Source organism: Triticum urartu, chromosome 2A (genome assembly GCF_056163025.1).
Source record: "Triticum urartu cultivar PI428250 chromosome 2A, HENAU_Tu73, whole genome shotgun sequence".
In the NCBI taxonomy this organism is placed as follows: domain Eukaryota; kingdom Viridiplantae; phylum Streptophyta; class Magnoliopsida; order Poales; family Poaceae; genus Triticum; species Triticum urartu.
The window spans coordinates 384,453,410-384,525,498 of NC_141874.1; the positions used below are offsets into that span (position 1 = coordinate 384,453,410).

At 45.7% G+C, this 72,089-nt stretch overlaps 1 protein-coding gene and 1 long non-coding RNA gene across 2 annotated transcripts; both read left to right on the top strand.

Moving 5' to 3' along the window:
- Positions 1-28,268: 28,268 nt before the first annotated feature.
- LOC125541569 (large ribosomal subunit protein uL4z) lies at positions 28,269-30,229 on the top strand. The gene is made up of 2 exons (XM_048704941.1): positions 28,269-29,424; positions 29,932-30,229. Exons 1-2 carry the CDS (start codon positions 28,327-28,329, stop codon positions 30,043-30,045), a joined length of 1,212 nt encoding a protein of 403 aa, XP_048560898.1. The 5' UTR covers positions 28,269-28,326; the 3' UTR covers positions 30,046-30,229.
- Positions 30,230-33,608: 3,379 nt separating this feature from the next.
- LOC125537415 (uncharacterized) lies at positions 33,609-36,152 on the top strand. Its single transcript, XR_007295866.2, has 2 exons — positions 33,609-33,747; positions 34,299-36,152. It is a non-coding gene; the product is annotated as an uncharacterized LOC125537415 (long non-coding RNA).
- The last annotated feature ends 35,937 nt before the right edge of the window (positions 36,153-72,089 follow it).

Here is a 72,089-nt window from a genome sequence, read left to right on the forward strand (position 1 = left end):
GGGAAGAGTTCCGTTAGCACGACGGCGTGGTGACGATCTTGATGTTCTACCGTCGCAGGACTTCGCCTAAGCACCGCTATAATATTATCGAGGATTATGGTGGAGGGGGGCACCGCACACGGCTAAGAGATCAATGATCAATTTTTGTGTCTATGGGGTGCCCCCCTACCCCCATATATAAAGGAGCAAGGGGGAGGAGGTACGGCCAGGCAAGGGGTGCGCCAGGAGGAGTCCTACTCCTACCGGGAGTAGGACTCCCCCTTTTCCATGTTGGACTAGGACTTGGGGGGGAGGAGAGAGAGAGAGGGGAAAGGAAAGGGGGGGGCCCTCCTTGTCCAATTCGGACATGGGGGGAGGGGCGCGTGGCTGCCCCTTGGCCTCCTCTCCACTTCCTCCACTAGGCCCATTAAGGCCCATTAGGTTACCGGGGGGTTCCAGTAACCTCCCGGTACTCCGGTAAAATGCCGGTTTCACCCAAAACACTTCCGATGCCCAAACATAGGCTTCCAATATATCAGTCTTCATGTCTCGACCATTTCGAGACTCCTCGTCATGTCCGTGATCACATCCGGGACTCCGAACAACCTTCGGTACATCAAAACATATAACTCATAATGAAACTGTCATCATAACATTAAGCGTGCGGACCCTACGGGTTCGAGAACAATGTAGAAATGACCGAGACACGTCTCCGGTCAATAACCAATAGCGGAACCTGGATGCTCATATTGGCTCCTACATATTCTACGAAGATCTTTATCGGTCAGACCGCATAAAAACGTATGTTGTTCCCTTTGTCATTGGTATGTTACTTGCCCGAGATTCGATCATCGGTATCTTAATACCTAGTTCAATCTCGTTACCGGCAAGTCTCTTTACTCGTTCTGTAATACATCATCCCGCAACTAACTCATTAGCTGCAATGCTTGCAAGGCTTAAGTGATGTGCATTACCGAGAGGGCCCAGAGATACCTCTCCGACAATCGGAGTGACAAATCCTAATCTCGAAATACGCCAACCCAACATGTACCTTTGGAGACACCTGTAGAGCACCTTTATAATCACCCAGTTACGTTGTGACGTTTGGTAGCACACAAAGTGTTCCTCCGGTAAACGGGAGTTGCATAATCTCATAGTCATAGGAACATGTATAAGTCATGAAGAAAGCAATAGCAACATAATAAACGATCAAGTGCTAAGCTAACAAAATGGGTCAAGTCAATCACATCATTCTCCTAATGATGTGATCCCGTTAATCAAATGACAACTAGTCAAGTAGAGGCATACTAGTGACACTTTGTTTGTCTATGTATTCACACAAGTATTATGTTTCCGGTTAATACAATTCTAGCATGAATAATAAACATTTATCATGATACAAGGAAATAAATAATAACTTTATTATTGCCTCCAGGGCATATTTCCTTCAGTCTCCCACTTGCACTAGAGTCAATAATCTAGATTACACAGTAATGATTCTAACACCCACGGAGCCTTGGTGTTGATCATGTTTTGCTCGTGGAAGAGGCTTAGTCAGCGGGTCTGCAACATTCAGATCCGTATGTATCTTGCAAATTTCTATGTCTCCCACTTGGACTAAATCCCGAATGGAATTGAAGCGTCTCTTGATGTGCTTGGTTCTCTTGTGAAATCTGGATTCCTTTGCCAAGGCAATTGCACCAGTATTGTCACAAAAGATTTTTATTGGACCTGATGCACTAGGTATGACACCTAGATCGGATATGAACTCCTTCATCCAGACTCCTTCATTTGCTGCTTCCGAAGCAGCTATGTACTCCGCTTCACATGTAGATCCCGCCATGACGCTTTGTTTAGAACTGCACCAACTGACAGCTCCACCATTTAATGTAAACACGTATCCGGTTTGTGATTTAGAATCGTCCGGATCAGTGTCAAAGCTTGCATCAACGTAACCATTTACGATTTGCTCTTTGTCACCTCCATATACGAGAAACATATCCTTAGTCCTTTTCAGATACTTCAGGATGTTCTTGACTGCTGTCCAGTGATCCGCTCCTGGATTACTTTGGTACCTCCCTGCTAGACTTACAGCAAGGCACACATCAGGTCTGGTACACAGCATTGCATACATGATAGAGCCTATGGCTGAAGCATAGGGAACTTCTTTCATTTTCTCTCTATCTTCTGCGGTGGTCGAACATTGAGTCTTACTCAACTTCACACCTTGTAACACAGGCAAGAACTCTTTCTTTGCTTGATCCATTTTGAACTTCTTCAAAACTTTGTCAAGGTATGTGCTTTGTGAAAGTCCAATTAAGCGTCTTGATCTATATCTATAGATCTTAATGCCCAATATGTAAGCAGCTTCACCGAGGTCTTCCATTGAAAAACTCTTATTCAAGTATCCCTTTATGCTATCCAGAAATTCTATATCATTTCCAATCAGTAATATGTCATCCACATATAATATCAGAAATGCTACAGAGCTCCCACTCACTTTCTTGTAAATACAGGCTTCTCCAAAAGTCTGTACAAAACCAAATGCTTTGATCACACTATCAAAGCGTTTATTCCAACTCCGAGAGGCTTGCACCAGTCCATGAATGGATCGCTGGAGCTTGCACACTTTGTTAGCTCCCTTTGGATCGACAAAACCTTCCGGTTGTATCATATACAACTCTTCTTCCAGAAATCCATTCAGGAATGCAGTTTTGACATCCATCTGCCAAATTTCATAATCATAAAATGCGGCAATTGCTAACATGATTTGGACAGACTTAAGCATCGCTACGGGTGAGAAGGTCTCATCTAGTCAATCCCTTGAACTTGTCGAAAACCTTTCGCAACAAGTCGAGCTTTGTAGACAGTAACATTACCATCAGCGTCAGTATTCTTCTTGAAGATCCATTTATTCTCAATTTCTTGCCGATCAACGGGCAAGTCAACCAAAGTCCACACTTTGTTCTCATACATGGATCCCATCTCAGATTTTATGGCTTCTAGCCATTTTGCGGAATCTGGGCTCACCATCGCTTCTTCATAGTTTGTAGGTTCATCATGATCTAGTAGCATGACTTCCAGTACAGGATTACCGTACCACTCTGGTGCGGATCTTACTCTGGTTGATCTACGAGGTTCGGTAGTAACTTGATCTGAAGTTTCATGATCATTATCATTAGCTTCCTCACTAATTGGTGTAGGTGTCACAGAAACCGGTTTCTGTGATGTACTACTTTCCAATAAGGGAGCAGGTATAGTTACCTCATCAAGTTCTACTTTCCTCCCACTCACTTCTTTCGAGAGAAACTCCTTCTCTAGAAAGGATCCATTCTTAGCAACGAATGTCTTGCCTTCGGATTTGTGATAGAAGGTGTACCCAACAGTCTCCTTTGGGTATCCTATGAAGACACATTTCTTCGATTTGGGTTCGAGCTTATCAGGTTGAAGCTTTTTCACATAAGCATCGCAGCCCCAAACTTTCAGAAATGACAACTTTGGTTTCTTGCCAAACCACAGTTCATAAGGCGTCGTCTCAACGGATTTTGATGGTGCCCTATTTAACGTGAATGCGGCCGTCTCTAAAGCATAACCCCAAAATGATAGCGGTAAATCTGTAAGAGACATGATAGATCGCACCATATCTAGTAAAGTACGATTACGACGTTCGGACACACCATTACGCTGTGGTGTTCCGGGTGGCGTGAGTTGCGAAACTATTCCGCATTGTTTCAAATGTAGACCAAACTCGTAACTCAAATATTCTCCTCCATGATCAGATCGTAGAAACTTTATTTTCTTGTTACGATGATTTTCAACTTCACTCTGAAATTCTTTGAACTTTTCAAATGTTTCAGACTTATGCTTCATTAAGTAGATATACCCATATCTGCTTAAGTAATCTGTGAAGGTGAGAAAATAACGATATCCGCCACGAGCCTCAACATTCATCGGACCACATACATCTGTATGTATGATTTCCAACAAATCTGTTGCTCTCTCCATAGTACCGGAGAATGGTGTTTTGGTCATCTTGCCCATAAGGCACGGTTCGCAAGTACCAAGTGATTCATAATCAAGTGGTTCCAAAAGTCCATCAGTATGAAGTTTCTTCATGCGCTTTATACCGATATGACCTAAATGGCAGTGCCACAAATAAGTTGCACTATCATTATCAACTATGCATCTTTTGGCTTCAACATTATGAATATGTGTGTCACTACTATCAAAATTTAATAAGAATAGACCACTCTTCAAGGGTGCATGACCATAAAAGATATTACTCATATAAATAGAACAACCATTATTCTCTGATTTAAATGAATAACCATCTCGCATCAAACAAGATCCAGATATAATGTTCATGCTCAACGTTGGCACCAAATAACAATTATTTAGGTCTAATACTAATCCTGAAGGTAGATGTAGAGGTAGCGTGCCGACCGCGATCACATCGACTTTGGAACCATTTCCCACGCGCATCGTCACCTCGTCCTTCGCCACTGTTCGCTTAATCCGTAGTCCCTGTTTCGAGTTGCAAATGTTAGCAACGGAACCAGTATCAAATACCCATGTGCTACTGCGAGCTCTAGTAAGGTACACATCAATAACATGTATATCACGTATACCTTTGTTCACCTTGTCATCCTTCTTATCCGCCAAATACTTGGGGCAGTTCCGCTTCCAGTGACCAGTCTGCTTGCAGTAGAAGCACTCAGTTTCAGGCTTAGGTCCAGATTTGGGTTTCTTCTCCTGAGCAGCAACTTGCTTGCTGTTCTTCTTGAAGTTCCCCTTCTTCTTCCATTCGCCCTTTTTCTTGAAACTAGTGGTCTTGTTGACCATCAACACTTGATGCTCCTTCTTGATTTCTACCTCCGCAGCCTTTAGCATTGCGAAGAGCTCAGGAATTGTCTTGTTCATCCCTTGCATATTATAGTTCATCACGAAGCTCTTGTAGCTTGGTGGCGGTTATTGGAGAATTCTGTCAATGACGCTATCATCCGGAAGATTAACTCCTAGTTGAATCAAGTGATTATTATACCCAGACATTTTGAGTATATGCTCACTGACAGAACTGTTCTCCTCCATCTTGCAGCTGTAGAACTTATTGGAGACTTCATATCTCTCAATCCGGGCATTTGCTTGAAATATTAACTTCAACTCCTGGAACATCTCATATGCTCCCTGACGTTCAAAACGTCGTTGAAGACCCAGTTCTAAGCCGTAAAGCATGGCACACTGAACTATCGAGTAGTCATCAGCTTTGCTCTGCCAGACGTTCATAACATCTGGTGTTGCTCCAGCAGCAGGCCTGGCACCCAGCGGTGCTTTCAGGACGTAATTCTTCTGTGCAGCAATGAGGATAATCCTCAAGTTACGGACCCAGTCCGTGTAATTGCTACCATCATCTTTCAACTTTGCTTTCTCAAGGAACGCATTAAAATTCAATGGAACAATACCACGGGCCATCTATCTACAATCAAACATAAACAAGCAAGATACTATCAGGTACTAAGTTCATGATAAATTTAAGTTCAATTAATCATATTACTTAAGAACTCCCACTTAGAAAGACATCCCTCTAATCCTCTAAGTGATCACATGATCCAAATCAACTAAACCATAACCGATCATCACGTGAAATGGAGTAGTTTTTAATGGTGAACATCACTATGTTGATCATATCTACTATATGATTCACGCTCGACCTTTCGGTCTCACTGTTCCGAGGCCATATCTGCATATGCTAGGCTCGTCAAGTTTAACCTGAGTATTCTGCGTGTGCAAAACTGGCTTGCACCCATTGTAGATGGACGTAGAGCTTATCACACCCGATCATCACGTGGTGTCTGCGCACGACGAACTTTGGCAACGGTGCATACTCAGGGAGAACACTTTTATCTTGAAATTTAGTGAGAGATCATCTTATAATGCTACCGTCAATCAAAGCAAGACAAGATGCATAAAAGATAAACATCACATGAAATCAATATAAGTGATATGATATGGCCATCACCATCTTGTGCTTGTGATCTCCATCTCCGAAGCACCGTTATGATCACCATCGTCACCGGCGCGACACCTTGATCTCCATCGTAGCATCATTGTCGTCTCGCCAATCTTATGCTTCTACGACTATCACTACCGCTTAGTGATAAAGTAAAGCATTACAGGGTGATTGCATTGCATACAATAAAGCAACAACCATATGGCTCCTGCCAGTTGTCGATAACTCGGTTACAAAACATGATCATACAATAAAATTTAGCATCATGTCTTGACCATATCACATCACAACATGCCCTGTAAAAACAAGTTAGACGTCCTCTACTTTGTTGTTGCAAGTTTTACGTGGCTGCTATGGGCTTAGCAAGAACCGTTCTTACCTACGCATCAAAACCACAACGATAGTTTGTCAAGTTGGTGTTGTTTTAACCTTCGCAAGGACCGGGCGTAGCCACACTCGGTTCAACTAAAGTTGGAGAAACTGACACCCGCCAGCCACCTGTGTGCAAAGCACGTCGGTAGAACCAGTCCCGCATAAGCGTACGCGTAGTGTCGGTCCGGGCTGCTTCATCCAACAATACTGCCGAACCAAAGTATGACATGCTGGTAAGCAGTATGACTTATATCGCCCACAACTCACTTGTGTTCTACTCGTGCATATAACATCAACGCATAAAACCTGGCTCTGATGCCACTGTTGGGGAACGTAACAATTTCAAAAAATTTGCTACGCACACGCAAGATCATGGTGATGCATAGCAACGAGAGGGGAGAGTGTTGTCCACATACCCTCGTAGACTGAAAACGGAAGCGTTATAACAACGCGGTTGATGTAGTCATACGTCTTCACAGCCCGACCGATCAAGCACTGAAACTACGGCACCTCCGAGTTCTAGCACACGTTCAGCTCGATGACGATCCCCGGACTCTGATCCAGCAGAATGTCGGGGAAGAGTTCCATCAGCATGACGGTGTGGTGACAATCTTGATGTCCTACTGTCGTAGGGCTTCGCCTAAGCACCGCTACAATATTATCGAGGATTATGGTGGAGGGGGGCACCGCACACGACTAAGAGATCAATGATCAATTGTTGTGTCTATGGGGTGCCCCCTGCCCCCGTATATAAAGGAGCAAGGGGAAGGAGGTGCGGCCAGGCAAGGGGCGCGCCAGGAGGAGTCCTACTCCTACCGGGAGTAGGACTCCCCCCTTTTCCATGTTGGACTAGGACTTGGGGGGAAGGAGAGAGAGAGAGGGGAAAGGAAAGGGGGGGCGCCGCCCCCCCCCCTCCTTGTCCAATTCGTACTTGGGGAGGAGGGGCACGCGGCTGCCCCTTGGCCTCCTCTCCACTTCCTCCACTAGGCCCATTAAGGCCCATTAGGTTACCGGGGGGTTCCGGTAACCTCCCGGTACTCCGTAAAATGCCGATTTCACCCGGAACACTTCCGATGTCCAAACATAGGCTTCCAATATATCAATCTTCATGTCTCGACCATTTCGAGACTCCTCGTCATGTCCGTGATCACATCCGGGACTCTGAACAACCTTCGGTACATCAAAACATATAAACTCATAATGAAACTGTCATCGTGACGTTAAGCATGCGGACCCTACGGGTTCGAGAACAATGTAGACATGACCGAGACACGTCTCCGGTCAATAACCAATAGCGAAACCTGGATGCTCATATTGGCTCCTACATATTCTACGAAGATCTTTATCGGTCAGACCGCATAACAACATACGTTGTTCCCTTTGTCATCGGTATGTTACTTGCCCGAGATTCGATCGTCGGTATCTTAATACCTAGTTCAATCTCGTTATAGGCAAGTCTCTTTACTCGTTCTATAATACATCATCCCGCAACTAACTCATTAGCTGCCATGCTTGCAAGGCTTAAGTGATGTGCATTATCGAGAGGGCCCAGAGATACCTCTCCGACAATCGGAGTGACAAATCCTAATCTCGAAATACGCCAACCCAACATGTACCTTTGGAGACACCTGTAGAGCACCTTTATAATCACCCAGTTACGTTGTGACGTTTGGTAGCACACAAAGTGTTCCTCCGATAAACGGGAGTTGCATAATCTCATAGTCATAGGAACATGTATAAGTCATGAAGAAAGCAATAGCAACATACTAAATGATCAAGTGCTAAGCTAACGGAATGGGTCAAGTCAATCATATCATTCTCCTAATGATGTGATCCCGTTAATCAAATGACAACTCATGTCTATGGCTAGGAAACATAACCATCTTTGATCAACGAGCTAGTCAAGTAGAGGCATACTAGTGACACTCTGTTTGTCTATGTATTCACACAAGTATTATGTTTCCGGTTAATACAATTATAGCATGAATAATAAACATTTATCATGATACAAGGAAATAAATAATAACTTTATTATTGCCTCTAGGGCATATTTCCTTCACCCCAAACAAAATGCACATTTTTCTTTCTCAAAGCATGCAAAGGTGAAGCAATGGTGCTAAAGTCCTTCACAAATCTATGGTAGAAACCGGCTAAACCAAGGAAGCTACGCACTTGATGCAAGTTGGTTGGTTGTGGACAAGTTTTAATAGCATTGATCTTAGAGTCATCAACATGAACACCCTTAGAGGAAACAACAAAACCCAAGAAAACGAGCTTATCAACGCCAAAAAGGCACTTTTCATGTTAGCATAGAGATGCTCTTTTCGAAGGGTTTGCAAAACGGTTTGAACATGGGTGACATGGTCTTTAAGAGATTTGCTATAAACAAGGATATCATCGAAGTAGTCCACAACAAACTCACCAATGTAAGGGCGAAAGACATGATTCATAAGACGCATAAAAGTACCTGGTGCTTCCGATAGACCCATAGGCATGGCTAACCACTCATACAAACCAAACTTTGTTTTGAAAGCGGCTTTCCATTCATCACCCTCTTGTATGCGGATTTGATTGTAACCACTTTTAAGATCAATTTTGGAAAATATAGTGGCACTGCTAAGTTCATCAAGCATATCATCAAGGCGTGGAATGGGATACCTATAGCGAACAGTGATAGCATTGATTGGTCTACAATCGGAGCACATGCGAAAGATACCGTCTCGTTTTGGCACAAGAATGACCGGAATGGCACAAGGACTCAAACTTTCGCGCACATGTCTATGGTCTATGAGATGCTTTACTTGCCTTTGTATTTATTTGGTTTCTTCGGGGTTGACGCGGGAGGGAGCTTTGTTCGGAAGAGGTGCTCCAGGGATGAGGTCGATGCGGTGCTCGATACCTCGTAGTGGAGGTAGTCCCGGAGGTAGCTCGTCGGGGAAAACATCTTGGAATTCCTGCAAAAGCGAAGACAACACTAGAGGTAGAGTGTGAGAGGTGTTAGCTTATGGTGCGTCGTCCTTGCACAAAAGGATGTAGTGTATCACACTAGATGGGTTCTCACACACTCCTCTTATCTCACTTTTGGTGGCAAATAGAACTAAGTTCTTATTGTCGCTCATCGTGGAGGCGCTCAATTTGGGCTTGTGGCACTGACTCTCTTGTTGGTGGTTCGCTCTCTCACTATTCTCTCCATGATGGGTGGCTTGCTTGTCGGCGATCACTTGGCTTGGAGACATAGGGCGAAGTATGTACTCCTTTCCTTTCATTTTAAAGATGTAGTGGTTCATTTAGCGGATGACACCTCTATCAAATTGCCATGGTCGACCAAGGAGAAGGTGGCAAACGGTCATTGGAACGACATCACACTCCAAAGTGTCTTCGTAAGCTCCGATTTTGAAGGAGACTTGCACTCTATGCTCGACTTGAATAGTGCCGGAGTCACTTAGCCTGAACTTTGTAGGGATGTGGGTGCCTCGTCTTGGGCAATTGGAGCTTGGAGCAAAGTTCTTCACTTGCTAAGTTATGGCTACTCCCTCCATCGATGATGACCTTGACGGACCTTCCATTGATGCCGGCCTTGGTATGAAAGATATGGCATCTTTGGTCTTCTTCTTGGTGATGTTAAAGGGTCAATACCTTGGAGACAACAAGAGCGGGACTTGAATCTTCATCACAAAAGACTTGTTCATCTTCATAGTTCACTTGCCGGTGCATGGCGACTTGCTCAAGTGTTTCCGTTTCTCCTTCGCTCATGGATTCGTATGTACCATCGTCGTTGAGGATCATGGTTTGCTTGTTGGTACACTCAAAGGACTTGTGGCCTCGTCCTCCGCATGTGAAGCATTTGAAGGAACTTGTCTTGACGGTCTCATCGGTTGGGGTAGATGATGATGAAGCTCTCGGCTTGAAGTTGCTCATTGTAGGAAGATGACTTGGGGTTGTCGAAGCTTTCTTGTAACTCAACTTGTCGACGTTGCTTGTAGAAGGCTTGGTTGAGGTAGACGGTGTTGGAGTCGTTGGAGCTTGGGTGTTGGAGAAGCCGTATGACTTGGATGAGAACTTGGCATATTTGAAGTCATCTTGCACTTGACGTTCCGCCTTGGTGGCTTGATGCACTAGCTCGATGAGGTTCGAGTATGGTTGGAAGTCGGCGATCTTCTTGATGGGGTGATTGAGTCCATTCAAGAAACGTGTCATAGTTTTCTCATCATCTTCCGTGACATTGGCTCGTATCATTGCAATCTCCATTTCCTTGTAGTACTCTTCAACTCTCTTGGTTCCTTGCTTGAGTAGTTGGAGTTTCTTGAAGAGTTCACGGTTGTAGTAGGTAGGCACGAAGCATGCTCTCATGACATCCTTCATTTGCGCCCAAGTAGTGATGGGTGGTTCACCTTTTGCCTCTCGGCGCTCAATGACTTGTTCCCACCAAATGAGGACATAGTCTTGGAACTCAAGGGATGCCATCGCGATCTTCTTCTCTTCTTCATAATTGTGCAAGCGGAAGATTTTGTCGACCTTCAATGCCCATGAAAGGTACTCTTCGGGATCATTGCTTCCATTGAACTTGGGCGTGGTGAACTTTAGCTTGCCGTAGTGTTGCTCTTCATTGTGTTCGGGTCGGGGATGATGACGTCCTTGACGAGGAGGATCGTCTCTCACAACTTGCTCTTGCCGTGGAGGATTTCCATTGTCTTCTTGTTGTTGTTGAACTTGATGTTCTTGGCGAGCTTGTGGAGTAACTTTTCGAGCTTGACGTTGCACGCGGGCTTGATATCTTTGTTCGTGAACTTCTTCGCGAAGTGCTTCTTCATGTTCACAAGCTTGTCGGCCTTGGTTGGCTACGACTCGAATTGATTCTCGGAGGGCTTGTTGCGCCTCAAGTGCTTGAGCATCTCGCAATTGTTGCTCTTGACATTGTGCCTCGGCATCTTGTGCTTCTTGGTGTAGACGTGCTCGCTCTTCCTCTTCGTGTTGGCATTGGTGTTGCTGTTCTCGTGCTTGCACAAAGGTAGCTTGGTTTTGGCGATGACGTTGTTCTTGAGAGTTGTTGTCGTGTAGAGGTTTGCGGTTGGCTTGATGATCTTGGTGCGCGGCATGACGAGGAGTGTTTGATGTCGGAGTACTTGAGCCGGAGATGGTGTAGTCGGAGTGTCGACTTCAGCTGCTCCGTCTTGATGAGGACGAAGTGGAAGAAGAGCGGTTGAGCAACAAAGCACGAATCTCATCCATTCTTGCATCGTTCTCTTGCTTGTGGTCGTCGAGCTTGTGGTCGAAGTAATCCCTTGTACGTTGCTCGGAGAGTCGCAAGTCGGTGGCGAGGTTGTCGATGCGTTCACTCATTGCTTGTTGCTCTTGATGCAAAGCACATTGTGCACCAAAGAGGTGGCTCTTTGTGACGTAGGAGTTCATGTCGTCGTCTTGCCCGATGAAGAGTGGGTTGGTAGAAGTATTTGGCCTATCCATCATTCCAAGAGAAATATGTGAGTGGGAGAAAGAGAAGAATGTATACCAAATGTACCTTGACCGATGTTGAAGATGGATCAAAGATCACTTCAATGTGGAACAAGGAAATAGCACAATTGGTACCAATTCTTGTCGGATTCTCACACCTACACAAGTAAAAGCTTATGCTGGAGCTTGGTTAGGATGGTGGCACAAAATTTGATGCAATTATTAGTGAGCTTCAAGAATGTTGGAAAAGATTCGCAAGTTTGCAATGCAACAAGTAGACCAAGCAATATAAGGTACACGAAAACACACACGCAAAGAGATAAGTAGGGTCGTGCAACCAAGGATGAGCCAAAATGTGGAATCCACGAAAATGCTCTTGTTGCACAACACTAGAGAGACGCTAGCACGATTGCACAATATGCGGATACGAAGACTTGTGCACAACCTACTAAGCAAAAATGCAACGACTTCTATCCCAAGTATGCTCTATGTATGGTGTTTCAATGATATGATCCAAGATGATCTAGTATGACAATCTTAATGTTGTATGATGCTATGGTTCTTGCTTAAAAGTTCTTTGCTTATCTTTCCCTTTTGCTTAAAAGCTTGTTTGGCTCTTTGTGTTTGAGCTCTTTTCTCATGCAATGCTTCACGAACCAAGATAGCAATTGTGTATGCGATGATAACCTTGTGACACAAGAGATGATACCAAGATATACACCAATGTTTGTTTGTATACTATGGGAAGTATGATCACTAATGTGCACAAGTCACGTTGCCGGCAATACTCAAAGGCTAGTCTCGATGGGTAAGCGACGCAAAAGAGTAAGGCTATGATGGCTATCAATGTAATGGCAAGAATGATGTATCACTATACCAAGATGAGGTTATCGTTCTTGCTTACGGTATGGTGTGAAAAGGGTGGCACGAATACCAAGATGATATAGCCGAGATGGTTGTTGTTGATGACGCGTCCGTGGCGAAGATGAGCGGCGGTGATGTTGATGTCGAACCGTACCTAAATATCTGAAACACAATAGGAAATGAAACCGCAACTCAAATTCTCAAAGCAAAACGGGACAAAATTGTCGGAGTTGGTAGTGGTAAGCGATGGTGGTGTATGTGGTATATGGTGGTGCTACGCGAAAGTGGTGGTGGTATGCGGGAGTGTATGTGGGCTCCGGAACAAAATTGGGCAAAATTTGGACGGAAAACGGGGCGGTGGAAGGAAGTGATGCTGCCAGGGGCCGAATGTCCGGGCGTGATGGCCGGATGTCCGGGCTGTCGGGCCGGATGTCCGGGCTCTGGATCTGTGGACGAACTCAAAGATCTTCGCATGGAGAGATCAAATCCGGGCAAAATTCAAAGAAATTTGTAGATGGAAATTGGGGGAAAGTGGATGGAAAGCTAGATCTACCTGCAACACATGAAATCCGCGGATCAAATCCAACAAAACTTCATCACACCAACAAATCACAAAAAACATTAGGGCTATTTTTGTGGGGAAATTTTCGAATTAGGGACAAAATCAACAAAAACAAGGCTAGAAACACAACGGGGAGGCTCCGAAATTGTGATCAACGTGGCTCTGATACCAAGATGATGTAGGGTGGAAACCCTAGGGGCCGATCTTTCTTGAAAGGAGCGGATCCCGCGATGAACACGAAGAACACGAGGGGAAATCACAAAGGGGCACAAAGAGAAACACTCAAACCAACAAGATTAAGTCACACATGTTCTACATCCATGAACACAAAGGAGGTACAAGATCCACGATCAACATGGGACGATACAAATGGTAACCGATCTTCTCCGTGAGGAGGTCTTGATGGTCTTCTCTGCAAGGAGGTCTTGAATTCAAAGGGATCTTCTCCGAAGAGGGGCCGCGGTCTCTCTCAAGGAGTAGATCCGATGTGGATGAGTGAGGCTCTATCTCTCAAATGAGCTATCACAATGCTAACCCTAAAACGTAGGTAGGAGGAGAGTATATATAGTCTAGGGGTGAAAGGGTACATGGGCCTTGGCCCTTTATTGTGCGCAGACAGACGGAGCCGGACGTCCGGGCGTTGGGCCGGATGTCCGGGCCTTCGGGAGAAGCCAGATGTCTGGGGCTGGGGCCGGATGTCCGGGCTGACGGGGCATCTCTTCTGTCCTCTGGATCGGTGGTGTCCGGATATCCGGGCGGGAGGCCGGATTTCCGGGTCGGGGCCGGACGTCTGAGCCGGTCCCCGGATGTCCGGGCCCTGTAGACTTGGTCGTTGGTCTGTTGCTGCAGGTGACACCTCCAGGGAATGGATTGAAGGAAATATGCCCTAGAGGCAATAATAAAGTTATTATTTATTTCCTTATATCATGATAAATGTTTATTATTCATGCTAGAATTGTATTATCCGGAAACATAATACTTGTGTGAATACATAGACAAACTAAACGTCACTAGTGTGCCTCTACTTGACTAGCTCGTTAATCGAAGATGGTTATGTTTCCTAACCATAGACATGTGTTGTCATTTGATTAATGGGATCACATCATTAGGAGAATGATGTGATTTACATGACCCATTCCATTAGCTTAGCACCTGATCGTTTAGTATGTTGCTATTGCTTTCTTCATGACTTATACATGTTCCTATGACTATGAGATTATGCAACTCCCATTTGCCGGAGGAACACTTTGTGTGCTACCAAACGTCACAACGTAACTGGGTGATTATAAAGGAGCTCTATAGGTGTCTCCAAAGGTACATGTTGGGTTGGCGTATTTCGAGATTAGGATTTGCCACCCCGATTGTCGGAGAGGTATCTCTGGGCCCTCTCGGTAATGCACATCACATAAGCCTTGCAAGCATTGCAACTAATGAGTTAGTTGCGAGATGATGTATTACGAAACGAGTAAAGAGACTTGCCGGTAACGAGATTGAACTAGGTATTGAGATACCGACGATCGAATCTCGGGCAAGTAACATACCGATGACAAAGGGAACAACGTATGTTGTTATGCGGTCTGACCGATAAAGATCTTCATAGAATATGTAGGAGCCAATATGAGCATCCAGGTTCCACTATTGGTTATTGACCGGAGACATGTCTCGGTCATGTTTACATTCTTCTCGAACCCGTAGGGTCCGCATGCTTAACGTTACGATGACAGTTTCATTATGAGTTTATATATTTTGATGTACCGAAGTTTGTTCGGAGTCCCGGATGTGATCACGGACATGACGAGGAGTCTCGAAATGGTCGAGACATAAAGATTGATATATTGGAAGCCTATGTTTGGACATCGGAAGTGTTCCGAGTGAAATCGGCATTTTACCGGAGTACCGGGAGGTTACCGGAACCCCCCAGTAACCTAATGGGCCTTAATGGGCCTAGTGGAGGAAGAGGAAAGGAGGCCTAGGGGCTGCCGCGCGCCCCTCCCCCCCCCCCAAGTCCGAATTGGACAAGGAGGGGGGCGGCGCCCCCCCCTTTCCTTTCTTCCCTCTCCTCCTTCCCCCCAAGTCCTAATCCAGCTAGGGAAAGGGGGGAGTCCTACTCCCGGTAGGAGTAGGACTCCTCCTGCGCGCCTCCTCCTAGGGCCGGCCGCACCCCCCCCCCTTGCTCCTTTATATACGGGGGCAGGGGGGCACCTCTAGACACACAAGTTGATCCTCGTGATCGTTTTCTTAGCCGTGTGCGGTGCCCCCTTCCACCATAGTCCTCGATAATATTGTAGTGGTGCTTAGGCAAAGCCCTGCGACAGTAGAACATCAAGAAAGTCACCACGCCGTCGTGCTGACGGAACTCTTCCCCGACACTTTGCTGGATCGGAGTCCGGGGATTGTCATCGAGCTGAACGTGTGCAGAACTCGGAGGTGCCGTACGTTCGGTACTTGGATCGGTCGGATCGGAAAGACGTATGACTACTTCCTCTACGTTGTGTCAACACTTCCATTGCCGGTCTACAAGGGTACGTAGACAACACTCTCCCCTTTCGTTGCTATGCATCACCATGATCTTGCGTGTGCGTAGGAAATTTTTTGAAATTACTACGTTCCCCAACAGTGGTATCAGAGCCTAGGTTTTATGTGTTGATGTTATATGCACGAGTAGAACACAAGTGAGTTGTGGGCGATATAAGTCATACTGCTTACCAGCATGTCATACTTTGGTTCGGCGGTATTGTTGGATGAAGCGGCCCGGACCAACATTACGCGTACGCTTACGCGAGACTGGTTCTATCGACGTGCTTTGCACACAGGTGGCTGGCGGGTGTCAGTTTCTCCAACTTTAGTTGAACCGAGTGTGGCTACGCCCGGTCCTTGCGAAGGTTAAAACAGCACCAACTTGACAAACTATCGTTGTGGTTTTGATGCATAGGTAAGATTGGTTCTTTCTTAAGCTCGTAGCAGCCACGTAAAACTTGCGACAACAAAGTAGAGGACGTCTAACTTGTTTTTGCAGGGCATGTTGTGATGTGATATGGTCAAGACATGATGCTAAATTTTATTGTATGAGATGATCATGTTTTGTAACCGAGTTATCGGCAACTGGCAGGAGCCATATGGTTGTCGTTTTATGCAATTGCGCTGTAATGCTTTACTTTATCACTAAGCGGTAGCGATAGTCGTGGAAGCATATGATTGGCGAGACGACAACGATGCTACGATGGTGATCAAGGTGTCGCGCCGGTGACGATGGTGATCATGACGGTGCTTCGAAGATGGAGATCACAAGCACAAGATGATGATGGCCATATCATATCACTTATATTGATTGCATGTGATGTTTATATTTTAGGCATCTTATCTTGCTTTGATTGACGGTAGCATTTTAAGATGATCTCTCACTAATTATCAAGAAGTGTTCTCCCTGAGTATGCACCATTGCGAAAGTTCTTCATGCTGAGACACCACGTGATGATCGGGTGTGATAGGCTCTACGTTCAAATACAACGGGTGCAAAACAGTTGCACACGCGGAATACTCAGGTTATACTTGACGAGCCAAGCATATACAAATATGGCCTTGGAACACGGAGACCGAAAGGTCGAGCGTGAATCATATAGTAGATATGATCAACATAGTGATGTTCACCAATGAAACTACTCCATCTCACGTGATGATCAGACATGGTTTAGTTGATTTGGATCACGTGATCACTTAGAGGATTAGAGGGATGTCTATCTAAGTGGGAGTTCTTTAGTAATATGATTAATTGAACTTAAATTTATCATGAACTTAGTACCTGATAGTATCTTGCTTGTTTATGTTTGATTGTAGATAGATGGCCCGTGCTGTTGTTCCGTTGAATTTTAATGCGTTCCTTGAGAAAGCAAAGTTGAAAGATGATGGTAGCAATTACATGGACTGGGTCCGTAACTTGAGGATTATCCTCATTGCTGCACAGAAGAATTACGTCCTGGAAGCACCGCTGGGTGCCAGGCCTGCTGCTGGAGCAACACCAGATGTTATGAACGTCTGGCAGAGCAAAGATGATGACTACTCGATAGTTCAGTGTGCCATGCTTTACGGCTTAGAATCGGGACTTCAACGATGTTTTGAACGTCATGGAGCATATGAGATGTTCCAGGAGTTGAAGTTAATATTTCAAGCAAATGCCCGGATTGAGAGATATGAAGTCTCCAATAAGTTCTATAGCTGCAAGATGAAGGAGAACAGTTCTGTCAGTGAGCATATACTCAAAATGTCTGGGTATAATAATCACTTGATTCAAATGGGAGTCAATCTTCCAGATGATTGCGTCATTGACAGAATTCTCCAATCACTTCCACCTAGCTACAAGAGCTTCGTGATGAACTATAATATGCAAGGGATGAATAAGACAATTCCCGAGCTCTTCATAATGCTGAAAGCTGCGGAGGTAGAAATCAAAAAGGAGCATCAAGTGTTGATGGTCAACAAGACCACTAGTTTCAAGAAAAAGGGCAAAGGGAAGAAGAAGGGGAACTTCAAAAAGAACAGCAAGCAAGTTGCTGCTCAGGAGAAGAAACCCAAATCTGGACCTAAGCCTGAAACTGAGTGCTTCTACTGCAAGCAGACTGGTCACTGGAAGCGGAACTGCCCCAAGTATTTGGCGGATAAGAAGGATGGCAAGGTGAACAAAGGTATATGTGATATACATGTTATTGATGTGTACCTTACTAATGCTCGCAGTAGCACCTGGGTATTTGATACTGGTTCTGTTGCTATTATTTGCAACTCGAAACAGGGACTACGGATTAAGCGAAGATTGGCTAAGGACGAGGTGACGATGTGCGTGGGAAATGGTTCCAAAGTCGATGTGATCGCGGTCGGCACGCTACCTCTACATCTACCTTCGGGATTAGTATTAGACCTAAATAATTGTTATTTGGTGCCAGCGTTAAGCATGAACATTATATCTGGATCTTGTTTGATGCGAGTCGGTTATTCATTTAAATCAGAGAATAATGGTTGTTCTATTTATATGAGTAATATCTTTTATTGTCATGCACCCTTGAAGAGTGGTCTATTCTTATTAAATTTTGATAGTAGTGACACACATATTCATAATGTTGAAGCCATAAGATGCATAGTTGATAATGATAGTGCAACTTATTTGTGGCACTGCCGTTTAGGTCATATTGGTATAAAGCGCATGAAGAAACTCCATACTGATGGACTTTTGGAACCACTTGATTATGAATCACTTGGTACTTGCGAACCGTGCCTTATGGGCAAGATGGCCAAAACACCGTTCTCCGGTACTATGGAGAGAGCAACAGATTTGTTGGAAATCATACATACAGATGTATGTGGTCCGATGAATGTTGAGGCTCGTGGCGGATATCGTTATTTTCTCACCTTCACAGATGACTTAAGCAGATATGGGTATATCTACTTAATGAAACATAAGTCTGAAACATTTGAAAAGTTCAAAGAATTTCAGAGTGAAGTTGAAAATCATCGTAACAAGAAAATAAAATTCTTACGATCTAATCATGGAGGAGAATATTTGAGTTTCGAGTTTGGTGTACATTTGAAACAATGCGGAATAGTTTCGAAACTCACGCCACCCGGAACACCACAGCGTAATGGTGTGTCCGAACATCGTAATCGTACTTTACTAGATATGGTGCGATCTATGATGTCTCTTACTGATTTACCGCTATCGTTTTGGGGTTATACTTTAGAGACGGCCACATTCACGTTAAATAGGGCACCATCAAAATCCGTTGAGACGACGCCTTATGAACTGTGGTTTGGCAAGAAACCAAAGTTGTCGTTTCTGAAAGTTTGGGGCTGCGATGCTTATGTGAAAAAGCTTCAACCTGATAAGCTCGAACCCAAATCAGAAAAATGTGTCTTCATAGGATATCCAAAGGAAACTATTGGATACACCTTCTATCACAGATCTGAAGGCAAGACTTTTGTTGCTAAATTCGGAAACTTTCTAGAGAAGGAGTTTCTCTCGAAAGAAGTGAGTGGAAGGAAAGTAGAACTTGATGAGGTAACTATACCTGCTCCCTTATTGGAAAATAGTACATCACAGAAAACGGTTTCTGTGACACCTACGCCAATTAGTGAGGAAGCTAATGATGATGATCATGAAACTTCAGAACAAGATACTACTGAACCTCGTAGATCAACCAGAGTAAGATCCGCACCAGAGTGGTACGGTAATCCTGTTCTGGAAGTCATGCTACTAGATCATGATGAACCTACGAACTATGGAGAAGCGATGGTGAGCCCAGATTCCGCAAAATGGCTTGAAGCCATGAAATCTGAGATGGGATCCATGTATGAGAACAAAGTGTGGACTTTGGTTGACTTGCCCAAAGATCGGCAAGCAATTGAGAATAAATGGATCTTCAAGAAGAAGACTGACGCTGACGGTAATGTTACTGTCTACAAAGCTCAACTTGTCACAAAAGGTTTTCGACAAGTTCAAGGGATTGACTACGATGAGACCTTCTCACCCGTAGCGATACTTAAGTCTATCCGAATCATGTTAGCAATTGCCGCATTTTATGACTATGAAATTTGGCAGATGGATGTAAAAACTGCATTCCTGAATGGATTTCTGGAAGAAGAGTTGTATATGATGCAACCGGAAGGTTTCGTCGATCCAAAGGGAGCTAACAAAGTGTGCAAGCTCCAGCGATCTATTTATGGACTGGTGCAAGCCTCTCGGAGTTGGAATAAACGCTTTAATAGTGTAATCAAAGCATTTGGTTTTGTACAGACTTTTGGAGAAGCCTGTATTTACAAGAAAGTGAGTGGGAGCTCTGTAGCATTTCTGATATTATATGTAGATGACATATTACTAATCGGAAATGATATAGAATTTCTGGATAGCATAAAGGGATACTTGAATAAGAGTTTTTTCAATGAAAGACCTCGGTGAAGCTGCTTAAATATTGGGCATTAAGATCTATAGAGATAGATCAAGACGCTTAATTGGACTTTCACAATGCACATACCTTGAGAAAAATTTGAAAAAGTTCAAAATGGATCAAGCAAAGAAAGGATTCTTGCCTGTGTTACAAGGTGTGAAATTGAGTAAGACTCAATGCCCGACCACTGCAGAAGATAGAGAGAAAATGAAAGATGTTCCCTATGCTTCAGCCATAGGCTCTATCATGTATGGAATGCTGTGTACCAGACCTGATGTGTGTCTTGCTATAAGTCTAGCAGGGAGGTACCGAAGTAATCCAGGAGTGGATCACTGGACAGCGGTCAAGAACATCCTGAAATACCTGAAAAGGACTAAGGATATGTTTCTCGTATATGGAGGTGACAAAGAGCTCATCGTAAATGGTTACGTTGATGCAAGCTTTGACACTGATCCGGACGATTCTAAATCGCAAACCGGATACGTGTTTACATTAAACGGTGGAGCTGTCAGTTGGTGCAGTTCTAAACAAAGCGTTGTGGCGGGATCTACATGTGAAGCGGAGTACATAGCTGATTCAGAAGCAGCAAACGAAGGAGTCTGGATGAAGGAGTTCATATCCGATCTAGGTGTCATACCTAGTGCATCGGGTCCAATAAAAATCTTTTGTGACAATACTGTTGCAATTGCCTTGGCAAAGGAATCCAGATTTCACAAGAGAACCAAGCACATCAAGAGACGCTTTAATTCCATCCGGGATCTAGTCCAGGTGGGAGACATAGAGATTTTCAAGATACATACGGATCTGAATGTAGCAGGCCCGTTGACTAAGCCTCTTCCACGAGCAAAACATGATCAGCACCAAAGCTCCATGGGTGTTAGAATCATTGCTGTGTAATCTAGATTATTGACTCTAGTGCAAGTGGGAGACTGAAGGAAATATGCCCTCGAGGCAATAATAAAGTTATTATTTATTTCCTTATATCATGATAAATGTTTATTATTCATGCTAGAATTGTATTATCCGGAAACATAATACTTGTGTGAATACATAGACAAACTTAACGTCACTACTGTGCCTCTACTTGACTAGCTCGTTAATCGAAGATGGTTATGTTTCCTAACCATAGACATGTGTTGTCATTTGATTAACGGGATCACATCATTAGGAGAATGATGTGATTGACATGACCCATTCCATTAGCTTAGCACCCGATCGTTTAGTATGTTGCTATTGCTTTCTTCATGACTTATACATGTTCCTATGACTATGAGATTATGCAACTCCCGTTTGCCGGAGGAACACTTTGTGTGCTACCAAACGTCACAACGTAATTGGGTGATTATAAAGGAGCTCTACAGGTGTCTCCAAAGGTACATGTTGGGTTGGCGTATTTCGAGATTAGGATTTCTCACCTCGATTGTCGGAGAGGTATCTCTGGGCCCTCTCGGTAATGCACATCACGTAAGCCTTGCAAGCATTGCAACTAATGAGTTAGTTGCGAGATGATGTATTACGAAACGAGTAAAGAGACTTGCCAGTAACGAGATTGAACTAGGTATTGAGATACCGATGATCGAATCTCGGGCAAGTAACATACCGATGACAAAGGGAACAACGTATGTTGTTATGCGGTCTGACCGATAAAGATCTTCATAGAATATGTAGGAGCCAATATGAGCATCCAGGTTCCGCTATTGGTTATTGACCGGAGACATGTCTCGGTCATGTTTACATTCTTCTCGAACCCGTAGGGTCCGCATGCTTAACGTTACGATGACAGTTTCATTATGAGTTTATATATTTTGATGTACCTAAGTTTGTTCGGAGTCCCGGATGTGATCACGGACATGACGAGGAGTCTCGAAATGGTCGAGACATAAAGATTGATATATTGGAAGCCTATGTTTGGACATCGGAAGTGTTCCGAGTGAAATCGGCATTTTACCGGAGTACCGGGAGGTTACCGGAACCCCCCGGTAACCTAATGGGCCTTAATGGTCCTAGTGGAGGAAGAGGAGAGGAGGCCTAGGGGCTGCCGCGTGCCCCTCCCCCCCCCCCCCCAAGTCCGAATTGGACAAGGAGGGGGGCTGACGCCCCCCCTTTCCTTTCTTCCCTCTCCTCCTTCCCCCCAAGTCCTAATCCAACTAGGGAAAGGGGGGAGTCTTACTCCCGGTAGGAGTAGGACTCCTCCTGCGCGCCTCCTCCTAGGGCCGGCCGCACCCCCCCTTGCTCCTTTATATACGGGGGCAGGGGGGCACCTCTAGACACACAAGTTGATCCTCGTGATCGTTTTCTTAGCCGTGTGTGGTGCCCCCTTCCACCATAGTCCTCGATAATATTGTAGTGGTGCTTAGGCGAAACCCTGCGACAGTAGAACATCAAGATCGTCACCACGCCGTCGTGCTGAGGAACTCTCCCCCGACACTTTGCTGGATCGGAGTCCGGGGATCGTCATCGAGCTGAACGTGTGCAGAACTCGGAGGTGTCGTACGTTCGGTACTTGGATCGGTCGGATCGGGAAGACGTACGACTACTTCCTCTACGTTGTGTCAACACTTCCGTTGCCGGTCTACAAGGGTACGTAGAAAACACTCTCCCCTTTTGTTGCTATGCATCACCATGATCTTGCGTGTGCGTAGGAAATTTTTTGAAATTACTACGTTCCCCAACACGGATGTCCGGGGTCATGGCCGGATGTCCGGGGCCTGGGAGGTGTTCTTGACTCCTTCCGTTGGTTCTCTTCATCCGTGAACTTGGGGACTTGTTCATCTTCACGTGCATCTTTGGGAGGGTCCTCTTGATACCTAATCATGCACAACATCTCGGACTTAGGTAGTAGCCATGTCTTGAGAGGATCATATGTAATATCACTAAGGAGAGAAGTCACCTCGGTCTCGAGAGCTCTAGCTCGTGCTCGTGTCATGGGTCCTCTTGGCACTTGATGAGACGATGGTAGGTCCATGGGGATGACCGTAGGATGCTCCGCATCATCTCCTCCATATATACAGCCCTTAGGGCATCGTTTAGACTTTGGGTTTTGTTTAGATTAAAAGTTCGCCGTAGCTGCAACTTCGCGTACTTCGTTTGTGTTCAACGACCATACAAAGGCGTCACAGAACTCCACCTTCATTAATAAAGCTTTCCTCTTATATTCGCAATATCCAGATTGCAATCTCAGTTTCTTGCTTGTTCTTCGTTTGCTCGCAGGAAACAGACCCTCGTGGTCAGGTTGATCGTGCTCCGGCGTGGTAAATAACCCCTCGGAAGTTGGTTTAGCGATTGCTAAGGCGCGACGTCTCGCATGGTCGTAGTCGAATCATCAAGGTCGACTCCCACAGAAAACGATAGCCACCATCTCATCGAAAAATCGGGACACCTTCGCCTCTATCACACATGGAGGCGAAGTAGGATGCGATGGATTGATTGCCCTTCTGCGCGTTGGTGAGGGAGGTGCGGATGTTGTTGGCGCGGCTTAGCGACTGGGATGAGTACATGCTCGCCAGCGTCGTCCAGAGCGCCTGCGCCGTGGTGACCATGGTCACCATGATGAGCACCTCTTTCGAGAGGTTGGCCAGCAAGTAGTCGAGCACCTGCTGATCCTCCCTGACCCAGATAGGGTGGAGCGGGTTGGGCTCGAAGGTCTCCTTGTCGTCCTTGTCCTTGATGGAGAGGAGCTTAGCTGGTTCCGGCGAGGTGCCGTCGACGTAGCCGAAGACACCAGCTCCACGCAGTTGCGGCGTGATCTGCGTACGCCACAACACGTAGTTCGTGCGAGAAAGCTTCTCGATGACCTGGCCATTGAGGCTAGGTTGGAAGGCACCGGAGGAGGAAGACATGGCTAGGCACAGTTGGAATTGCGGAGGGTTTTAGATGGGAAGAGAGAAGGCTCTGATTACCATGTGCGATAGGCGGAAACATCTTACCTCGCATGAGGGGACGTGTTGCGTGTTATATAGCAGGGGCGCAATAACCCTGATAGCGCATACATTCGGTTTGGGGAGAATCCAAGTTACGTCTTGAGGAGAAAGAAAAGGAGGAGATAGATCTAGCTAGTTACAACAGATAAGAGATACGGCCTAACTACCGCCTGAGCAAACTACCAAACAAGATCTCTCTTGTCACGTTACAATGTGTGTGCGCATGTATATTCATCATGTTTGACAGTTACATCTCCAAAGAGGATTCCAGCAGCAAAACTTCATGGTCAGCTTGAATGGAAGGTAGTCCAAGAGATTCATGATGTTGATTTCTTTACGAACATTATGGGAAGTGGACTTCATTTTGACTGGCGATACATTCCTAATTTACTGCTCATTTCGTAGTTGTGCAAAAAATGCCTGGGCGTGCAAGTTTTATGTGAAAATGATGCACCGACGGTCTTTTGGAAGAATGGGAAAATCACATGGCTGTCGGATTGCAAGCACATAGGGCATTGCTTATGTGGCGTACAGTTCATAAAAACTTCCTGAATTGAGTATTTATTTTCAGTTCTATGCTCTGTTAGACTACTAGAGCTAGAGGTGCTAAAATCCTAGATGATGCTAGATGGTGTAATGGAATTAGTGCCGAATTATATTACAAAATGTACAAATTGGATAAGTATAACAAATCAATTAGATTTGTCAAATCTATTAGATTTGTATGTTTCTATTCATAATCATCAGTCTACAATCACCACTCTGCTCTTCCTTTCACTCTGCAGCCCTCGCTCAGGTCTTACTCTGCCCCGCCTAGCTGCCACTCTCTTCTAGAGTGGTTGTGACCCCACCGCGCGCAAGGTATTCACCAAGAACTAGAAGGTGCTCTTTGGATACCATGGGTATGGCTACATTCGTGGCTGGAGGAAATTTGCGGCCATTTCAATTCAGCCTTCTCTACACCTATCGGTGTATTCATAATAGTTATGATATATGCATACCACATTATTAGTCTTCAGCCTTTTTACATACTACTCCCATTTGAATACACTTTTAGAAAAAGTAAACATACCCATGAAAGACACATTCTTGCATGTACACTTCTTTTTGAAGTATTTAAAAAAACTTAGTTTACAGAGTATGGGTTGGTTACTACGTTGGAGTAATCATGGACATCTCAAATTTAGCGCCTAGGATTCCTATTTTGACTAATGTGAGTATCTCTTGGTCAGTCCTGAGATTACAAATTTGAAATAACTCTCCTGAAAATGATGGCAAAACTCACATGTGGTCTATAAAGAAATATTTGATGATCTTGCTTAATAAATTTGCTAGCAGGCAGAAAATATATCATGTCAGTACCATTCATGTATCCGCTTTCACAGACCATCTAACATGACTTCTTATTTTATTTTTACAGGATGCTAAGGGATGCAAGAAATAAAATAGTATGCTGCATTTTGCCTACAGGTAAGGAAACATGTACCTTATTTCTGCAAAGATGTGCTCTGTTTTTTTATTCCATGAGTATTTGCATTCCCTATAGAAGCTGACTGGTTACATTTCTGTTTAGTACATCATCATAATCTCCCAAATACTGCACTCATTTATACTTTCCCGCCCATGCTTAAAATAATGTGTTTTAGTTCTGATTACAACCATATAGGTATTCATGTATAAGATTGTTTGCTTTCAGTTCTGGTTAAATCATCTAGTGGATCAGGTTTCTAAACCACTATCACATTCCTGACGGAAGTTGTGCATGTAGTACATGTTTTCAGTTCAGCAAGCTCTTTTTTTAGTTAGAGATCAATTTTGAAGACTAACATGTCATATGAATGCTCCCATCTCAGCAAAAGCCTTGATCTTCAATTTTGTAAGTTGTGGGAATACTTTGCTACTTCAAAATCTCCAGATAAAAGTTGAGGAATTCATACGATAGTCGATTGGAAAAATATATCTAGCAGTTCAATTTGTTTCATGCGCACAATGGGATAAATTAATGTAACACAAGCCTTTGCAATTTAGTGTTGTTGTTATTAGAATCGGGAGACTTGCTTTGTTACCGTACTTAGAGTTGCTGATTGATTACTATAGTAATAGCCAGGAAGGTTTGTAGTCAACTTATCTGCAGTTGTAATTAGTCGACTTATGCTCCTTAAATTGTTGTTCTTTTGGTGACCAGTGAATGGGCAATTGACTCTCTTGTGTATATGGCTGATCTAATTGTTGGGAAAATCTTCAACACATTGTAATATGAAAGGTTTTACCCCGCAAACAAATAAAAATATGAAAGGATTTGATTTTTTTTTCTTGGGACTTCTTCGTACACTTTTTACTATTGTACTCCCTCCGGTCCTTTTGACTCCACACATTACCTTTGTCTGAAGTCAAAGTTTGCTAAGTTTGACCAAATTTATATTAGAAAATATTAACATCTATAACATCTAATAAATATAATATGAAAATATATTCTGAGATAAACCTAATAATAAATGTGTTGTTATGTGAATGTTAATAATTTTTTGTATAAACTTGGTCAAAGTTTGATGAGATTGACTTCAGGCAAACCTAATATGCAGAGTAAAAAGGACCGGAGGGAGTATTCACTATAGTTTTCCTTTATTGAACTAATTTTCCGCTTGCATTGTACTCCCTCCGTTCCAAATTACTCGTCATGATTTTAGTTCAAATTTGAACTAAAACCACGACGAGTAATTTGGAACGGAGAGAGTAGATATCAAGTCTTAGAGAAGGAAGTTTTGTATGGCAGTCGACTCTTTTCTTCTCCGATTCAGATTCACAGATAAATACCCCATTCTTCTTTTTTCAGGCCTTGATGGAGGCAGTACTTGCTAATGCAGGATGGAAAACTGCCTGTTACATGTAGTCTTTAGAACCTGTGCTGAAATGGCGCTTTATTGTTTGGAAAGTGTCCGATTTTGCAAAACTTTTGGATGTATCGAATAGTTTTCAAGTTGTTTCAGTGACATCAGTTCCTGCTAAGACATTTTAAAATGTGAACCTAAATACCTGTTACCATAAGTGACCTAACTTGTGGTGGTGTGCAATGTTCACCTAACTTAAAACAGCTTGCGCCCTGTCTTTCTTCCGCAACACAAAGACTAGATTAATATAGCCCCCGTACGTCAAGTGAGATCAAGCATAAACTCCGAACATTCAGACAACCAACCAATATGCAGGTGCATTAGAGTATGGAAAAGGCAAAGCTCCCAAAGAGTAACTGATATTTCCTCCATCGATGATGACGAAAACAACTAAAAAATGTCAGAACTATCAACCTATACTCGCCTACATTTACCCAACTCTTATCCCGTACAAAAGTAAATAAATAAATGTACACACGGGCGTTTAAGTTGGCATGCATGCCTGTCCATGAACAAGTCTATTGATACATGGATTTTATTTCAAAGCACACGTGTTGGTGGGTCTCTGCCATTTGCATACATGATTCCAAATTGGGTCTGTGCTATCAAATTAAAGTATGTATATACATCTTATTGTAGACAACAGTCCACCATATTTCTTATTAGAGGAGATTAAACAATGGATATTTTTTTCATTGCACACATGAATTTAGCATGATCTGGCACGCACAACGGGTCCATGATAACCATATTTTCAACTAAAATAATGCTTGGTCTGTACATGTTATACATTTTTTTTCAAACTCGGATTTTCGCGGTGTGATAACCATATTTCCAATATACCATGGTTTAAAAAAAAGAACTTTCTACTATTGATATCGAATAGGTCCTTGCAAAATGAAATTATTTTCATCAACAACATGGCTTTAGCGGGCCTCTGCGCCATTTGACGCAACGGGTCAACTAGTGAAAGTAACGCTAAGACCAAGTATCAAAATAGATTTATTGAAAATCAAAATAGATTTATATCGTCTACGAGTTTGCTGACAACAATGTCAGAAGGAGCTTCCAAAGTATTTAGTCTGACCAAAATGAGTGAATGATCTTTTTCTTAGATGAGAATGGGCGAATGATCTGAGCATGCGCACGTTAAATGATCAACATGTCAAATGAAATGAAAGTAACGCTAAGACCGGCCCACTCCGAACCGACGGCCTAGATCTTGCCTCGCTAAACCCAACGAACACGGCAACACCCAAACCCTAAGCGATCCCACATATATAAGCCCTCTCCATCGCGCGACCGCCCCAATTCCCTCGCCGCGCCACCCAGCCCCCTGCTAGCAGCAGCCGCCATGGCAACCAACACCCGCCCCATCGTCTCGGTGAAGGCCCTGGAGGGTGACATGACCACCGACTGCGCCGGCCTCGCCCTTGCCGAGGTCTTCCGCTCGCCGATCCGCCCCGACGTTGTCCGCTCAGTCCACAGGTTGCTCTCCTGCAACAAGCGCCAGCCCTACGCCGTCTCCCGTCGCGCCGGACACCAGACCTCGGCCGAGTCTTGGGGCACGGGGCGTGCGGTGTCACGTATTCCTCGTGTCCCTGGAGGCGGAACACACCGCGCTGGCCAGGGGGCCTTCGGCAACATGTGCTGTGGGGGACGTATGTTCGCACCCACCAAGACCTGGCGCAAGTGGCACCGCCGCGTCAACGTCCACATGCGACGTGTCGCCGTCACCTCCGCCCTCGCCGCCACCGCCGTCCCAGCCCTTGTCCTCGCCCGCGGTCACCGCATCGAAACCGTCCCTGAGATGCCCCTTGTCATTTCTGACTCGGCGGAGTCCATCGAGAAGACTTCTCAGGCCATCAAGATCCTGAAGCAGACCGGTGCCTATGCTGATTCTGAGAAGGCCCAGGACTCTGTTGGCATCCGAACTGGCAAGGGTAAGATGCGCAACCGCCGATACATCAACCGCAAGGGGCCTCTCGTTGTCTACGGCACTGAGGGATCGAAGATCGTCAAGGCCTTCCGCAACCTGCCTGGTGTGGATGTCGCCAACGTTGAGCGCCTCAACCTTCTCGACCTTGCCCCTGGTGGCCACCTTGGGCGGTTTGTAATCTGGACGGAGACTGCATTCAAGAAGTTGGAGGAGGTGTATGGCACCTTTGATGCGCCTTCACAGAGGAATGGCTTCTTTCTGCCAAGGCCCAAGATGACCAACGCTGACCTTGGCAGGATCATCAACTCTGATGAGGTGCAGTCTGTCGTTAAGCCAACCAACAAGGAGATAAAGCTCAGGAAGAAGAGGAGGAACCCGCTCAAGAATGTGGCTGCAGTGCTCAAGCTGAACCCCTACTTTGGCACTGCCCGCAGGATGGCTACCCTCGTGGAAGCTGCTCGCATGAAGGCAAGGAAGGAGAAGATTGCTTCCAAGAGGACCAGGCTTAGCCCGGTATATATCTCTTTACTCCTTGCTTGCGATCATTGTCTTTTTCTGTATGAAAGAAATTTGCCGTGAGCTATTTTTCATGAACTGTTGATTTAGAAGTTCATAGCATAATATAGCTTCATATACATACTGGATTGTTAATTTGTTCCCTGTGATATCTGCATGCTTAACATGTATGCTTGCCCTACAAACTAAAGCCGTGTTTTCTGTATGTCAATTCTAAACTAGAGAAACTTGTTAATTAGTAAGTCGGCTCTGCTCATGTTTTCTGTATGTCATTTACTTCTGTTGTCTGTTAGTAGCTCTATTTATGACCTTGGCAATGTATGCTAACTACATCTTTTTGCACTTCAGTAAATTATGGATAATTGTAATGATGTATGACAATGTTAGTTTTGTAGAAGGAACTTGCCCAGCATTTCTGTGAAATATTTCTTTTCTAGTTGCATTAAGTGTAATGAGGCCTATCTTTGATATTGTGCTAACAGTCCACCTCTGTCCTCTTTTTAGGAGGAAGCTGCCAAGGTCAAGGCTGCTGGCAAAGCATGGTACAAGACCATGATATCCGACAGTGACTACACTGAGTTTGATGTCTTCTCGAAGTGGCTCGGTGTGTCGCAGTAAGCATGTTCTGATTAAGTTTTGGGTACTAGTCCTGTCAAGTTAAGTCGGCGAGAACTTCCCAAAAGGATTCTCGTTTCTCTATATAATCCTATTATTAGCTGAGTTTTTTTCCCCGAGAATTCTGCTATGTCTGTTTTGTGTTTCTGTTGTCGTGAGAACATGTATATGATGTTGTTCAAACTGCACTACCGGAATAACCCTATATGCCTACGGCCTTATCTATGCCGACAACTTTTTGTCGGGGCCGTCGGCATACCTCAAGCTACGCCGACAGCCTGGGAAAAGCCGTCGGCATAGAGAAGCCGTCGGCATACCTCCATCTATGCCTACGGCAGCCGTAGGCATAGTTAGGCCGTCGGCATATATCGATCTATGCCTACGGTAGTCGTAGGCATAGTTAGGCCGTCGGCATAGATGTGGTCCGGGTGGCTCAGGGACCAACGGCGGGCTGACGCCGTCAAATCTATGCCGACGGCCCTGACGGCGGCCGTCGGCATAGATATTATCTGTATTTTTTTATTAGGAGCTGCCACGTGGCAGAGCTGTGCCGACGGCAAGGCCGTAGGCATAGTTTTCCACCTATGCCTACGGCCTTGCCATAGGCATAGCCCCGCCACGTGGCGCCTGGCCGAGAACTCTGCCTACGGATATTATTTGTTTTTATTTTAAATTATTTTTATTTTTAAGTTAAAATTTGTTTAATTTAAATCTAACTTATCTAAACTTAAACATACACAAATTATACATCGATTTAGGGTAGAATTTTCCATAGATTATGAATATCCAGTTTGTTTTTGTTTTTGAGTATGTTAGAAATGTGGCCTCCTGTACTTTTGCATATATGTCCTTATGCTTTGTTAAAATCATAAGTAATTGATACTTGGATCGATTTTGACAAATTTTATATGGGTTTTATCAGAATCTTGAAAGGATTCTGTGCTATACTATGTTTCAAATTTGAACAAACTTAAATCATGTTTGCTTCAGATTTATAGAAAACACCCTTTTGTTTTGACTTTTTTGTATATTTGTCATTTCTTGCCCAAACGAGACAAATTTTATATCTACATCCATCAGATTGTTTCAAGGATTGTCGTTCATGAGGAAACGGCCATGTCGGGTTGACACGAAAGGAATCTTATGGTGTGTTTGGCCCAGACCTTGTACTCAAGTGTTCCTATGGGCCGACCTATCACAACCAGGTGAAAACGTCCATTGGTCAAAGCTCGTCCGGTGAAAGTCAAAGGCATAGATTTCCGGGTCAACTTATCCAGGGTTAGGCCGACCGGGGGCCTTCGGGGGAGGGGTAGCAATGCCACCAGAGCATCGCGCCGAGTCCTCATACATGTCGAAAGGTGTGGTGCCATGTCTAAAGAGGCAATACGTGGCTCCGGTGTGAGGTTCGACCTCATGAACGACGATGAAATCGAAGTAATCCTTCTGCGGTTTTGGCGTTGCATGAATATTCCTGAACACTTGGAGCGTAATCAATTCATGAGATTTTTACACAGTGCAGACACATATGATATAATATGCATGGCAATTTCTTATATTTTTGTAAGATGCAGGAGTATGTGAAAAAAAATCCCCCACCACTGATTGTTTCCGCGTGTCTACAAGTGTGGTCGGGGGCCTTTGGGTGCTAGCTATGCCACCAAATCTTGCACCAGGTCCTCTTACATGTCTAGAAATGTGTTGTCAGGTGCAAACAAACGACATTTGGCTCCCGGAGTGTGACCCCCCTTCACGGAAGGCGCTGCCGCCGGCACTTGGAGGGGGGAAATGGCCGCATCGGGTTGATATGAGGGGGGTCCGCTAGTCAGTTGGGCCCAAACCTTGTTCTGAAATGTTCCTATGGGCTAACCTGTCACAACCAGGTGGAAAAGTACGTTGGTCAAAGGCCGTCCGGTAAAAGTCAAAGGCCTAGATCTTCGGGTCAATCGGGCTAGGATTAGGCCGGTCGGGGGCCTTGGGGGTAGCAATGGTACCAAACTCGCATTGTGTCTTAATATATGTATACAAGTGCGATGGAGGGTTGAAATAGCCAATGGAGCAACGGGCGGCGCACTTCCTTCACAAAACTGGGCACACTCTCTCTCGATAGCTAGATACTACCTCGGAAATGGTGCAGTTTACAAGAGGCCTTCGGTTAGGCTTATGCGAAATGCGCTCAAACTTTTACCACAACCTACAAGGGCCACATGACGCCACCGTGCTAGGTCTCGAGAATTTCCGGCATCGTATGATTTCCCGTGGATTTTAACAGCTAGATCCAGCATGTCGCTGAGGCACATTCACCCTTCGGTGGTGGGGCCTGCCCCTCCTTTGGTTGCACTAGGCCTACACATACCGCAAAGACATCATATATGATTTGACAAACCACTTTTGGACATCATTTCAGGTGGTCGCCATGCAGATCTGTAACTTCATGCATTGAAACCCTACGGATGCAATAAATGTCTCAAATATTGCAGGCGGCCCCGGAAAATGCCATGTCCTGCCATGTGTCATGTGATGGCCCCATTTGAGATCATGAGAACTTTCGAAGTCAACGGAGAAACGGGCAACACACTTCCTTCACAAATCGGACAAGTTCTCTCTCGATAGCCATATACTACCTCGGAGATCTTGTAGTTTACAAGCGGCCTACGGCCAGGCTTCTACGAAACGCGCTCAAACTTTTACCACACCCTACAAGGGCCATATGATGACATCGTGTCAGGTCCCGAGGATTTCTGGCATCATATGATTTCCCGTGGATTTTAACGGCCAGATCCGGCTTGCCGCCAAGGTACATTCGCGCCCGGGTGGTGGGTCCTGCCCGTCCTTTGGTTGCACTAGGCCTACACGTACCGTGAATACATCATATATGGTTTTACAAACCACTCTTGGACATCATTTCAGGTGCTCGCAGTTTACCAGCGGTCTCCGGTCAGGCTTCTTCGAAACGCGCTGAAACTTTACCACACCCTACCGTGGCGGGCTCGGCCCGGCCAGGAAGCATGGGAAGGAGCGAGCCGTTTATACCGACTCCCTTCTCCAATTTTTTTAAGTGTTTACTCGGAATAAGAGGAGAAAATACAATTGCACTAGCTTAAATCTCATTGGTGGAACCAATTGTGGCATGGATTGATGACATGGCTCACATCTATCCATCCATCTCTCCACACCACATGCCACATCCATCCATCTAAAGAAAAGGAGGAAAAAAAGAAAAAGAAAAACAAGACAGAAACCCACCGCACGCCTCTCCCTCTCCCTCTCTCGCTCGTCTCTTCCTGCTCCGGACCTGCTCCCTCCCCCCACCCACGAAACCCTCGCCGCCGCTGCCTACGCCGCTCGATTCCGGCGTGTTCCGGCGGCCCTCGCCGGCGCGCAGCACAGATCCGTGCTCCCCTGCCGCCGCTCTTCCCTTCCCTCCGGCCAGATCCGCCTCTCGCCGCCCCGAGAGCTCTCCCACGACCCCTCCCCATGGCTAGGGTTTCGAGGGTGGCGTCCCCTCCAACTCCGGCGTGTCGCTGGCGACTCTGCTCCGCCCTCTCCGACGCCCACCGCAAGTCGCACGGGCGGCTCCGCCTCGTGGTCGGTGCTCCTGCACCCGGTGGCTGCGGGGCGGACGCACGCGGCGGGTAAACTCCGGCAAGACGGCGGCCCCCTCCATGGCGTGACGGCGGTGCACTGCATCGGGTAAAGCACCCCATGGTGAGCCCCTTTGCACTCCTCTGTTCCGCCCTTTTCCTTGTATAATGATGCTTCACTTCCGCCTAGCTAGCTAAAAGAAACGTGTGTTTGTTTATGTATGCTATGACAAATCACGTACGTGTATGCTAGCTAAAAGAAGCAACCAAGCTAGTAGCTTAATTGATATACAGGAAACTAGCTAGATGTGCGTCTCTAACAATGTGTTCATCAGGCCGCTCTCAGGTATCGTTTGAGTGCGCCAATTAGTTCGGCCAGCCTCTATGATTTATTCTGATAGTTGCTAGAGTGCTTCTATTTGTGAAAATTTCGACGCAACAAAAAAAATGTTAATCAGTCTGCTCTCTCAAAGTCAAGTTTGGGCTGCTGCATATGAATGGATTTTTTTTCTCAGTTTGGGAGCTAGGTACTGGTGGAGTTGGTATATCCATAGATAGCATACACTTGCGCATTTTTTTGAGTTCTTCTGTTGCGAATGAAAACAACCATCATGGATCTCCTCTGTTTTCAAGCAGCTTGCTTCTCCATGTATGTCTTATGCAGCATATTCGCAGGAGGGAGGGACGTCCATGGATTGGATTGCAAGGATTGGATGCAAACCAATGAACAGGAGGAGGAGAGATGCAAGCCATGCCATCACCTGAAGGTCCCTGCCATGAACCCCTTCCCCTTCACATGTATAATCATGCTCAACATATGATTTTCTTAATCTTCAATTCAGCCTAGCTAGCTGTTGTAGTACTTGCTTGTCTCCTTCCAAATGTTGCCCCAGTCCGTTGAGTTTCTTATTGCTCCAGGTAGTACTGCTATTTTTCTGCTCTGCGATTTGACATGCATGGTTCCAGGCTCTCAGTCTACCACTTTTGTTGCTGTGATGTCGAGCTCTGCTTTCTTTATTATCACGAGTTGCAAAATTAGTAGGAAGTAAACTTTTGTTAACTTGTTGGTTGAACCAATGGAACTACTGTTATTGATTTGTCGCTCAACTAGTTCTCCAATGATTGGATCGAATGATGGCATGACCCTACTATTATCATTGCAATTATCTTGGTCTTATAGATGTTATTGTTCCTGTCATATATCACATGCTACTTTCTTTATTAGTTGGCTGCTGGTTCTATTTGTTCATATGTATAAGTGCTAATGTTTCTTTGTTATCTTATAAAGGATATAGTGCTTCATTTGTATATAGTTGTAACTCTCTTATTGATCAACATATACTGATTCATCTCTTTACTGCAATTACTCTGTAGTTCATGATTTGCTCCCGTAGTGGTATAAAATAATAGTTTCTCTTTCAAGCTGGTACTGTGTTTGATATATACTAGTCTTCATCTAAATACCATGTATTGGTATTTCTTATATGGTTTAGTACATCATCTACTGGTGGTTTAGTTGTATATTGTACAGGACATAGTCCTGATGGTTGCATGTAGTGATAATTCTTTCTTTGCATTAGCTATTTCATATGTTTCAGATGATTTAGATGCATGCTTATACTCCTATCTATACCAGGTGCATGTGTTGTGCTTGTGTACCTATATACAGAATAGTACCCATGTGTAAGTGGGTGTATGTGTTCTGCTTACAGCAGACGTTTAGTAAATGTGCTATCAATGGCCTATTTCTTGCAGGTTATGGACTATATATTTCCTTGCTAATTCCCTCTCTCTTAAATCTGATTTGAACAGATGCTACACTGGTCTCTTCACTTTCTTTCTTTCTCTCCTACTCTCACTGATAAGAACAGGTGCTCCTTAATCTTGTCATGCCAATGATGGTGTCCTGAGGCTCTCATCGTTACTTAACAACAGATGCTGCACTACTTGATCCAATGATGCAATAGTCCTAGCACTACTAGGCTGCCTGAGGACAATCCCTACTTCAAACCCTACCTCTGGGCTAGTTGATTAGTAGTGGGTTAGTTGGATTTCATCTGAAAACTAACCCAAGCTTAATTGCGGGATCCCCTAATCATGGAGTTAGTGCTAGTTTGAGTTGATCTTTGGGTTTGGCTTTGATCTATACTTTGCTAGCTCTACTTCTGTCTTGGGTTATTGGCTCCATTTATGCAGTGTTGGCTCTCTTCTACTGTTTCTTTGACCAACTTAATCTGATTGGGGTTAGACTAATGTTTCCAAACTCCTAAGTGCTAGCTCCTACAACAAAGGCATTTTGCTAAGGGGAATGCTACATTTAAACCTTGATCAAGTTTTTCCTGTTTGTTGTTTCTTGTTTTGCAGGTTGATGAACTGGAAGAAAGAAGCAGAAGATGAAGAACTAGATAGTTTAGTATAGGTTTAGTGTAGGACTTTTTCTTTCTTCTTTTATTTCTTTTTCCTCTAAGTGTAATTCCTTAATGCTTGTAATTGACATTTATATTAATAAAGTCTATTGTTTATTATTCAGACCAAATAATTGTAGTGTTCCATATATTGTGAATATAGTTTCTTTTATTCACTTTTTGCAATATAACTTGTATTATTTATTCATCAATATAGGTTTGCATATATGCCTACAGCAAAGCCATCGGCATAACTGCCATGTGGTAGCTCCTAGCCGAGGACTATGCCTACGGCAAAGCTGTCGGCATAGATCATCTATGCCTACGGCAAAGCCGTAGGCATAGTACTCAGCCAGGAGCAACCTTGAGCTGCCACGTGGCAGGACTATGCCGACGGCAAAGCCGTAGGCATAGTTTCGGCACGTGGCAGCTCCAGGTTGGTTGGACTTAGTGATGGCGCCGTCAGCTGCCGTCTCGTCCTTTTTTTGCCGACGGTGAAACTATGCCGACGGCTGTACGAAAGCCGTCGGCATAGCTGCCTATGCCGACGGCTTTAGTACGCCGACGGTCTGACAAGAGTACGCTGACGCATTCTATGCCGACGGGGATATGCTGACGGCAGCCGTAGGCATAGGCCTATGCCGACGGCATTGTGGCCTATGCCGACGGCCTTGGGCCGTAGGCATAGCTGCTGATTCCGGTAGTGCTGTAAATTGTGTTGTGTGTTATCAATCTGGTTGGTGATTGATGCATTTCATGGCGTCTAATTAGTTCTGGGATGTTTAATTGTTATCAATCTGGTTGGTGATTGATGCATTTCATGGCGTCTAATTAGTTTTGGGATGTTTAATTTATGGGCAACACTATGTGTCGGACGGTGGATGCCTGCACAACCGTTTGATTCGGGGTCATCCAACGGCTTGGCTCCTTCCTCGCCATTGCAACAAAGTGATTGTTGTACAAACATTTGCAACACACCTCTTGTTGCAGAAACATTTGCAATAGTGGTTTGGATGCAAAATATTTTACTTTTCTTAACTTTTTTGAAACATGAGCGTCTGTTGCGGAAGGACCTTTGCAGCACGGATGTTGTAGAAAAAATCGTCTCAACTTTTTTGTAACATGGTGTAGTTGCGGATGGACTTCTGCAACAAAAATGTTGCAAAGAAATTATTTTACGTCTCAACTTTTTTGAAACGTGGGTTTTATTGTGGAAGGACTTCTGCAACACATATGATGTTGTAGAAAAAATATCACGCACAATGTTGTAGAAAAATTATCACGTACGATGTTGTAGAACAAATATCTAAGATGGTAGAGGCACACGTCCAGGAAGGACTTTTGCAACACATACAATGTTGCAGAAAAAACATCAAAGATGACACAGGCACACGTCCAACGGTGGAGCCAGCTGATTAAAGGTTGTGCATCTCCGATTAAACTTGTATCTAACGGCTACGCGAGTTGCAGAACTCTCCACTTGATCTGCCGGTTGACTGTAATCATTTTTCTTAAAAAAGGCGAGTTGTGAAGATCCAACAAATCTCACCAATTCTTTCTTTTTTGCAGGGTAACAAATCTCACCAATTCAACCACATCTATATCCAACGATCTTCATCGCTCCAGTGTTTAGCGTTAAACATGTTTAGCACCCTCCACTAATTAGCATCATGCGTAATATCAACTTTAGAATTAACCAATAAATTATATCCTACCTAATACTGACATGCAATTTATATCTTGTCAATTAATATGTTGCCTAATATTAATGTGCATTGTATTGCATGTATACAAGTAGTAGTAACTAGCTAAGTGTTCGTGCGTTGCCAAAGACTAATAAAATATATATACAAATAGAAAATTCATGTGACATGAGAGTCAAAGGCTATTTTTATGGGATGATATCTCATGGTCATGATCTGGTAGGTACACGCATCTGTCTTCATCTTTCTTCCACACTACCTGTCCGAGTTACCATGCGACACTCCACTTCCTTCTCCCACCACGCATGCTTTTATCTCCTATTTCCCCACCTCTGCCTTGCACGACAGTATCGAGCTAGTTTCTTGTCCAACTATCATAATATTCTCCGGTAGGGCACCCCTTAGATTATTAATGAGTTGTACATGTCGCAAATAAGAACAACGAAAATGGATACTAAATTTTTGATGAGAAATGTGAATTCAGGGCAATATCTTCGCAAGAAAATAATAATTCCAAGACAATCTTTTTATACATTCTGTCAACATTGGGACGCACATTCCACACAATAAACATGCAATGATGACGATACTTGATTAATTGTCGATATACGTCTACAATAAAGATAACCTTACTCAAAACATGTTTTTTCTAAGAAGGGAGGATAATTCATATTAGAAAAAAGGTTTGGGTTCATCTCATCGATGTTTCTCTTGTGCAACTCATCTCCGCACCTGCTCAAGAGCTTGGCCTGTCTCGAGCTCGCCACTCCCCACACCCCCTCACAAGGGCGGCCCAACCAATCTCTGAGTGCCACCGACACACATGTATGGAGCGCTCACTCCAGGCCAGACTAAAGACATTGCCATTGTAGCCGAATTCAAATAGAATTAACGGGGTATCATTCACTGCTTCACCCTGCAAAACAGCTGCCTTGTTAATGATATACTTTTGACATATGAATCACAAATTATTAGCAAAATTTTAGGTTAAAATTAAGGACAAAATTCGAGGGATGTTTATAAACCTAGCGAGAGGAAGCAACTCACACTATTTGAATTTACATAATACACTAACCCTGTAGAATGCTAGTCCAACTAATGTGCATGTCATGCTCTCTCAGGGTCCTATTCATCATGAAATCATAGACCAGGATATTCCTCCCATCCATTTTTTTAGGGAAAGGATTTTCCTCGATGTTCCTCTCATCTTCATGATAGTAATAACCTAGAAACGCCACCAGTCAACTCCAAAGAGTATGCAACACTGCGGGAGTCAAAGTTGTGGTCAATCAACTCCATCAAGAATTTCAAATTATGTGCTATCCAGCACATACTTGTTGCTGATGGAACGACCACATTGATAGCTCCTACATTCTTCATGCAGGTTGCACAAAATTATGCCATAGCAGGTTTCAAACCTTCAGTGGCCGCCCATGGCCATCTAGTCGGTGGCTTTCAAGCCTTCCTTGCGCCCGCATCCCAGATCCACCACCTTCCGTTCAGGTCGCCACATAGAGGGAAAAAAATAGATGCACCGGCGAACCTTGGGTACCTGTACACAATAGAAGCATAAGCAGTCACTGCCGCAACGGCGCGTGTAGCAAGTGATGCACTGCCACCGGCGGAAGGATGGCAGCAGTGTCACGGAGGAGGAGGCGGTGGTTTCCTATGTCGGTGGTGTATGTGTAGTTTTTTCTCTCTCGAATATGCACGAGTGTGCATATTATATATTAAAGAAGAAAGGCAAAAGAATGCCTCCAGCAAGATCATATAAGATTCTTACATTTACTCCTCACTACTCGTCCACCTATGCAATCTATGGAAGAAAGGGTCGACATTCCCCTTAAACTTCCTGGCTACCGACCAGGACAAACCTTCAGTACGAACTCTACCTAGAAGCACCTCCCTCGACGCTGATGCTTCGTCGAAAACAATAGCGTTACGATGCTTCCACAGTTCCCAAAGCGTAAGTATGAAGATGGTATGAAGATCCTTGTGCCGTAGGTTGGATGGCCCCTGCTTATCCCGAAGCCAAGTGTGTAGGGAGTCCTGAACCGTCGGCGTCCACTCCGGCTTCCCCAACGCCTCACAAACCACTGCTCATGTTGATCTAGCAAACACGCACGTAAGAAGCACGTGGTTGATTGTTTTATCCTCCTGGTCACACAGGGGGCAAGCATCCTGATGCGGCAGCCCTCTCCTCGCAAGTCTATCTGAGGTCCAACACCAGTCTCGAAGGGCCAACCATGTGAAGAATTTGCAAGTGGCGGGCGCCCTAGAGGTCCAAGTCATCTCTGCCATTGGCTCCACCATACGGCCCCAAAACTTTGCCGCATAAGCCGACTGCACTGAATAGTTGCCATTCTTCTCCCAAGCCCAAGATATCTTATCTGGCACGCCCATGTCCGGCTGTTGGGGAACGTTGCAGAAAACAAAAAATTTCCTACGATTTCACCAAGATCCATCTATGAGTTCATCTAGCAACGAGTGATCGGATTGCATCTACATACCTTTGTAGATCACATGCGGAAGCGTTCAAAGAACGGGGATGAGGAAGTCGTACTTGACGTGATCCAAATCACCGGAGATCCTAGCGCCGAACGGACGGCACCTCCGCGTTCAACACACGTACGGTCAGCGTGACGTCTTCTCCTTCTTGATCTAGCAAGGGGGAAGGAGAGGTTGATGAAGATCCAGCAGCACGACGGCGTGGTGGTGGATGCAGGGGTCACCGCAGCAGGGCTTCGCCGTTCTACTACGAGAGGGAGAGGTGTTGTAGGGGAGAAGGAGGCGCCAAGACTCAAGGTGTGGCTGCCCCCTCCCTCCCCCCCTTTTATATAGGCCCCCTAGGGGGTGCGCCGGCCCTAGGGGATGGGATCTCCTAGGGGGGGCGGCGGCCAAGGGGTGGAGTGCCCCCCAAGCCAGGTGGGGCGCCCCCCCACCGTAGGGTTCCCAACCCTAGGCGCATGGGGTGGGCCAAGGGGGGCGCACCAGCCCACTATGGGCTGGTTCCCCTCCCCACTTTGGCCCATGGGGCCTTCCGGGATGGGTGGCCCCACCCGGTGGACCCCCGGGACCCTTCCGGTGGTCCCAGTACAATACCGTGACCCCCAAAACTTTCCCGATGGCCGAAACTGCACTTCCTATATATAATTCTTCACCTCTGGACCATTCTGGAACTCCTCATGACGTCCAGGATCTCATCTGGGACTCCGAACAACTTTCGGGTTACTGCATATTCATATCTCTACAACCCTAGTGTCACCGAACCTTAAGTGTGTAGACCCTACGGGTTCGGGAGACATGTAGACATGACCGAGATTGCTCTCCGGTCAATAACCAACAGCGGGATCTGGATACCCATGTTGGATCCCACATGCTCCTCGATGATCTCATCGGATGAACCATGATGTCGAGGATTCAAGCAACCCCGTATACAATTCCCTTTGTCAATCGGTACGTTACTTGCCCGAGATTCGATCGTCGGTATCCCAATACCTCGTTCAATCTCGTTACCGGCAAGTCACTTTACTCGTACCGTAATGCATGATCCCGTGACCAGACACTTGGTCACTTTGAGCTCATTGTGATGATGCATTACCAAGTGGGCCCAGAGATACCTCTCCGTCATACGGAGTGACAAATCCCAGTCTTGATCTGTGTCAACCCAACAGACACTTTCGGAGATACCCGTAGTATACCTTTATAGTCACCCAGTTACGTTGTGACGTTTGGTACACCCAAAGCATTCCTACGGTATCCGAGAGTTACACGATCTCATGGTCTAAGGAAAAGATACTTGACATTGGAAAAACTCTAGCAAACGAACTATACGATCTTGTGCTATGTTTAGGATTGGGTCTTGTCCATCACATAATTCTCCTAATGATGTTATCCCGTTATCAATGACATCCCCATGTCCATAGCCAGGAAACCATGACTATCTGTTGATCAACGAGCTAGTCAACTAGAGGCTCACTAGGGACACATTGTGGTCTATGTATTCACACATGTATTACGATTTCCGAATAATACAATTAAAGCATGAATAATAGACAATTATCATGAACAAGGAAATATAATAATCATTTTATTATTGCCTCTAGGGCATATTTCCAATAGTCTCCCACTTGCACTAGAGTCAATCATCTAGTTACATTGTGATGAATCGAACACCCATGGAATTCTGGTGTTGATCATGTTTTGCTCTAGGGAGAGGTTTAGTCAACGGATCTGCTACATTCAGGTCCATATGTACTTTAGAAATATCTATGTCTCCATTTTGAACACTTTCACGAATGGAGTTGAAGCGACGCTTGATATGCCCGGTCTTCCTGTGAAACCTGGGCTCCTTGGCAAGGGCAATAGCTCCAGTGTTGTCACAGAAGAGAGTAATCGGGCCCGACGCATTGGGTATGACTCCTAGGTCGGTAATGAACTCCTTCACCCAGACTGCTTCGTGTGCTGCCTCCGAGGCTGCCATGTACTCCGCTTCACATGTAGATCCCGCCTGCACCAGCTTACTGCCCCACCATTCAAAATATACACGTATCCGGTTTGTGACTTAGAGTCATCCAGATCTGTGTCGAAGCTAGCGTCGACGTAACCCTTTACGTCGAGCTCTTCGTCACCTCCATAAACGAGAAACATTTCCTTAGTCCTTTTCAGGTACTTCAGGATATTCTTGACCGCTGTCCAGTGTTCCTTGCCGGGATTACTTTGGTACCTACCTACCAAACTTATGGCAAGGTTTACATCAGGTCTGGTACATAGCATGGCATACATAATAGAACCTATGGCTGAGGCATAGGGGATGACACTCATCTCTTCTATATCTTCTGTCGTGGTCGGACATTGAGCTGAGATCAATTTCACACCTTGCAACACAGGCAAGAACCCCTTCTTAGACTGATCCATATTGAACTTCTTCAATATCTTATCAAGGTATGTGCTTTGTGAAAGACCTATGAGGCGTCTTGATCTATCTCTATAGATCTTGATGCCTAATATATAAGCAGCTTCTCCAAGGTCCTTCATTGAAAAACTCTTATTCAAGTAGGCCTTAATGCTGTCCAAAAGCTCTATATCATTTCCCATAAAAAATATGTCATCTACATATAATATGAGAAATGCTACAGAGCTCTCACTCACTTTCTTGTAAACGCAGGCTTCTCCATAAGTCTGCATAAACCCAAATGCTTTGATCATCTCATCAAAGCGAATGTTCCAACTCCGAGATGCTTGCACCAGCCCATAAATCGAGCGTTGGAGCTTGCACACCTTGTCAGCATTCTTAGGATCGACAAAACCTTCCGGCTGCATCATATACAGTTCTTCCTTAAGATAACCGTTAAGGAATGCCGTTTTGACGTCCATTTGCCATATCTCATAATCATAGCATGCGGCAATTGCTAACATGATTCGGACGGACTTCAGCTTTGCTACGGGAGAGAATGTATCATCGTAGTCAACCCCTTGAACTTGTCGATAACCCTTAGCGACAAGCCTAGCTTTGTAGATGGTCACATTACCATCCGCGTCTGTCTTCTTCTTAAAGATCCATTTATTTTCTATGGCTCGCCGATCATCGGGCAAGTCAGTCAAAGTCCATACTTCATTTTCATACATGGATCCTATCTCGGATTTCATGGCTTCTAGCCATTTGTCGGAATCCAGGACCGCCATTGCTTCTTCATAGTTCGAAGGTTCACCGTTGTCTAACAACATGATTTCCAAGACAGGGTTGCCGTACCACTCTGGTGCGGAACGTGTCCTTGTGGACCTTCAAAGTTCAGTAGGAGCTTGATCAGAAGTATCTTGATCATCATCAATAACTTCCTCTCTAGTCGGTGCAGGCGCCTCAGGAACATTTTCTTGAGTTGCGCCATTTTCCGGTTCAAGAGGTAATACTTCATCAAGTTCTACTTTCCTCCCACTTACTTCTTTCGAAAGAATCCATTCTTGGCAACAAAGATCTTGCCTTCGGATCTGAGGTAGAAGGCATACCCAATAGTTTCTTTAGGGTATCCTATGAAGACGCATTTTTCCGACTTGGGTTCGAGCTTTTCAGGTTGAAGTTTCTTGACATAAGCATCGCATCCCCAGACTTTTAGAAACGACAGCTTAGGCTTCTTCCCAAACCATAATTCATACGGTGTCGTCTCAACGGATTTCGACGGAGCCCTATTTAAAGTGAATGCGGCAGTCTCTAAAGCATAGCCCCAAAATGACAGCGGTAAATCGGTAAGAGACATCATAGATCGCACCATATCCAATAGAGTGCGATTACGACGTTCGGACACACCATTACGCTGAGGTGTTCCAGGCGGCGTGAGTTGTGAAACTATTCCACATTTTCTTAAGTGTGTACCAAATTCGTGACTCAAGTATTCTCCTCCACGATCTGATCGCAAAAACTTGATTTTTCTGTCAGTTGATTCTCAACCTCACTCTGAAATTCCTTGAACTTTTCAAAGGTTTCAGACTTGTGTTTCATTAAGTAGATATACCCATATCTACTCAAGTCATCAGTGAGGGTGAGAACATAACGATAGCCACCACGAGCCTCAACACTCATTGGACTGCACACATCAGTATGTATGATTTCCAATAGGTTGGTTGCTCGCTCCATTGTTCCTGAGAACGGAGTCTTGGTCATCTTACCCATGAGGCATGGTTCGCACATGTCAAATGATTCATAATCAAGAGACTCTAAAAGTCCATCTGCATGGAGCTTCTTCATGCGTTTGACACCTATCTGACCAAGGCGGCAGTGCCACAAGTATGTGGGACTATCATTATCAACCTTACATCTTTCGGTATTCACACTATGAATATGTGTAGCATTACGCTCGAGATTCATTAAGAATAAACCATTCACCATAGGAGCATGACCATAAAACACATCTCTCATATAAATAGAACAACCATTATTCTCGGATTTAAATGAGTAGCCATCTCGTATTAAACGAGATCCTGATACAATGTTCATGCTCAAACTTGGCACCAAATAACAATTATTGAGGTTCAAAACTAATCCCATAGGTAAATGTAGAGGTAGCGTGCCGACGGTGATCACATCGACCTTGGAACCATTCCCGACGCGCATCGTCACCTCGTCCTTCGCCAGTCTCCGTTTATTCCACAGCTCCTGCTTTGAGTTACAAATGTGAGCAACTGCACCAGTATCAAATACCCAGGAGCTACTACGAGTACTGGTAAGGTACACATCAATTACATGTATATCACATATACCTTTCGTTTTGCCGGCCTTCTTTTCCGCTAAGTATTTGGGGCAGTTCCGCTTCCAGTGACCACTTCCCTTGCAATAAAAACACTCAGTCTCGGGCTTGGGTCCATTCTTTGGCTTCTTCCCGGCAGCTTGCTTACCAGGCGCGGCAACTCCCTTGTCGTCCTTCTTGAAGTTCTTCTTGCCCTTGCCTTTCTTGAACTTAGTGGTTTTATTCACCATCAACACTTGATGTTCCTTTTTGACTTCTACCTCTGCTGATTTCAGCATTGCAAATACTTCAGGAATGGTCTTTTCCATCCCCTGCATATTGAAGTTCATCACAAAGCTCTTGTAGCTCGGTGGAAGCGACTGAAGGATTCTGTCAATGACTGCGTCATCCGGGAGATTAACTCCCAGCTGAGTTAAGCGGTTATGTAATCCAGACATAGTGAGTATGTGCTCACTGACAGAACTATTTTCCTCCATCTTACAGCTGAAGAACTTGTCGGAGACTTCATATCTCTCGACCCGGGCATGAGCTTGGAAAACCATTTTCAGCTCTTCGAACATCTCATATGCTCCGTGTCGCTCAAAACGCTTTTGGAGCCCCAGTTCCAAGCTGTAAAGCATGCCGCACTGAACGAGGGAGTAATCATCAGCACGTGTCTGCCAAGCGTTCATAACGTCTTGGTTCTGTGGGACGGATGCGTCACCTAGCGGTGCTTGTAGGACATATTCTTTCTTGGCAGCTATGAGGATGATCCTCAGGTTCCGGACCCAGTCCGTATAATTGCTGCCATCGTCTTTCAGCTTGGTTTTCTCTAGGAACGCGTTGAAGTTGAGGATAACGTGGGCCATTTGATCTACAAGACATATTGTAAAGATTTTAGACTAAGTTCATGATAATTAAGTTCATCTAATCAAATTATATAATGAACTCCCACTTAGATAGACATCCCTCCAGTCATCTAAGTATAACATGATCCAAGTTAACTAGGCCGTGTCCGATCATCACGTGATACGGACTAGTCAACATCGGTGAACATCTTCATGTTGATCGTATCTTCTATACGACTCATGCTCGACCTTTCGGTCTTCTGTGTTCCGAGGCCATGTCTGTACATGCTAGGCTCGTCAAGTCAACCTAAGTGTTTGCATGTGTAAATCTGTCTTACACCCGTTGTATGTGAACGTTGGAATCTATCACACCCAATCATCACGTGGTGCTTCGAAACAACGAACTGTCGCAACGGTGCACAGTTAGGGGGAACACTTTCTTGAAATTATTATGAGGGATCATCTTATTTACTACCGCCGTTCTAAGTAAACAAGATGCAAAAACATGATAAACATCACATGCAATCAAATAATAATAGTGACATGATATGGCCAATATCACATAGCTCCTTTGATCATCTTGTCACCGGCATGACACCATGATCTCCATCATCATGATCTCCATCATCGTGTCTCCATGAAGTTGCTCGCCAACTATTACTTCTACTACGATGGCTAACACGTTTAGCAATAAAGTAAAGTAATTTACATGGCGTTTCTCAATGACACGCAGGTCATACAAAAAATAAAGACAACTCCTATGGCTCCTGCCGGTTGTCATACTCATCGACATGCAAGTCGTGATTCCTATTACAAAAACATGATCTCATACATCACATATATATCATTCATCATTCATCACAACTTTGGCCATATCACATCACAAAGCACTTGCTGCAAAAACAAGTTAGACATCCTCTAAATGTTGTTGCAAGTTTTACGTGGCTGCAAATAGGGTTCTAGCAAGAACGTTTTCTTACCTACGTAATAGCCACAACGTGATTTTTCAACTTCTATTTACCCTTCATAAGGACCCTTTTCATCGAATCCGCTCCAGCTAAAGTGGGAGAGACAGACACCCGCTAGCCACCTTATGCAACTAGTGCATGTCAGTCGGTGGAACCAGTCTCACGTAAGCGTACGTGTAAGGTTGGTCCGGGCCGCTTCATCCCACAATACCGCTGAAGCAAAATAATACTAGTAGCGGCAAGAAAGTTGACAACATCTATGCCCACAACAAATTGTGTTCTACTCGTGCAAAGAGAACTACGCATAGACCTAGCTCATGATGCCACTGTTGGGGAACGTTGCACAAAACAAAAATTTTCCTACAATTTCACCAAGATCCATCTATGAGTTCATCTAGCAAGGAGTGATCGGATTGCATCTACATACCTTTGTAGATCACGCGCGGAAGCGTTCAAAGAACGGGGATGAGGAAGTCGTACTCGACGTGATCCAAATCACCGGAGATCCTAGCGCCGAACGGACGGCACCTCCGCGTTCAACACACGTACGGTCAGCGTGACGTCTCCTCCTTCTTGATCCAGCAAGGGGGAAGGAGAGGTTGATGAAGATCCAGCAGTGCGACGGCATGGTGGTTGATGCAGGGGTCACCGCAGCAGGGCTTCGCCGTTCTACTACGAGAGGGAGAGGTGTTGCAGGGGAGAGGGAGGCGCCAAGACTCAAGGTGTGGCTGCCCCTCCCTCCCCCCTTTTATATAGGCCCCCTAGGGGGTGCGCCGGCCCTAGGAGATGGGATCTCCTAGGGGGGGCGGCGGCCAAGGGGTGGAGTGCCCCCCAAGCCAGGTGGGGCGCCCCCCCACCCTAGGGTTCCCAACCCTAGGCGCATGGGGTGGGCCAAGGGGGGCGCACCAGCCCACTATGGGCTGGTTCCCCTCCCCACTTTGTCCCATGGGGCCTTCCAGGATGGGTGGCCCCACCCGGTGGACCCCGGGACCCTTCCGGTGGTCCCGGTACAATACCGGTGACCCCCGAAACTTTCCCGATGGCCGAAACTGCACTTCCTATATATAATTCTTCACCTCCGGACCATTCCGGAACTCCTCGTGACGTCCAGGATCTCATCCGGGACTCCGAACAACTTTTGGGTTACTGCATATTCATATCTCTACAACCCTAGCGTCACCGAACCTTAAGTGTGTAGACCTTACGGGTTCGGGAGACATGTAGACATGATCGAGATTGCTCTCCGGTCAATAACCAACAGCGGGATCTGGATACCCATGTTGGCTCCCACATGCTTCTCGATGATCTCATCGGATGAACCATGATGTCGAGGATTCAAGCAACCCCGTATACAATTCCCTTTGTCAATCGGTACGTTACTTGCCCGGGATTCGATCGTCGGTATCCCAATACCTCGTTCAATCTCATTACCGGCAAGTCACTTTACTCGTACCGTAATGCATGATCCCGTGACCAGACACGTGGTCACTTTGAGCTCATTGTGATGATGCATTACCGAGTGGTCCCAGAGATACCTCTCCGTCATACGGAGTGACAAATCCCAGTCTTGATCCGTGTCAACCCAACAGACACTTTCGGAGATACCCGTAGTATACCTTTATAGTCACCCAGTTACGTTGTGACGTTTGGTACACCCAAAGCATTCCTACGGTATCCGGGAGTTACACGATCTCATGGTCTAAGGAAAAGATACTTGACATTGGAAAAACTCTAGCAAACGAACTATACGATCTTGTGCTATGTTTAGGATTGGGTCTTGTCCATCACATAATTCTCCTAATGATGTGATCCCGTTATCAATGACATCCCCATGTCCATAGCCAGGAAACCATGACCATCTGTTGATCAACGAGCTAGTCAACTAGAGGCTCACTAGGGACACATTGTGGTCTATGTATTCACACATGTATTACGATTTCCGGATAATACAATTAAAGCATGAATAATAGACAATTATCATGAACAAGGAAATATAATAATCATTTTATTATTGCCTCTAGGGCATATTTCCAACACCGGCACCCACATGCTCACTCTAAGCCATAGAGAGAGGAACTCCGTCAACGCCTCTTCGCCCATTTCCGGTCCAACGTCCAGCGCCCATGAACCTTCCTCAACTGCCGGGGTAACAAGCCTCGATGATTTTGCGCGTGGTGGAACCATGGCATAGATCGTAGGCGCAAGGTCTTGCACCCTCATGCCATCTAACCAATGGTCCTCCCAAAAGAGCATGGTAAGACCGCAGTGCACGTCGCTCGTTATCGCGGCTGGAACAAATGTCTCGCTTCCGGTGGAGCCCTAATCTTGAACTCCCTCCATGGTCTGCTCGTGTCCACCCTTTGCAACCAAAGCCATCTAGCCTGCATGGCCACGTTGAGCCATCTGAGGTTAGGGAGTCCCAATCCACCAGCCCATTTCGGCGTACAAACCGAGTCCCAGGTGACAGCGCAGTTTCCACCATTGGCAGTGGCCCTCCTACACCAAAGGAAACCTTGACACACCTTGTTCATTGCAGCGATGGTCTTCAATGGGAGGTCCAGCGCCATCATTGCGTGAATGGGCATGGCGCATAGCACAGACTGGACCAAAGTAAGTCGTCCACTTTTCGGCATAAGGGATGCCTTCCACTTAGGCAGGCAGTTAGCCATTTGATTGACCAAGAACTGCAACTAAGCCGGTGTTTGCTTTCTTAAGGTCAGAGGTAGACCTAGTTTGATTGGAAACGACCCTCGTGGGCAGCCCAACTCCTGACTCGCCATGGTGATTTCCTGATCATTGCATCTTATCGGGAGGGCAGCAGATTTCCTCATGTTAATCCGCAATCCTGACGCCTCCCCAAACATGGAGAGAATGCTCTTGCTAACCTCAAGCTCCACCGGAGTAGGCTTGATAAACACCACCACGTCATCCGCAAAGAACGAGAGACGTTGCCTCAAACCTCTCCGGGCCAAGGGTTTCAGAATGCCCCTCGTTGTGGCCCTGTCAAACAGCCTCTACAGTGGCTCCATCGTAAGAATAAAGAGCATCGGCGAAATTGGGTCACCTTGTCTCAACCCTTTGCAATTGTATATGGTGTCCCCGGGGTCTCCATTCACCATAATCTTTGTGGAGGAAGTTGCAAGTATTCCACAAATCCACGATCGCCACCTTGGGCCGAAGCCAAGTTGTTGCATCACCTCAACCAAGAAAGGCCACTGCACCGAGTCGAATGCCTTCGAAATATCGAGCTTTAGCAGCACTGTGGGCATTCTTAGAGCATTAAGCCTTCGAACCGTGCTTTGGACCGACATGAAATTGTCATGTAGCGATCTACCCTTGACGAAAGCACTTTGGTGATTTCCCACAAGCCTCGGCAGCTGCGTCACCAACTTACAAGCGAGCACCTTCTCAAAGATCTTTATTGCCCCATGGATGAGGCTGATTGGCCTAAAATCGGCCACCTCCAAAGCACCGTCCATCTTGGGCAAGAGAGTGACCAGTGCTTTGTTGATCACAGCTAGGCCTCGGACGTCCCCATTGTAGAAACAGGTCATAGCCTTCATGAAGTCTCCCTTAATGATGCTCCAACAAGATGCATAGAACCGACTTGTAAATCCATCCGGCCCCGGTGCTTTATCCGGGGGCATATCCTTGATAACTTTCTCCACCTCCTCCGAAGAAAACGGCTCTTACAGCTATGATAAATCAAGATGCGGCAACCCCAGATCCCGCAGGTTTAGGGTATGGCTCCTTTCCTCCGTAGTGCCAAACGCCGCGCCATAGTAGGTGTCCACTGCTGACGCCACCTCCTCCTACCCGGTGTAAATGATCCCGTTATACTTCACTGACTGGATAGATTCTTACGTTGCCTATGGCTGGCTTGTTGGTGAAATAGCCTGGTGCTTCCATCTCCCTCTCGTAGTTGCAGCATTCGAGACCACTGCCTCGCGATGGATCTCTCAAGTGAGCACAGCCCAAGGAGCTTCCTTTTCAGAACACATCTCAGATCTCTCTCAGCAGCCGAAAGCGCCCTAGTGTCCATAGCAACATCCAGTTGCTTTATCACTTCCATGGCGATAGCAATTTGAAGCTTGACATTGCCAATCCAGCGAGCGCTCCACCTCTGGAGACTAACAGCTGTGGCCCACAGCTTGTTATGAAGTGTGAGGTAATCATTCGACACCGCTGGTGTCGAATCCCAGGCCGACTTCACGGCGTCCATAAACCCCTCTGCTTTGGTCCAAAAAGCCTCAAAACGGAATCTCTTACGCATGCAAATCTCCGTGTTCATGTCCAAAATGAGCGGGCAGTGGTCTGAGATCGCAGTTCCTAGGGCGGAGAGGAGGCAGGACGGGAATGCCTCATCCCACTCGTTTGAGACGAAGACGTGGTCAATTCTCTCTAAATGGCGTTCTGCCTCTCATTGGACCAAGTATATCGTCTCCCATTAAGGTATAGCTCCTTGAGCTCGAGCGCATTTAACTTCGATCTAAATCTCCCCAACATTTTCTGGTTAATCAAAGCATTACTCTTGTCCTCCTGCCGATCCAATAAGTTAAAGTCCCTGGCAACCAACCACGGCCCCACATGTAAGTCTCGTATATCCACCAAGTCTTGCAAGAATTCGATCTTGTCAGCTTCCTCTTGAGGGTCATAGACACATGTAAGCTACCAAGCCTGCTCGTCCTTGGGGCACTTAACAAGTGCAGTCAACGTGTGATTAGTATAGTGTGGATTAGATAGGTGGGTAAGGGACTCATCCCAAGCCACAATGATTCCACCCCGCGTACCCGCGGCCGGCAAGTAGAAAAAACTTTCATATTTATTTCCGAGGCACTGTCGAACGATGTTCACCGATACATCATGCAACTTGGTTTCCTGAAGACAACCGCCATCACTACCTGAAGCAAAGCATTCCTTCTTGCCCGTGCATTCAGACCACGGATGTTCCACACGAGCACTTTTAACGGTTGCATATTCATAGAGATTTTCTACCTGACCACCGAGCTGGCAAGGCAACTAGACCACACCTAGTCCATCCACGAGAGGTGCCTGAGGCGACTCCCAGCCGAACAGGGCCAACACCGCTGCGATGTGTGCATCCGAGAGGGGGCGGGAGAACAGGTTCACGTACATCCTTAGCGCCTCCTCAGAGATTGCCTCGCCCTCATGCGCAAGACAGAGCTTCCTAATAAGTACTTGTTGTTTCTTGGAAGCGGCATGTTTGGCGATTCTTGCGCTTCGTCTTGGCGTGGATTCCAGCCTCTGTTTCTTCTGAGCCTGCCTACCCGGGTTGGCAATGGCGCGAGCAGAGGGACGCGGCAGTACCAGGGAGAGCGGCCTGCGAAAATCCGCACAGAAACCACCAACATCAACGTGAAAATCTCTAGCGTTCTGTAACGCCCTCGATGCGGCTATATCTCCCACGTGTCGAAGCACGACTCAGAGGCATAACCGCATTGAAAACAATGTCGCAAGTGAGGTAACCTTCGCAAACAACCCATGTAATACAATAAGGGAAAAGATACATAGTTGGCTTACAATCGCCACTTCACACAATACATGAATAAAGCATTACAACATCCAAATACAATCAAGGTCCGACTACGGAACCAAAATAAAAGAAGAACCCCAAATGCGACAAAGGTCCCAGATCGACCCCAACAGGGCTCCACTACTGATCAACTAGAACGAAACAACGCAAAGGACAAGATCTTCATCGAGTTCCTCCTGAGCTTGGTTGCGTCATCTGCACGGACTCATCGGCACCTGCAAGCTAGTTTGGAAGTATCTGTGAGCCACGGGGACTCAGCAATCTCGCACCCTCGCGATCAAGACTATTTAAGCTTATGGGTAAGGTAAAGGTAAGAGATGGAGCTGCAGCAAGCGACTAGCATATATGGTGGCTAACATACGCAAATGAGAGCGAGAAGAGAAGGCAAAGCACGGTCGATAAAAGTATGATCAAGAAGTGATCCTAGAACAACCTACGTCAAGCATAACTCCAACACCGTGTTCACTTCCCGGACTCCGCCGGAAAGAGACCATCACGGTTACGCACGCGGTTGATGTATTTTAATTAAGGTCAACTTCAGGTTTTCTACAATCGGACATTAACAAATTCCCATCTTCCCATAACCGCGGGCACGGCTTTTGAAAGTTCAAATCCCTGCAGGGGTGTCCCAACTTAGCCCATCACAAGCTCTCACGATCAACGAAGGATATTCCTTCTAGCGGGAAGACCCGATCAGACTCGGAATCCCGGTTACAAGACATTTCGACAATGGTAAAACAAGTCCAGCAACACCGCCCGAATGTGCCGACAAATCCCGATAGGAGCTGCACATATCTCGTTCTCAGGGCACACTCAGATTGTCTAAACTTCCGGTAGGCTAGCCCAGAGTAGCCCCTGGTGGCCACCGGCGACTGACAGTTTGGACCAACACTTAGAGGAGCACTGGCCCGGGGGGGTTAAAATAATGATGACCCTTGAGTCTGCAGAACCCAAGGGAAAGAAAAGGCTAGGTGGCAAATGGTAAAACCAAGGTTGGGCATTGCTGGAGGAGTTTTATTCAAGGCAAACTGTCAAGGGGTTCCCATTATTACCCAACCGCGTAAGGAACGCAAAATCCGGGAACATAACACCGATATGACGGAAACTAGGGCGGCAAGAGTGGAACAAAACACTAGGCATAAGGCCGAGCCTTCCACCCTTTACCAAATATATAGATGCATTAATTAAATAAGATATATTGCGATATCCCAACAAGTAAACATGTTCCAACAAGGAACAACATCTCCATGTTCCAACAAGGAACAACCTTCAATCTTCACCTGCAACTAACAACGCTATAAGAGGGGCTGAGCAAAGCGGTAACATAGCCAAACAACGGTTTGCTAGGACAAGGTGGGTTAGAGGCTTGGTTCAACAATGTGGGAGGCATGATAAGCAAGTGGTTGGTATCGCAGCATAGGCATAGCAAAATAGCGTGCAACTAGCAAGCAAAGATAGAAGTGATTTCGAGGGTATGATCATCTTGCCTGAGATCCCGCAAGGAAGAAGAACGAGTCCATGAAGAAGAAAAACGGACGTAGTCGAACGGATCCTCACAAACGCAATGTTATCGGAACTAACCCGAAGAAGCAACACCGGAAAGAAGCAAACAACATAGTAAACAACCACGACATAAGCATGGCATGATGCACAACCAAGTATGATGCATGTCCGGTTTAATGAAGCATGGCATGGCAAAGTGCACAAGCAATCCTATAAATTAAGTGGAGCTCAATATGCAACGGTGCATATTGACGAAACACCACGACAAGTTATTTAGTTCGATCTCATTTATGTATCTAACAATATTAAATGTTGATTAACATGGCAAGGGGTGAAGCACAACAAAACTACCTATCTAGGCAAGTTTAAATGAGGCCGAAAACAATGAACAACAATTCCGGTAAAACCCCATATGCATATTTTGGTTATGGTACTGTTCTTCCCTAAACATTATTTTAGAGTTGTTAAACATGCAAAGTGAGTACAGCAGGTTAAACTAGACATTTTTCTACCCCATTTACATATAAAGTTTATTAAATTTGGAGTTACGGTTATTTAGTTATGAATTAAAGCATTTTAACATGGCATAGGAGCAAATTATATGCAAACAACATTTTAGACATTTTAAACATAGATGAAAGTTGCATATTATTAAACTAGATGAAATTCTAAGCAAGTTTCATATATAAAGTTTTTACATATGACGCATGGTTCGAGAGTTATTATATGCATGATCATGAAGGGGTTTTCTGCAAAACTGTAAAACCTGGGATAATAGCTAAATTCGCAGAGCCTCAAAAAAATAGACACTGGGCCGGATCTGCTGGCCCAACAACAGGAAAAAAAGGTGGGGCGCCAGGGGTGTTCTCACCATGGGCCAAGGCCCAGCTGTAAGGGAAGCAGGCCGGTCGGTGCGCTGGATCTGGTGGCCAACGAGACGAAGCAGAGAAGTCCCACGCGCGTACGGGCGATCGCTGGGGCGCTGGGGCGAGCAGCGTTGACTAGTCAATGCGGCAGGGACGAGCGGGCGTCCTCTGCACGACAGGAAGCAGAGCCGCGGCGGCACGGCTGCTCGCCGGAGACGAAGGAAGGGAGGCAGAGACGCCGGATCTGGACGGAGCGGGGGGCGGATGCAGGTGGGGAAACTCCAGGCAGAGAAGGTCCCATGGGGCGGCGGCGTCCTTGTTCGTCGTCGCCAGCGAGGAAGATGGCCGGCGCGGGCTCATGACCATGGGGAGGTACAGGTCCGAGTGGGAGGCACCGGACCTCGTCGACTTCGTTCCATTCCAGGGGTGCAGAGACGTAGCAAGGGGCAGCGGCGAACATGGCGTCGGCGTCGGCCTCCTCCGGCGAACTTGGTTGCAGTGACGTCGGGGTTGGGGTCCTCGGCCGCGGGGTGTGGAAGGAGGAGCTTATGCTCCTGGTTGCTGCACGAGGACGAGGAGGTGGGCACGGGAAGGATGGATCGGAGGGGATGCACTGGCTGGGCGAGGAGATCGAGGAGGATCGGGCGAGGGGATCCCGAGGTGGGAGGCGGCCCGGTGGCGGCGGTGGAGGGACAAACCTCCTAGATTCTAGGGTTGGACCCGTATATATATAGCAGGTGGATCTAGCTAGGGACTAATTGGTCCCTCCGATTATAATCGGACGGCCCGAAATAATTAGGTTAAGAAGTCCAAACAAGAAACCGATGATGATTTAGGGATGTTTGGGGATGATCCGGACGCAACAGTGACGACTGCCCGGGTCAGGTCCGGGACAGCTTTCGGACGCGCGCGCGAGGAGGGCCGATGCACCGTGCAAGGAGGGGTTTCGGGGCCTAGCTGTTGATAGCGGTCTGTGCAGAAAGCTTTGTGCTGAGAGAAGAGTAGAGAGAGAGACCCGACGACTGTTTCCGGAGACCGAAAACATCCGACGTTAGACCGGCTATATTGCCGCTATAGTTATCCGTTGGGGCATCAAACGGACTCCGAATGCGATGAAACTTGGCAGACGACCTACTGACAACATAACAACACCGCACGCCAACTTTCATCCCATTCCAAGAACATTTTCCGGCCACTTATAAAATACTATTTCGGACATGCCGCGGGCGCGTGCAAGTGTGGTTGGGCTCAGAACGGACAACGGAGAGAACGGGGAGATATGGACAAATGCAAGTTTTGAAAACATGATGATGCAATACACATGATGACATGACAAGATGCAACACGCAAGCGAATGACATGGCAATGTCAGCGAATAACTGGAAGACACCTGGCACAACGGTCTCGGGGCATTACAACACTCCACCACTACGAGAGGATCTCGTCCCGAGATCTAGAATGGCACCGGAGGGCAAACGGAAGAGAAAGAGAAGAGGTAAAATTAAGTTGCTTGTTTGACAAACGAGTGAAACCACGAACCTTGAAAAGGTTAAGCCGTTTCGAGAAAAGAATACAACGGAGATGAACGAAGTTGAAAACACTCCGTTAGAAAAGAGGGACAAGGAAGAACAACTTCGAGCAGCACTCCGATTGAAAAGAAATGGAATTGAATAAGAACTTGGCCAGATGAGAACATACTTGATGAAATCATAACACACTGCCTTTGAAACTATTGAATGAATGTAACAAGGGGTAAGAACGATTTCAGACGGCACTCCGGTTGAGAAGGGAGCCAAAACTTGACAGAATGGGAAGAACTTGAAAAGAGGGCATGACACTCCGGTTAAATGGATAACCCAAGAAAAGAACACGATCCTGACAAAACAAGAAGATGGGTTGAAGAGAGCAACATCACAATGCCTCCAGAAAAAAGAAGAATGGAATGGAATGAACGAAGGGAAACAAGATCTTGAGGGAGCACGCTTACAACAAATGCTAGAACGGAGTTGTAGGAAAACCAACAACGAAAAGAATAAACTTGATATGGTTTTATGGAATATATCTCAAATATATGAGGTGACAACCTGCCACTCACGGGAAAAGAATTGGATTGATAAGAACAAGGAGACGAGAAAGCTATATCACCAGGAGGATAAAAGAAGAACTTGGGTCATTTATAAGCACCATAATAGCAACAAACCTTAGAGAAGGCTTTAGGTGAAATACAACCCAAGATAACTCCAATGATGAGATTGATGGATTTAAAATATCTCATTCATGAAAACATGTGAATCATGAAACATGAATTCAAATTATCAAGAATGACATAATACCACCTCCAATGATACGGAAGAAAGAATTGCACTCCGGATTACAATATAAAGAAAGCTTGAGCTTCTTAGGAAAGAATCTCGATGAAAAACTTTGAGAAGGAAATTACATCCTTGAAGAACCATCATGTAGAGCCTTGATGAGGAACTCCGTTAAACAAAAGAATGATCAAATGGAAGAAAAAAGGAGTTGAAAACACAAGGTGAAAATTTGTAATGATTTAGATGGATCTCCGTGACGAGGTAATTGAGAGAACTTGGAACTCCGGGAAAAGAAAAATGAACAAATGAAAACGAGAATTTGATGAGCCTCCGGAATAGGGAATTGAGTTCACTCGATGAAACAAAAATAAGAATTACGTTATGCGTATCCTTCACCAATTTAAATTGATGACAAGCAACGGATTTGGCATACCACTTATTCTCGTTGAAAGGATTAGGAGAGATATCGATAACTTGATAAGGTCTTCAATGAAACACCGGTAGGATTGAAAATGAACGAAGTAAAGATAAAGAAACATCGGGAAAATTAGCAAATGAACGAAGATACATGAGAGGGTTTAGATCCATGGGAACGAAGAGATCATGAACTGATTAGAGGATATTCGAACGATGCGCCGGTAAAATTAGGAGGATGATAATTGACAGCTAAGAATGAATAAATCTGAATTGGTGGACTCCGGATAACACACTGAGAAGACTCTTGAATTGCTCCGGATAGGTGAAAAGAATTCTCACAATCAAAACAATTATGAGAGGATGGCAGAGAATGGGGCAAGATTTAAAAGAAACTCTTCTTCGGTCTTCAAAATCCGAGAATGACGACGAGAAACACCATCATGAATTATTTAGACACTCCGGAATGAAGAATGGAAAGGTTGAGCCAACGATGAAAAGAATTTAACCGATCTTGGAGAAAGACATTTGACTGATGACAATTCATTCTTACGTCAAACTTCGAAAAGAAATTTGAGGATAGCTCTGGGAAAATAAGAAGAGTCAGGTAAGATCCTGGGAAAAGACTTGTGGGTTAGGGCCTACTCAAAAGAAACACCGTTGAATGATTACTTAGGAAGAGATAATGCACCAGTTAATTAAATGACTAGAATGAGATAACATCCTCGAAAGAGCTTGAACGAAAATAGAGTGTAAGCACGAATCTTCGAGATATCTTGAGCACTCCGGAACAATAGAATAGCGAGCGGTGAAAGATTGTGAGGTGCACCGGCATGAGAAATCATTAGAAACGAGGGAAAAGGGATATGATCAACACCAAAAACTTGAATTGGTTCCACCGGAGAAGAAAAAGAGCAACTAATGATGAACTAGTAGAGCATCTTCATGAGAACCACCGGGTAAGAACATGAAGGAAAAGAATGGCGAGACTTCACATGAATAAAAGGATACTTGATTACTACATCGGATTCCTTGCAGAAAAGGGTGGGAGGGTGGGAAAACAAAGACAACTTGGTATGGATGAAACAAACACCATTGAGAAGAAATGATAATTGATCTTGCTGATGTTAAAATAATCGGATCCACTTGAAGAGAAAACACGCCGGTGAAAAGGATTGACAAGACAATCTTGATGATCAAGAAGGATTGGTATCCACATCGGAGTATGAGAACACCATTTGGGGAAGGTATGGAATCAACACTTGACATTTAAGCAACTCGAATACCACAACTCAAAACAAAACAAAGGATTGACTTGCAGAATAAGCCGGAACAAACATATGATAGAGATTTCATCCGAAGTTTTCGTGGTGGGGCCTACACGGGCTCGATCGTATAGCACCATCATGTACAAGGCAGTGCACATGACATACGAAGCGTCCCCGAGTCGGCATAGCCAAGGACTCTTTAAGAGACAACGAGACCATTGTAAAACCAACCGTGAATAGGCGGACCACTAGACGTCGAACCCCAATTTCATATCGTACATCTGTCGGAAAGATATCCTAAGAGCTACTTGAATTCCCACTTATAAACTCCCGAAATTTTCCGGTTATGCAATCAGGTGTTGGGGATACAGGGGAAGCATAATATCTCACCCAAAACTAGCAAATCCTACATCCAACTGTATCCATCCTTCAACACATAACCAAGAAACCTTCGGAAATCATCTACCTCAACCTTCGAAAAGCATCCGTTATACAAGTTATGGCAATACTCCCGAACTCCCGCCCCAGTACTGGGTGGCGTCGAGGTTATCTCACCAACAACTGCATAAAAGAGATTTTCGATGTCGGCGAAACTAAACTCAGGTATTCCAGAACTGCAACGATAAAATTGTGACGACAACACCTCAGAGCTCAACTCCCGAGACACTGCCACAACCCCTAAATGACAGGAGGCACCAAGAACAATGTTCTCGTCACAAATCGATCGGAACAATTCCAAGATACCCGCGTGATCCTAAATTTTTTTTAGTGAAATTTGAGAAGAGAAGAGTCAAAACTCTACGTCAGGATGCCTTACCAGAGCGATGAGGGGACTGGGGAGTAAAAAGAATTCCTAAACTCTCCGATATATAATTCCTAAATGACTCAAAACATTTTCTAGACTCAACTCGTCCGCTAATTCGATCAAGCAGTGGGGGCTCCTAAGGTCGGGGATGGCTCTAATTACCAACTTGTAACGCCCTCGATGCGGCTATATCTCCCACGTGTCGAAGCACGACTCAGAGGCATAACCGCATTGAAAGCAATGTCGCAAGTGAGGTAACCTTCGCAAACAACCCATGTAATACAATAAGGGAAAAGATACATAGTTGGCTTACAATCGCCACTTCACACAATACATGAATAAAGCATTACAACATCCAAATACAATCAAGTTCCGACTACGGAACCAAAATAAAAGAAGAACCCCAAATGCGACAAAGGTCCCAGATCGACCCCAACAGGGCTCCACTACTGATCAACTAGAACGAAACAACGCAAAGGACAAGATCTTCATCGAGTTCCTCCTGAGCTTGGTTGCGTCATCTGCACGGACTCATCGGCACCTGCAAGCTGGTTTGGAAGTATCTGTGAGCCACGGGGACTCAGCAATCTCGCACCCTCGCGATCAAGACTATTTAAGCTTATGGGTAAGGTAAAGGTAAGAGATGGAGCTGCAGCAAGCGACTAGCATATATGGTGGCTAACATACGCAAATGAGAGCGAGAAGAGAAGGCAAAGCACGGTCGATAAAAGTATGATCAAGAAGTGATCCTAGAACAACCTACGTAAAGCATAACTCCAACACCGTGTTCACTTCCCGGACTCCGCCGGAAAGAGACCATCACGGTTACGCACGCGGTTGATGTATTTTAATTAAGGTCAACTTCAGGTTTTCTACAATCGGACATTAACAAATTCCCATCTGCCCATAACCGCGGGCACGGCTTTTGAAAGTTCAAATTCCTGCAGGGGTGTCCCAACTTAGCCCATCACAAGCTCTCACGGTCAACGAAGGATATTCCTTCTAGCGGGAAGACCCGATCAGACTCGGAATCCCGGTTACAAGACATTTCGACAATGGTAAAACAAGTCCAGCAACACCGCCCGAATGTGCCGACAAATCCCGATAGGAGCTGCACATATCTCGTTCTCAGGGCACACTCAGATTGTCTAAACTTCCGGTAGGCCAGCCCAGAGTAGCCCCTGGTGGCCACCGGCGGCTGACAGTTTGGACCAACACTCAAAGGAGCACTGGCCCGGGGGGTTAAAATAATGATGACCCTTGAGTCTGCAGAACCCAAGGGAAAGAAAAGGCTAGGTGGCAAATGGTAAAACCAAGGTTGGGCATTGCTGGAGGAGTTTTATTCAAGGCAAACTGTCAAGGGGTTCCCATTATTACCCAACCGCGTAAGGAACGCAAAATCCGGGAACATAACACCGATATGACGGAAACTAGGGCGGCAAGAGTGGAACAAAACACCAGGCATAAGGCCGAGCCTTCCACCCTTTACCAAATATATAGATGCATTAATTAAATAAGATATATTGCGATATCCCAACAAGTAAACATGTTCCAACAAGGAACAACATCTCCATGTTCCAACAAGGAATAAACTTCAATCTTCACCTGCAACTAACAACGCTATAAGAGGGGCTGAGCAAAGCGGTAACATAGCCAAACAACGGTTTGCTAGGACAAGGTGGGTTAGAGGCTTGGTTCAACAATGTGGGAGGCATGATAAGCAAGTGGTAGGTATCGTAGCATCGGCATAGCAAAACAGCGAGCAACTAGCAAGCAAAGATAGAAGTGATTTCGAGGGTATGATCATCTTGCCTGAGATCCCGCAAGGAAGAAGAATGAGTCCATGAAGAAGACAAACGGGCGTAGTCGAACGGATCCTCACAAACGCAACGTTATCGGAACTAACCCGAAGAAGCAACACCGGAAAGAAGCAAACAACATAGTAAACAACCACGACATAAGCATGGCATGATGCACAACCAAGTATGATGCATGTCCGGTTTAATGAAGCATGGCATGGCAAAGTGCACAAGCAATCCTATAAATTAAGTGGAGCTCAATATGCAACGGTGCATATTGACGAAACACCACGACAAGTTATTTAGTTCGATCTCGTTTATGTACCTAACAATATTAAATGTTGATTAACATGGCAAGGGGTGAAGCACAACAAAACTACCTATCTAGGCAAGTTTAAATGAGGCCGGAAACAACGAACAACAATTCCGGTAAAACCCCATATGCATATTTTGGTTATGGTACTGTTCTGCCCTAAACATTATTTTAGAGTTGTTAAACATGCAAAGTGAGTACAGCAGGTTAAACTAGACATTTTTCTACCCCATTTACATATAAAGTTTATTAAATTCGTAGTTACGGTTATTGAGTTATGAATTAAAGCATTTTAACATGGCATAGGAGCAAATTATATGCAAACAACATTTTAGACATTTTAAACATAGATGAAAGTTGCATATTATTAAACTAGATGAAATTCTAAGCAAGTTTCATATATAAAGTTTTTACATATGACGCATGGTTTGAGAGTTATTATATGCATGATCATGAAGGGGTTTTCTGCAAAACTGTAAAACCTGGGATAATAGCTAAATTCGCAGAGCCTCAAAAAAATAGACACTAGGCCGGATCTGCTGGCCCAACAACAGGAAAAAAAAGGGTGGGGCACCAGGGGTGTTCTCACCATGGGCCAAGGCCCAACTGTAAGGGAAGCAGGCCGGTCGGTGCGCTGGATCTGGTGGCCAACGAGACGAAGCAGAGAAGTCCCACGCGCGTACGGGCGATCGCTGGGGCGCTGGGGCGAGCAGCGTTGACTAGTCAACGCGGCAGGGACGAGCGGGCGTCCTCTGCACGACAGGAAGCAGAGCCGCGGCGGCACGGCTGCTCGCCGGAGACGAAGGAAGGGAGGCAGAGACGCCGGATCTGGACGGAGCGGGGGGCGGATGCAGGTGAGGAAACTCCAGGCAGAGAAGGTCCCATGGGGCGGCGGCGTCCTTGTTCGTCGTCGCCAGCGAGGAAGATGGCCGGCGCGGGCTCATGACCATGGGGAGGTACAGGTCCGAGTGGGAGGCACCGGACCTCGTCGACTTCGTTCCATTCCAGGGGTGCAGAGACGTAGCAAGGGGCAGCGGCGAACATGGCGTCGGCGTCGGCCTCCTCCGGCAAACTTGGTTGCAGCGACATCGGGGTTGGGGTCCTCGGCCGCGGGGTGTGGAAGGAGGAGCTTATGCTCCTGGTTGCTGCACGGGGACGAGGAGGTGGGCACGGGAAGGATGGATCGGAGGGGATGCACTGGCTGGGCGAGGAGATTGAGGAGGGTCGGGCGAGGGGATCCCGAGGTGGGAGGCGACCCGGTGGCGGCGGTGGAGGGACAAACCTCCTAGATTCTAGGGTTGGACCCGTATATATATAGCAGGTGGATCTAGCTAGGGACTAATTGGTCCCTCTGATTATAATCGGACGGCCCGAAATAATTAGGTTAAGAAGTCCAAACAAGAAACCGATGATGATTTAGGGATGTTTGGGGATGATCCGGACGCAACAGTGACGACTGCCCGGGTCAGGTCCGGGACAGCTTTCGGACGCGCGCGCGAGGAGGGCCGATGCACCGTGCAAGGAGGGGTTTCGGGGCCTAGCTGTTGATAGCGGTCTGTGCAGAAAGCTTTGGGCTGAGAGAAGAGAAGAGAGAGAGAGAGACCCGGCGACTGTTTCCAGAGACCGAAAACGTCCGACGTTAGACCGGCTATACTGCCGCTATAGTTATCCGTTGGGGCATCAAACGGACTCCGAATGCGATGGAACTTGGCAGACGACCTACTGACAACATAACAACACCGCATGCCAACTTTCATCCCATTCCGAGAACATTTTCTGGCCACTTATAAAATACTATTTCGGACATGCCGCGGGCGCGTGCAAGTGTGGTTGGGCTCAGAACGGACAACGGAGAGAACGGGGAGATATGGACAAATGCAAGTTTTGAAAACATGATGATGCAATACACATGATGACATGACAAGATGCAACACACAAGCGAATGACGTGGCAATGGCAGCGAATAACTGGAAGACACCTGGCACAACGGTCTCGGGGCATTACACGTTCCTAGCCTGCAAGGGATTGGGCGTGCATGGCCTCAGATCTCCCACCAGCGAGGGAGTGGGCGAGCATGGCCCTGGGTCCCCCACCCGATCTGCTTCCAAGATGCTTGTCGGGGCCACCAGCGCCCCATGCATAGGCTCACATGGATTGGCCACCAGCGCCCGGTCAGCCTCATCCACAAGTGGGGCCGGGTCTCCATGCTGCGGAGGCGCGCTAGCCCTCGGGGTTGGTGGCGAGCTGCCGTCCCCACCAAACAGACTGACCTGGAAGAAGTCCCAGGCCTCCACTTGTGCGCTCCTCACGGTCTCGCCTCCTGAAAGCGACAACAGTTCGGAGACCGCGCCAATCACCGTGCCAGCCGAATCCACCTCGGGCAGGACCAAAAGACCGATACACATGGAGCCAATCTGGACTGACCCGCATCAGGCCTGCGCACTGCATGTCACCAATCCCTCGAAACTGGGCCCATCAACCTGAAAAGCGGTCAAATTCGAACCATCCAGCTGACGCCACCTGGCCAGCTGCACCGATGGAGGGGAACCAATGGTGACCTCCGCAGCAGCGCGGGCCCCTAGGCGGGAATCTCGGGCGCCGCCCAGCCAATCTCCGCCGAGTTGCTGATCCACCGGGCCCGCAGGCGAACCTCTGACGCTGGCCATGCAGTTGTTGCTGATGCTGGCCACGCGACTCCCCGGCGCGGCACGAATTTGAACGAGGGCGCGCGTGGCCGCCGGCGGGGCCACCGCCGTTGAAGATGCCGCCGTGCCTGCCGAGCCACCACCATGGCCAGCCTCACGCCGGCCAAGGCCACCTCGCACTCTCGACCCAGCGGGCCCAGGACCATGGCCGCCCCCCCCCCCCCCCCCGCGCAGACGGGAAAGAGGGAGGCGACGGGGGTGGTGCCGCCCCAAGATCATCTAGCACGCCGTCCGCCAGCACGATGATGTCGATGGTATATGAGAGGGCCGAAGAGCACCATGGAGCAGCAGGGCGCCGGCCCTCTCCCTCCGACCATAGAGTATGCTTGGGCTCGTCGATGTAGAGAACGCGCCACCGTGGAATCCGGCTCGGCATGTCTGTGTGTAACCAAACTCTGAAGTCCACCATGTCCGCCCTGCTCGTCGTGAACTCATCAACCCTGACGACAAAGCCGGAGCCCCGCAGGATCTCGCTCGCCGTCTGTTGACACCACGCATGCGCAGGCACGCCCTTCAGCGAGATAGGCACCAGGAAAGGCAGGGACGCTGCCGCTGCTTGGCCTTGCCGGAGCCATGGCCGCGGAGAAAGCTCGAACCAGGACGCGGGGAGGACCATGGAAATGGGAGAGCAGATCATCGATGGTGGCATGGGAAAAATAACGTGATCTGGGGAGGGGGGCGATGGCTGTAGCTTTGGAAAGGAAAGGAAACCTGATTGTGTTTTCCTTTATTTTGTATATGGAAGTTATTGTCTGGGCTGTGTATGGCAGTAAGTCCTATAAAAAGGGAACCGACGATTGATTAATGATTGTGTTTTATTTTATATGGAAACCGATCTGTCGGGGCTACACGTAAGTGCATCATGACTAAGGAAGGATCGACAGATTGAATTAGATTACGAAAAAAAACAGAAAACCAGTGAGAGGATGGAATTATTAATTAAGAAAAAAATCAATAGTGGGAGGTGGGAGGAAACAAAACAGGACGAAAATAAAACCGGAGTACCAGGCTACCAACTACTCCATTAGGAGTAGAGATAACACAAAAAAAGTTGCCTCACTAGTACTCAGCTTTCTCTCTGTTTCAACAGAGTGGCAAAATAAACAGCGAACTAGTTGAATGACACTCCTTAGTCAAAAGAGTTTCTAGGGGCCTCGATTTAAGCCCAAGCAGTGCTTAACACGCTTAGTGAACTGTTCTTGATCACATCACTTGTAAATCGCTACAAAATCCACTTCCACGTCTAGCTGAAGGTCTTTGTGAATAGTAATTAATAAAATGGCTATATGTGTAGGATTGAAAGTATGACTAGAGGGGGGGTGATTAGACTACTTGACCAAATAAAAATCTAGCCTTTTCCCAATTTTAATTCTTGACGGATTTTAGCAACTTAGCACAAGTCAAGCAATCAATCTACACATGGAAATCTAAGAGTATAGCAGCGGAATGTAAATCATTGCATATGAAGGTAAATGGGAGGAGTTTGGAGGGAGCAAATGCAACGTAGACACGGAGATTTTTGGCGTGGTTCCAATAGGTGGTGCTATCGTACATCCACGTTGATGAAGACTTCAACCCACGAAGGGTAACGGTTGCGTAAGTCCACGGAGGGCTCCACCCAAGAAGAGTCCACGAAGAAGCAACCTTGTCTATCCCACCATGGCCATCGCCCATGAAGGACTTGCCTCACTTGGGTAGATCTTCACGAAGTAGGTGATCTCCTTGCCCTTACAAACTCCTTGGTTCAACTCCACAATCTTGACTGAGGCTCCCAAGTGACACCTAAGCAATCTAGGAGGCACCACTCTCCAAAGGATAATAGACGGGGTGTTGGTGATGAAATCCTTGCTCTTGTGCTTCAAATGATAGACTCCCCAACACTCAACTCTCTCTCACATATTTGGATTTTGTGGAAATATGATTTGAGTGGAAAGCAACTTGGAGAAGGCTAGAGATCAAGATTCTTGTGGTTGGATTGGAATATCTTGGTCTCAACACATGAGTAGGTGGTTCTCTCTCAGAGAATGTATGCTGGAAGTGTAGGCACGTTCTGATAGCTCTCTCTACGAATGGAGGAAGGGTGGAGGGGTATATATAGCCTCCACACAAAATCTAACCGTTACACACAATTTACCAAACTCGATGGGACCGAGTACTCAAACTCGGTCAGACCGATTCAGTTCAAAATGTGAACGTTAGGCTTTTCGGTGAGAACGACATGTCAACTTGGTGGGACCGATTTCATTAGGGTTAGGGCATAACGTAATCTCGGTGAGACCGATCACATGAACTCGGTGAGACTGATTTCTGTAATAGGCAAACAAAGAGTTGGTCAGGCAAACTCGGTGGGACCGATCACTCATTTCGGTGAGACCGAAACGTTACAAAAAGAAAACAAAGAGTTTGCATTGTGAACTCGGTGGGACCGATCGCTCATCTCGGTTAGACCGAAATGTTACGAAGGGAAACAGAGAGTTTGCAATCCCATCTCGATGAGACCGAGATCCCTATCAGTGAGACCGAACTGATTAGGGTTTCTGGCAATGGCTATGTCAAATGAACTTGGTGGTGCTGGATAGATCAAATCGGTGGGGCCAAGTTGGACTTTTGGTTTGGGACATATGTGGATATGAGAAATTGGTTGAGGGCTTTTGGAGCATATCACTAAGCATTTTGAGCAAGCAAGTCATTAAGCAACACATCATCCCCTTTAATAGTATTGGCTTTTCCTATAGACTCAATGTGATATTGGATCACTAAAATTGAAAATGTAGAGTCTTGAATTTTTGCCAATATGTGTCCTTAGCATTTTGCGGGGTCCACAGTCCTAGTCCATGCCATGCCAATCATTGAACTTTCTGAAATGACCATCTTGAAAGAGCATTAGTCCAATAATCTATATGTTGTTAGGAATTACCAAAACCACCCAGGGATAATTGCACTTCCAATCTCCCCTTTTTTGGTAATTGATGACAACATATAGATCAAAGCTTCGACAAATGATAATAAGATTTAAATATATCGTCACTTTGAGAAGTATGTGGTAAGTAAGAGCTCCCCATAAATTTATGCATTATTTGAATTTTCTTTTGAATGCAAATACATAATCGATTAGAATCATGGGTTACTCTTCCATGTCACATACATCTTGGTGGAGCGCTCAAAATGATAGAAAGTAAAATATGCACTCATCACCAAGACAAAGTTGAAGGAAATATGCCCTAGAGGCAATAATGAAGTTATTATTTATTTCCTTATATCATGATAAATGTTTATTATTCATGATAGAATTGTATTAACCGAAAACTTAGTGCATGTGTGAATACATAGACAAACAAAGTGTCACTAGTATGCCTCTACTTGACTAGCTCGTTGAATCAAAGATGGTTAAGTTTCCTAGCCATAGACATGAGTTGTCATTTGATTAACGGGATCACATCATTAGAGAATGATGTGATTGACTTGACCCATTCCGTTAGCTTAGCACGATGATCGTTACAGTTTCATTGCTACTGCTTTCTTCATGACTTATACATGTTCCTCAGACTATGAGATTATGCAACTCCCGAATGCCGGAGGAACACCTTGTGTGCTATCAAACGTCACAACATAACTGGGTGATTATGAAGATGCTCTACAAGTGTCTCCAATGGTGTTTGTTGAGTTGGCATAGATCGAGATTAGGATTTGTCACTCCATGTACCGGAGAGGTATCTCTGGGCCCTCTCGGTAATGCACATCACTATAAGCCTTGCAAGCAATGTGACTAATGAGTTAGTTGCAGGATGATGCATTACGGAATGAGTAAAGAGACTTGCCGGTAACGAGACTGAACTAGGTATGATGATACCGACGATCGAATCTCGGGCAAGTAACATACCGATGACAAAGGGAACAATGCATGTTGTTATGCGGTTTGACCGATAAAGATCTTCGTAGAATATGTAGGAGCCAATATGAGCATCCAGGTTCCTCTATTGGTTATTGACCGGAGACGTGTCTCGGTCATGTCTACATAGTTCTCGAACCCGTAGGGTCTGCACGCTTAACGTTCTATGATGATTTGTATTATGAGTTATATGATTTGATGACCGAAGGTTGTTCGGAGTCCCGGATGAGATCAAGGACATGATGAGGAGTCTCAAAATGATCAAGCCGTAAAGATCGATATATTGGAAGTCTATATTCGGACGTCAGAAAGGTTCCGAGTGATCCGAGTATTTTTCAGAGTACCGGGGAGTTACGGGAGTACATATGGGCCTTAGTGGGCTTTATGGGAAAAAGAGGAGAAGCCACGAGGGCTGGCCGCACGCCCCCCATGGGCCTAGTTCGAATTGGACTAGGGGAGGGGCTGCGCCCCCTCTTTCCTTCTCCTCCCCCTCTCCTTCCTTTCCCCTTCTAGTAGGACTAGGAAAGGAGGAATCCTACTCCTACTAGGAGGAGGATTCCTCCCCCGTTTGGCGCGCCTAGAGAGGCCGGCCGGCCTCCCCTCCCTCCTTTATATACGTGGGAAGGGGGGCACCCTAGAAGACACACAAGTTGATCAGTTGATCTTTTAGCCGTGTGCGGTGCCCCCTCCACCATATTCCACCTCGATCATATCGTAGTGGTGCTTAGGTGAAGCCCTGCGTCGGTAGCATCATCATCACCATCATCACGCCGTCGTGCTGACGGAACTCTTCCTCGAAGCTCTGCTGGATTGGAGTTCGTGGGACGTCACCGAGCTGGACGTGTGCTGAACTCGGAGGTGCCATACGTTCGGTACTTGGATCGGTCGGATCGTGAAGACGTACGACTACATCAACCGGGTTCTCATAACGCTTCCGCTTACTGTCTACGAGGGTACGTGGGCGATACTCTTCCCTCTCGTTGCTATGCATCACCATGATCTTGCGTGTGCGTAGGAATTTTTTTGAAATTACTACGTTCCCCAACAGTGGTATCAGAGCCAGGTTTATGCGTAGATGTTATATGCACGAGTAGAACACAAAGGAGTTGTGGGCGTGGGTATATACATATTGCTTGCCATCACTAGTTGATTCTTGATTCAGCGGTATTGTTGGATGAAGTGGCTCAGACCGACATTACGCGTACGCTTACGCGAGACTGGTTCTACCGATGTGCTTCACACACAGGTGGCTAGTGGGTGTCTGTTTCTCCAACTTTAGTTCAATCGGATCCAATGAATAGGGTTCTTTCTGAAGATCAAAAAGCAATCACTATGTCCCGTTGTGGTTTTTGATGCGTAGGTAAGAACGGTTCTTGCTCAGCCCGTAGCAGCCACGTAAAACTTGCAACAACAAAGTAGAGGACGTCTAACTTGTTTTTGCAGGGCATGTTGTGATGTGATATGGTCAAAACGTGATGAGATATAAATTTTTGTATGACATGATCATGTTTTGTTAAAGTTATCGGCAATTGGCTGAAGACTTATGGTTGTCTCTTTATTGCATAAGATGCAAGCGTCATACAATTGCTTTACTTTATCGCTATGCGATAGCAATAGTTCCAAAAGCAATAGTTGGCGAGACGACCATATGACGACACGTTGATAGAGATCAAGACGATGGAGATCATGACGGTACTTTGGAGATGGAGATCAAAAGCACAAGATGATGATGTCCATATCATGTCACATATTTTGATTGCATATGATGTTTATCCTTTATGAATCTTATTTTTCTTAGTTCGGCGGTAGCATTATAAGATGATCTCCCACTAAATTTCAAGGTATAAAGTGTTCTCCCTGATTATGCACCGTTGTGACAGTTCGTCGTGCCGAGACACCACGTGATGATCGGGTGTGATAAGCTCTACGTTCACATACAACGGGTGCAAGCCAGTTTTGCACACGCGGAATACTCGGGTTAAACTTGACGAGCCTAGCATATGCGGATATGGCCTCGGAACACTGGAGACCGAAAGGTCGAGCGTGAATCATATGTAGATATGATCAACATCGTGATGTTCACCATTGAAAACTACTCCATCTCACGTGATGATCGGACATGGTTTAGTTGATTTGGATCACGTGGTCATTTAGATGACAAGAGGGATGTCTATCTAAGTGGGAGTTCTTAAGTAATATGATTAATTGAACTTTAATTTATCATGAACTTAGTCCTGATAGTATTTGCATAACTATGTTGTAGATCAATAGCTCATGATGTAGCTCCCCGTTTTTTATATGTTCCTAAAGAAAAATAAGTTGAAAGATGTTATTAGCAATGAAGCGGACTAGCTCCGTGATCTGAGGATTATCCTCAATGTTGTACAGAAGAATTATGTCCTTGATGCACCGCTAGGTGACGGGCCTATTGCAGGAGCAGATGCAGACGTTATGAATGTTTTTGGCAGAGCTCGGTATGATGACTACTTGATAGTTTAGTGCACCATGCTTTACGGCTTAGAACCGGGACTTCAAAAATGTTTTGAACGCCACGGAGCATATAAGATGTTCCAAGTGTTGAAATTGGTATTTCATACTCATGCCCATGTCAAGAGGTATAAGACCACTGACAGTACTTTGCCTACAAGATGGAGGAGAATAGCTCAACTAGTGAGCATGTGCTCAGAATGTCTGAGTACTACAATCACTTGAATCAAGTGGGAGTTAATCTTCCAGATAAGATAGTGATTGAGAGAGTTCTATAGTCATTATCACCAAGTTATCAGAACTTCGTGATGAACTATAATATGCAAGGGATAACGGAAATGATTCCCAAGCTCTTCGTGATGCTGAAATCGACGAAGGTAGAAATCAAGAAAAGCATCAAGTGTTGATGGTTGACAAGACCACTAGTTTCAAGAAAAGGGCCAAGGGAAGAAGGGGACTTCAAGAAGAACAGCAAGCAAGTTGCTGCTCAAGCGAAGAAGCCTAAGTCTAGACCTAAGCCTGAGACTAAGTGCTTCTACTGCAAAGGGACTGGTCACTGGAAGCAGAACTGCCCCAAGTATTTGGCAGATAAGAAGGATGGCAAAGTGAACAAAGGTATATTTGATATACGTGTTATTGATGTGTACTTTACTATTGTTTATAGCAACCCCTCAGTATTTGATACTAGTTCAGTTGCTAAAGATTAGTAACTCGAAACGGGAGTTGTAGAATGAACAGAGACTAGTTAAGGGTGAAGTGACGATGTGTGTTGGAAGTGGTTCCAAGATTGATATGATCATCATCGCACACTCCCTATACTTTCGGGATTAGTATTGAACCTAAAATAAATGTTATTTGGTGTTTGCATTAAGCATGAATATGATTGGATCATGTTTATTGCAATACGGTTATTCATTTAAGTCAAAGAATAATTGTTGTTGTATTTACATGAATAAAACCTTCTATGGTCATACACTCAATATAAATGGTTTATTGAATCTTGATCATAGTGATACACATATTCATAATATTGAAGCCAAAATATGCAAAGTTAATAATGATAGTGCAACTTATTTGTGGCACTGTCGTTTAGGTCATAATGGTGTAAAGTGCATGAATAAACTCCATGCTGATGGGTTTTTGGAATCACTTGATGCTTGCGAACCATGCCTCATGGGCAAGATGACTAAGACTCCGTTCTTCGGAACAATGGAGCAAGCAACTGACTTAATGGAAATAATACATACTGATGTATGCGGTCCGATGAGTGTTGAGGCTCGTGACGGGTATCGTTATTTTCTGACCTTCACAAATGATTTGAGCAGATATGGGTATATCTACTTAATGAAACATAAGTCTGCAACATTTGAAAGGTTCAAAGAATTTCAGAGTGAAGTGGAAAATCAT

Excerpts from the sequence above, each read along its gene's own strand:
- LOC125541569 (XM_048704941.1), top strand. The coding sequence starts at position 28,327 with ATGGCAACCAACACCCGCCCCATCGTCTCGGTGAAGGCCCTGGAGGGT. Across the intron at positions 29,425-29,931 it reads AGAGGACCAGGCTTAGCCCG|GAGGAAGCTGCCAAGGTCAA; the intron begins GTATATATCTCT and ends TCCTCTTTTTAG.